Raw genomic sequence first — 72,089 nt, forward strand, 5'->3', positions numbered from 1 at the left:
TAAGTGTACAATATTATTGTTCCTAATTTAGTGCATGGTTGGATCCTGTGTGTTGAGCTCTGTGGGCTATCTGCTGAGGTAATACACAATCTGCCCACACCTCTCTCCCTGCCAGGGCTGCTCCTACTAAGCATCGCCCGAGGGATTCATATCCTACCCATCCCTCTGTGTGTGTGTGTGTGTGCGTGGCGAGCAGGGTCAGTCCCTTTGTATCCCAACACGACAGGTGCTTGTTCTTCATAATTCTCACCTCCAGCTATTGACTGCATTTTTTTCTGACTTGAGGTTGTTGTTTTTTGAAAGTAGTATTTTATACCAAAAGACTCTTTTTAATGTTTCACTTGCCTGTGTATGTCTACTTAAGCTGCTTGCTACATTTTCTTCTGTTTGCTGTAATTGATGACTTTGTTTAGTATTAATTATTACAGATTAAAAACGGCATAAAAAGGTTGAAAAACACTTTATGCTGTATCCCCATACACACAAAATATGTATTGTAATGGCTCATAAAGTGACATGTTATGTTTTTTTGTACAGTAATGTACATTCCTGCATCTGTAAACACCATCCATCTGAGAGAGTGCATTTCACTGCATACGTCTGGTCTAATGTTTCTCTTTCTGCCTCTTATTGTAAACCTGTTCAGGGAGCGTTCACCTACCGCGGCAGCATGATTGACATGCCCTCGGTGAAGCAGGCACAGAACATCATAACGCTCTCCATCGAGGTGCCAGAGAAATAAAACAACCGGTGGGAAGAAACGGGAGGAACCGCTGAACTAAACCCTGACAAGAGAAGGAAACTGGAACTGTTGCAGGTTTCATGACAAAAATAGCACTTCAAAACCTTATGAACTATGTTGCCTGACGTAAGTGGATGGTGGAAATTGTATTTTTAATTTAAGTTTTTAATAATTGTTGAAAGTTTTTGATTAAATTACTTTGTTTGTGGTAGCAGTTGCAGAGAAGATTTACTTTTGCTGCGGTGGTCCAGTTTTGTTGAGGATGATTTTGACAATATATGAAATCTGCACATTGCAAGTAGCAGCAGCAAATATCTGCCTCTCAACGAGTGTTGACGACTACTGCCCTGTGTGGCCACTTTCTTGGCACACTCTGCAGTGTGTGCGCCATCATGTCATTCTCCAGTGTGTGTGCCCATGCCTCCCATCTCTCCTAGGTCATGATGAATGCTCTCCCATCTCCACGGTCCAGGCAGCTGGGCGAAAGGGTAAACAAACACAACAAGCCACTGTTGTGGATCTATTCATTAGGCCCCAGTCTTCCAGTCAGGCCTCAGCCCCCTGCCCAGGGCCTGACTCACAAACATCAAAGTCTTTCTCACTTAAAAAAACACAGATGGAAGTGCGTAAACTCGCGATTTAGCCTTTTTTGTGTCGGTCTCCTTAGTAAAGACATGGATCCTGTGGTCTTGATGGAGAAGGCGTGTGGCGTCAGACACACCATGACCTGTACAAAAAATAAACACTGCATACATGCACATGCTGCGGCAGTATTCTTTACCTGATCTCTCATTTAACACTAAGAGTTAAATTTGGATGTTCAGCTATATTGTTTCCAGATTAAATTCACCGTTTTTTTTTTTTTTTTTTTAAATCGGCATCTTAAAAAAAAAAAAAAAAAATGAATTTCCTGACTTTGATAAAAATGAACTCCTAAACAAGTTCAGTAAAGTCGTTTGTCGTGCTGTCAGAAATAAAAGTACAATGGGGCTTTGTGGAGCGCTTGTGAACGTCTGACTTCCAGAGACGGTGAAGTGGGTGTGATCTTCGAGTGAAACAGATTAGTGGCCATGTTGTTCCAGCAGACCAGGACCGAGGCTTTGTCTCTCTGACTGTGGATGGGAGGATAATTGCGGGGGTGTTGAATGGTTAATAGTGCCATTGGTGACCATGGTAATGAAAGGCACCATACCTCCCCTACCCCACCTCATCCACTCATCTCTCTCTCTCTCTCTCTCTCTCTCTCTCTCTCTCTGTCTCTCTCTCTCTGTCTCTCTCTCTCTGTCTCTCTCTCTGTCTGTCTCTCTCTCTGTCTCTCTAGTACTGTATGATCTATTGTGTCTAGGGCAGGTCTGTGGTCTTTGCCAGGCCAGGCCAGACAAAAAGATCGAAACCACTCCTGCGCCCAGCCAAAGACCCGAACAGTAAGCTGTCTCTTTGGCATTTGGCCACATATTTCCCTCACCCCTGGCTCACTTTTTCTGACGGGAATTCACATTCAGCTTGTTTGTTTGTTTTCACCCAATCTACCATTATACCCTGAGGTTGGTGGACAAAACCAATATTATGTATGACTTCCTTTAAACAAATAGAGGAACATTATAGAGCCATTTTGTGAGGCCCTGCAGATCTTTAAAAATAGATGTCGGACCAGCCGCATCTTCATCTTGATACTTGGTATAATATAAAAAAAAGAGGTGTTTCTTCGACTTGTCAGTTACAGAATTTGTAGACTGTGAGTAGCCTGTACTGATTGCTTCAATCATATTGTATCTTATTTTGGGGTTATGTCATTAACATGGGTTATGCAGATGATTTTGATCAAACTTTGAAACACTTTAACATTGATTATTTTAAAGATGTATTCATTTGTCATTTGTTGTAGCTAAATTGTGTCCTAATCCCATCAGAAATGAATGCAGAAAAAGTTGCAGAATGTTTTCTTGAAACAAATTTTCAAATAAAGAGCTGTTTGACAGCTTCATTTAAAGTGTGATGCTAATTATTGTCTCCATCAATACATGTTAAAATTAAAGAAGGTTATCAGTGTACGATCGGGTGTTTTCTTCACATTAATTGGAACATTTACGGCTTTAAGATGAAATTTAAATTTTGAACGTTTTGTCCTCTCAAATGTTGAATAAAACAGCTTTGACTGTCCCTATTGAGCCAGTAGAACATGCAGCATAATATGCTGCAGAAAGTCATTAGACACACCATGTGACTTTAGTGGCGAAGGAGGCCACTCTGATGGGACAACTTGGCTTTTCCGAGCTGCTCTGCACCAACAGGTGTCCCCACAGACAGGAAGGAGGATCTCTAAGCAGAGGAAGCAGCGCAGGGCATCATGCAGAGACGGGCAAAAAGGGCAACTCTTCTTTGGATGATCAGGAAACAATTTGGCCAGTTTACATATATTCTAACAAAACGCAACATCCCTTAAGTGTTTGTTGTTTGGTTGCCACAAAATCATGCTCTTATGTGATATTCCCACTAACACTCACACTTTATCAGCCCTCCCCCTTTCTGATTGAAGGCAAAACCAACGATGTCCTTTTGGTCTTTATGGAGCTCGTTTTGCTCAGCTTTCATTGCTCTTTGACCACTTTGGAGTTCAATAACATTTTGGAATGAAAAAGCAAAAAGATTCCAGTGACATCTCTGTAGATGCATCCCTGTCTGCGTCCGCTGTGTAATGCTACATGACATTTCTATTATGTGTGGAACTGATATAATCTTCCCAGTCCTCTCGGCAGTTTTATTTAAATACATCTCTCTGGTATTCCCTGAGAGAGTAAATTACAATTAACACGATTATAACCTCACAAAATGGTGACGGGAATCAATTAGGCTGCGAGCAGTATTTCATAGCCCGGTAATGTGTTGGTCGAGATTGCTTTCATAAATTATGAGGGACAGCGCAGGCGGAGAAAATGCATGTATGCAAAACACTGTCAGAGGAAAATTAAAACGAAATGTTTTACATATTTTTCCATTAATCTAAATGGGACCCGTGTGGCAAAGATGGTTTTATTCTAATTCCCCGCCCGGGGATGCTCAAATAATGACTTGATGTTTTAATAGACTTCTAATGACAATATATGACAAAGTAATTGCAGTAAAAGATTATTCCCAAGCAATAAAATACCTCGTTATTGTAGCTGCAGCACAGTTTCAGAAGTGAAGATGTCTTGAAATGTAACGAGTGCAGAGCTGATCAACATAAAGCATTTAGTGTAAGCTAATTAACTCTGTTTCAATATTTAAATTAAATTGTGACAGAACTATTAACAGTCACTTCATAATTTTCAGGATATCCCAGCCCTGAGGCAGACGACAAAATGTTTTTAATAATCAATTATTGCTTTCAAAAATAAGAAGAAAACGGATTTAAATTCGAAAAGAAATGAGTTCGTTTACTTTCTTTTGAGAGAAGCATTCTGGGTTTGTAGAATGTAAAATAATGCAGCTGCATAAAACTGATTGCACCTTTGCAATTTAAGACAACTAATCAAAAGTAAAAATAAAAGGCGGATTAATTGAAAAGCATAATCTGGTAATAAAATCGTACAACCTTTACTTATATTTCTCTTGTTTTGGTCATTTTCAGTGACATAATGCAAGGCTTTCAGGGTTTTCATTCAGTATTATCTGCAACTTTATTCTGAATGCAAACGCATAATCGAAGAATATTTGTTCGATATTTTTCTCAAAAGCAGCACAAAAAGCATTCCCTCTCTTTTAAAACGCAGAGGCTTTTATTTAACCACTGATGACAGGCGCTTGTCCAGCCTCCTTTTTCCCCCCTTCCCAGTGCGTTTGCATGATATGAAATTCACAGTGCTGCCTGAGTGATCTGGCACATGTGGACCATTACTAACTTCATTTGAGCAGACCTTTTGTCAGAGTGTCCCCGTCAGCAAGGCAGTCCGATGGGACGGGGCGGCTGGCAGGAATCGGGATGGGACCACAGATGCAGAATCCCAATTTTTTTTTTTCACCTTGATATTGTGACATACATTTTTTTTATGCAGTAGCCTACTACAAAAACACCCCCAATAGGTCTCATGTAAAGATAAATATTAATTTTCTAAACAACATACATTTTCACTACAGTTGATTTCAGGCTATAGGTGGGACTTTATTTGCCCTTAGTCAATAATTAACACACCAGACAGGTATAAATATCATAGTGCTGTAGCTGCAGCCCACCTGCAATAGGTCTATCATAAAGGTGATGGGCGGGGAGGCGTCTGGTTCTGTAATTTAAGCCACCACGCAGGCCTCAATATGTTTCAAGGCTTCTCCATGCTTCTTGCGGAGTTTAGTTCTTAGAGGTCCGTGTTAAAGTCCAGGCTGCCCGGGGAGTGTTTACCTGGCGGGTTAATATCATCTGCAGTTGGTAAAGAAAAGTAATGTAACAGAAATGAAACCGACTTCAGGCTGGCAACATCTTACCCTCAGAGGTGATGTCTCCTGTATGCACATTAGGTGTTGTCCCACAAAAAAGTAGTTCAATTCTAGTCTGATTTACTTTTTAAAATGTAGGTTAAAAAAAAAATTGTTAGGTGACTTTACCTTCTTCCTCAGCCCTCCTCCTGGCCTGACTCCCCCCAGACTCCCTTCTCCTTAACGGGCTCGGATCAAAGGCTGCGCGGCCCCGGCGGAGACCACTAAAACCCGCCCGCTTTGTCTGCTGTTGCCAGGAGTGAGGAAGGGTGTCGGGGGGGGGTAGAGGCTGGCATGGAAATGAGACTCGTTACAGAGCGACAAAAAGTCCCTGCAACTTTTTCGTTTTGTACCGCAAAAGTCCATCTGTCGTCATATCTCAACTCTCTCAAGTTCCCTTAAATGTGTGACTTAAACTTCACTGCAAAACAAGTTTGTTATTTCCCACTTTATATCACGTGGGTGACAGCAGCATATCTGCATATTAATGTTAGAGTACAAACAAAAACCTGTCATGTATGTCAGAATGTACTTATTTCTGATTCACACCTTAAATTAAAAAGGGGACGGATGGATGTCTAAAGGCGATTTTGGCGTTAAACACTCGCATTTATGTCACAATTAACGTACTTCAATTTAAAATACAATCATTAAATTATTATACACCTACCTACACTTGAGTCGTGTTTGTTTGTTTTTGTTGTTCTTTGTTGGCCTGGAACGCACCAGACAAGACAGACCAACAGAAAGTTTACGCGACCGACACAGACAGTTTAATTAAGGGAGAAAACAAAGTAACAGCACCTCATAAAATGAACATGTCTGCGGAGGTCTGTGGCCACACAGACATGAACGGAGATCAGATCTCACACCTGCCTCGAGCACCTAATTAGGCAGTACAACGTTAAGCCAGTGCCAAAGGAGTGATGGGTTCCATATTTTTCTCCTATTGAAATGTGATGAAACATTCTTGGATACAAATTCTCATATCGGCAGACATATTCGACTGGGAAACATTGTAACTTTTCAGGCAAATATATAGTACACGAGTGCGCACTGATGCACGTCTGATCCAGCTCTGCTCTCTTTGTTCTGCCGTGTTTACCTGGACGGTATCGATATCTGAGCATCTTCCATAAGCGTTTCACTTTGGCTGTATCGAACATCCCATTTTTTTTTTTGTCGATTCATATTTGTGGACAAAATGATGCGAAACAACATTACTTTGTTGGGGCATTCAGAACCTTTGATGCAGGGCTTACTGGTTAATAACCGGGTGTGTCAACTTCAGGCTTTACAGTTTAAAGTTTATAACCAAAATATGAAATGTATGCGGTTCCTCCTCAAAGTATTTGTCTCGTTGGAAGTATTGTCAACTGTCTTTTGCGAATTTAAAAGGAGATTAAATAGAAGATGATTTCCTATTTCTCTGCACAATCGAAAACCAAGCTAAATCGAAAACCAAGCTTTTGATCTGCACCGTCCCCCTCTCCATCTCTCCATCTCTCTCTCTCTCTCTCTCTCTCTCTCTCTGTGTGTGTGCAGTTGAGCAGGTGGAGGCCGCGCACCTGCACACACAGCTGCGCGCACCTTGTTATTGCTGCCGCTGCTTGACGCACAGATGAGCGCAGCACACAGCCAACAACACAATCCCGACAATACAAACCTCTCCAGTGCCACAGCGCTCAGCCTCAGCGTGTTCCACCTTCTTTTTGTGGAGGGACAACAAGACAGGCACTATTTCTATGAATGAGTTGGGGTAATTATCAGTAATTTTCTATCTAAACAAAATCGCAAACAAAATATTTAAAAAAAAAAAAAAGAATTCTCCCATTAGGCCTAAATATTATCCAAGCGGGACAAGGATGTATATATCCCAGCCGTCTCGCCGTCTAGCATTTGTTTGTCATGCTCCGGACTTCCACATGACACCATCTAATCCAATTAAACACGATAACCCTGGACTCACGTATTATTCTCTTCTTTTTTCACTCAAGTTGCTGACAAGCACTCTTGGTTTTGTGTGAAAGAGAGAGAGTCAAGAGCCCTCTCTTAATCCCGGGCACGACTAGGAGTGATTGAAAAGTGAAAGAAACCCCTCATTGGTCCTCGAGCTGGATGGTGTTTTCTTTGTGCAGTACTCTGGCTTTTTGTTTAGTACGGTCATCATGCATGGCAGTCCATTCTTTCAGGTCTTTAAAGGGAAATCACTTCCGCTGAGCTGGTGACAGTTATTAGTTTGTATCAGAGAAAACTGTACTTTATGGAAACATAACGAAATCATCCCAACTGTATTCATTATCTTGTTAAATAGTTAAAAACGTGTTGTAATCCAAACAGCCTGCTAATTGAGATTTAGGAAACAATTATACTAATTTTTTTGTTCAACTAGCCTACAGTGTGCCCAATTAGTCGTTTGTTTAAATGGTTTAGGCAGATTAGGCCTGCGCCTGTTATAGAAATGACAGATACCATTTAATCCTTAGTTTAAATTCCACCCCCACCCCCAAAACACTCCCACATACAAACATACAAAAGTGTTCCGTGCAACTTCTGGGATAAATGACAGTTATGGTAAACAACATTTCGAGTTAAAATTCCCACTGCAGCTCACAAAACAACAGAATAATCAAAACCCTTAAAATACAAGAAATTACATTACAACTGGCATGTAAAGTTGCAACATGGTTCCATAAAAAAAGCGACATGGTTCCATAAAGCCCAAGCCGACATAACATATTGTGGGTGTTGCAAAATGACAGGTAATTGACATTAATCCGCTCTCTCTGAGACTCAGGGGGGATCTAAAGTAAATGGGGATACGGTTAATGAAGCACCACTTGCCCTTTGAATCTCGGTCACAGTGTGCAGCGGGGAAGTTTAGTGAAACTTCATTCGTGTAACATACTTTCCGGCCATGCATCATAAAATATGACGAAGAGATATACAGTATAGCAATGATTGCGAATGTTCGATTGTTGGACCGTTACAATTCAAAAGAAACCAGCTCAGAGGAGGACTAGCTCATGAATAACTAACTTTTTAAGTGATGACTCAGTTTACGTCTCTGTTTATATATGACATCTCATCGGCGTTATAAAATTGATGCTTGCCTAACTGGCTCTAATAATGCGCCATTACCTATACCCTTTCAGTGTTGCTGCAACCACAAGGTTGTTATTATGCTTATTATAATTCATATTGGGAGTCTTCTCTATAGGAGCTGTGACAGACAGACAGAGACCAGGTGGGAGAGGTAGACTTTGAGCGTAAGAAGTCGCACCTCTTCTCTCCATGCGCACGCCGCTCGATGCTACAGGGGACTGCGTAATGAGGGCACCTATGGGGCCTTCCTGGATGGAGAGGTGTTCTAACCTCGCCACGGCCGGTCAGAATTGAAGCACCGACACCTGTGCGTCCCCCCCCTTCCTGGCTCCCCCCGGGCAGCGCCTGCCACAGCCCCCATCACTTAGAGTTCATACTCCGCGCACAACTTTTGACAACGATAATGATGTGCATGGTGATGCTGAAATCTAAGGAGGGGCCGTAGTAGGGAAATAAGGACTCTCCGTGTTTGTACAGGGGAGGGGCCATTGCATTTCTCCTCAGGACCAATTCACTTCTGAACTGATTAATACATTATCTGCTGGCTGGTCTTCTCACAATCTAGACAGCAGTTATGTTCAAATGTCTAAAATGTAACAAAAAAGTTAATAATTAAATAAAAATAATATTAAAACTAAATAAATTAGATAATGTCAACACTGGACATTCATAATTATGTGTTAAATGCGCCTTGAGAGTTGCATCTTATGTTTTTAGATTTTCTGCAAACTATCAGTCATGTTAACAACATATCGCCATCTCTCAAGGTTTAGTGTCACTAAGATGGATAAGCTTTGATAGTTTGTGAAATATACTGTCATTTACCATGGCAAGTGTCTAGGAAGGGCCAAAAGGTGCTCATCCCCAATGGAGCTGTCCTAATTATACAATTAGTCTTGTGATTGGGACAGTCCAGAGCTAAGTGTCCTGTGGGACAACCAGACACATTATGGCTGTCATCAGTATCTTCACAGCAAGCATAAGAGTTCAGCCTTATAAGTGTGCTGCTCAAGTCCTTAGATGAGGTGGAGGGTTGTGATGTCTTTGATTCAACATTTTTCACATTTCTGTTTCTTAAGAAAGAATTTCTTGAACACCGTTAAGGGCTAAACATCTTTTCTGCGGTATACAAAGCAAGGCAAGGGACGGGAAAGAGGATGGAGAGCTGTTTCCTGGACACCATTAATACCATAGGTCATCTTGGTATTCAATCATTTATGTCTTAAGCCTCATCTGGGGCCTCAGCAGACCAACACCACATCTCTTTGAAGCCATCGGTCAGATGGAGACCCCCATATCTCAATCTCATTGCCTATCCAGCCATATATCCTTTCTGGCTTATCCCTGGTCAGTTGAAAACATCAATACACCACAATTTCTTCTGCCCATCCAGAGCCATATCTTTCATTTCCAAACCCAAGACTGTTAAAGAGAATGGATGTGAGGCTTGTGATGTTTGGTATCCACGCAGACACCTCCATGAAGTCAGAGGGAGATCCAAGCTCTGCATGGCTGAGGAGGCAGTGGTGCCTCCACACTGGATCCTTTACTGCTTGTGTATTGGCTTATCACATTGGATTAGAGCTCCTATAGTGAGACTAGAAGCTGAGGATGATTGGTAACCAACTTCACCAGTTTGCCCATGATGAACACAACTATGTGAAGATGTCCGTAGGCGGAGCAGGAGTCAAACCCTTATCTGCTGTTGGCACAGATGACCGTTTTTTATTACCAAGACTGATTCTTGTCTGCTCATGTTCCCTTTCTCCTTACCTGGACATAACCCTCTTCCTTTTCTTCTATCTCCTTTCCAAGGATGCCCCCTCTCCCCAGCTGTGATTCCCCCACTCTAAATTCTGACCTTTTCTGCAGTAAAACCAGATGCATTCAGGGCCCGCCATCTGATGTTGCAGTAGTGATAGTTCTGCACAAATCTGGCACCGATACCGATCTTCGCCTACAATGGCGAAGTGATGGTAAGAAAGAAGAAGCAAAGGAATGGGGGTGGATTAAAATTGTGGACTGGCACTGCACTTTTAAAATCATTTTTGATCAATCATAGATAGGTTTTTAAAATATGTTAGGTTGGAATTGAAGGGGGATGCATGGATTTGAATTTGATTAGTGTGGGTCGTAGTGGTGAAAGTAATCCCTTACATATAAAGAAATCACCAGAGGCCTCAATCTGGTATTTTTGTTCCAAGTCAGTTTATAAGTGTCAGCAAGTCGTCAATAACAACATGTGAAAAGTATGTATTCTATATTATGGAGTGCAATGCAGTTTTTTAGTGCTCATATCATGCACATTTTCATTTGTCTCTATACAAAAAAAAGCCTTAACAATACAAAATGCTTACTTTAAAATAAGTGAAACCCAGTTAGAGTCATACAGACTGTTCTTCATGTGCCAGAGATGAAGCTGTTTCTTTTAGTTCAGTCCAAAGTACCTCGTAAGCAGTATCATGCCTAGGCACAAATCAAAATATCCTACACTAAAAAGTCCATCTGCTTCTCTTTGATAGATATAGTTCAGCATTTCCCTCCACCCATCAGCCCTAGTTTCCAAGCACACTGAGGCCTACATCCTGCATTTAGAGGCTTTTAGGAAAGCCCTGTCATTCAATAAGAGACTACTGGGGCAGCATGCTCACACTTATCTGCACTTTAGTGCCTATTTTCTGGCCGGTGGACTATATAAGGGCCAGGTAGCAGGGCCTGGCTCATGCGGTTGTCCGTGGACGACCTTGCTCTCCTCACCTACTGCCTTGGAGTGGCTCCCAGTCCTGGGATGGGGCTTTGGACCGGCACCAAGTCTCTACCCCCACAGATGTTACTGAGCCACCAGATATTATGTCAGTTTCTGAGTGATGTATCATGCTCTTCTGAATAGCAGTGCATGACTGTAAAGTAGCCGTGCTACGTGTGACAACAAAGAAAATCCGTAAAGTAACCCAATCCCCAAAAATGTCGTTAAAAAGGTTTTCATTGTGGCTATGCGTGTGGTGAACTGATTTGTCAACTCATAGGGACATTTTTTTTTTTGAGAAGGAAATGGTTCTACTTTAAATATTACAATTAAATCATTATTTTAATGTCAGAAATATACTTTACATAATTCAAGTTGGCTCAGTAAATATTTGTTTTCAATTTATTTAATCTCACAAAAAAATCACATCATTTCTTAGTGCTATTGCAAATGTAGACATTTAAAGGCCAGCCTTATGGCACCTGCTATTGCAATTTTCCAAATAATTTGTCTTTAATTTTCTTTCTGATCAGTATGGTATTTTCTGTTATCTTAAATTTATTTTCACCCTTTTATGTCATTTCATTTCTTTTACATTTGAAACACAAAAGAATTCCAGGATGCTCAATGAGTGCACGTGTTTTTGAAGATATTTTGAAGAAACGTATTCCAGTTATACTTTGACTTTTTATTTTATTTTATACAATAATTTAAGGAAAAACTATGAACTTTGAAATTAGGTCTCACAAACAGAGGAACAGTGCTCAGCTGTTGTGACTGCTGATATTCTATAGCTCAGTGCCACTTAGCTATGGAATGGATGGATGGAAGGTGAGAAACAACACTGTCAGAGCAAGAATACAGCAATTTGCTTCACAACACACAGCGTTCTCTGCAGGTTATGGTTGTATTTAATTGTAGAAGTTACTAAGACATAGGTTGCTGTTATATATAGGCTAAACATATGAAGTTAAAAATACAAAAATCATGATGTGCTCCCATGGTAATTGATGTAATGAAGTTCCTATGAAACTGCAACCAAGTACAGGTCAGTTGAGTAACCCCCCCCCCCCCTGGCGCGTCAGATGTTTAACTCCCGAAATCCTTTGGGAAAGACATCGGGGCTTATAGGTGAAACCACAGCTGCTGAAGTTGTACTGGAGAGCAGCGACCTTCCCACTGCAGACGGCCGACAGTCGGAGTGTAAAACCGGACAAAGAATTTCGAGTTTTCCCCATGCAGCTCTCGCAATCCATGAATCAGGGGTAGACGAGTCCTTCCTCAAAAATAGGCTACAGAAGTATCGAGTCGCTCCTTAACTTGCTGCCGAGTTGTCCCCTGCAGGCTAGATAGAGTGCATGGACTGTAAAACCTTTACTGAGTGTTCGCAGAGCAGACTAAAAGCAGAGTCTGCTCGCGTGCTTCTTCTAGAAGAAAATAAAAGTCAGCTCCGAAGGCAGTCTTGAAGTTGAGTCTCGAGTTAACCGGGGAGAGGTGCAACAGCAACCGGACTGTCTGCGATGTTTTCTGAATTGATCATGAAACTTAAGACAGTATCCAGGTAGGGAGCTTGGAAAAAGTTGGCAAAATGCCTGGATAGCAAATATGTGGCCGTTAAATGTGGGTTTGTTAGAAAGAAGAGCATCTGAACAACGGAGACTTCACACTGTGGCAAAGTTTCGACTTGGGCAGGCAAACAGGTGTGTACTTCTGTGGCACAGACACACGCACACTCTAATAGAACTGATTGGACAATAAATGTATTTATGAAAAAAACATTTCTGATCATTACTTGACTTCACAGCAGTTTAACACACTATTGTGTCACTAAATTAAATCACTCCAGTCTTGGGGATTTGTACATTGTATTTAGAGGGAGAGGTGAAAAGCTGCAATAAAAAACCTGACCGGAATTTCTTAATTATCCACATTAGGCAACATAAAAATGAAGGGGACTGTTATTGGCATGGCTTATTATTAAATACAGTGCTAATCTTATTGGACTTTAACTTTACTAAATGGGGAGAAATATGTCAAACACACTCATATTACATCATACACACTCTCTCTCTCTCTCTCTCTCTCTCTCTCTCTCTCTCTCTCTCTCTCTCTACACACGCTCTATTTCTTATTTCTAGGGGTCTTTACTTACGTTTATCACCCAATTCATATTATTCACTGGTCATATTTAGGAACAAGAGAAGTGTGATTTCATTTTGTAACTGAACGAAAACCACCAAAGCTGTCACAAGGTGCTGCTGTTCTGCTATATTTGTTTTCGGGGGGGGGGGTTTGGAGTGGAGGGGTGCTGGTTGTCTGATTTCTTATTCGAGAAATAACCTAAAACCCAATGTTGAAAATACCCCCCCCCCAAAAAAAAAACAAAAAAAATAAATAAATAAATTTTTAAAAAAAAATGAATACTTTCCTGTCGCTGTCAAGGTGAGCCAAGCACAGTGCCGTCCCAGGCGCAGGTGCTCGGATCAAATGACGTGCTTTTTTTTTTTTTAAACCAGAGCCTCTTAACTTTTGTGACCAAAATGATCACTTCACAAGCCTTTTTCTTGCGCATTGTGGCAACAGCATTCAGGAGATGGATAGTGCTTGTAAAGTCTGACAAGACGGCATTTGTTTTGGTTCTACGCTCGTCTGAGAAATTATCATTCAACCCCTTTAAAGGGCGCAATTGAGAAGCAGCGGCGTTTTCACTGCGACTTTTTGCTTTGTCCTCTCCAAAGTGGCGTCTGCATGTCTGACTCTGCCAGTTACTGATTTGCAGGCAGTATGTTAAGGTGGCCCATGTAAGTGATTTCCACGGGCATCCCACTAAAGGAGAACAAATCGCTGACAAAGGAGTGCCATTCCCATTCAGCAGCGTCGTTAGGACAACCAAAAAGTATTTCTCAGATAATAAGTTCTACATCAAAGCGTTTCTCACTGAAGGGTGACTGCTTCACTCCTTTTATTAACTCTCCCTCCTTTTAATGCCGAAGGAACTGTCTCTGGTTATTTTTCATCGTGTTTATTTTGTAACATTCATTGAGCTCTTGTTTCCAAAACAGGACATACAAGAGCAGGCTCCTCTTTGGGCCCTGAGCCCTATAAAAGTCCACGCACAAAACGAGAGGAGGCCCACAAGTGCTTATACTTTGAATGAAGCAGCAGATAAAGTGTTTTTAGAAATGCTTAGAGGACCGCTATAAAATTGATAAAGCCTCATTAATACAACTGAACAAACTTGCAGTTGTTGCCTTTGAAGAAAAAAAGCCTCCTAATGCTGCTGAAGATTTTTTTTTTCCTTGGGCTGTAAAATGAGCTTAGTATTTCAGATTGGTTGCACTCCAGTGCTGATTAAGTGTTTGCATTTTATGACTACAATCCCAACATCCTCCAGGTTGACCTGAGTCAAGTGTCTTAATTGGTGCAGCGTGGAAGCTGAGAAAAATTTCCAATGCGTGTTTGTGTGTGTGTCTGTGTCTGTGTGTTTTCTAACAAGGTTTCAATTTGTACTTCGCTTCTTTTGGATTTGTCCAAATCTTAGCGGGCAAATGTAACCAGGGTGTCTGCAGCTTGTGTGTCATCTACCTGCCAACGGTGCATTTGTGCTGACAAACATTTCTGGAGAGCGTGCATCCCGAGCTTTGATTATAGTTCATTTATTGGCAGTTAGTGTTTTTCAACCAGACACATTCAAATGTGAGCGTCTCACTGCCCAATTGCAATAGAAATCCTAACGCACCATGAAGACTGTCAAAGCGGCCAGCCTTGCTCTCAGAAGCTGCAGCCTTTGAAGTGATGCAGGACTCGCGTTGGTCAATTTTAATTCTATACACTGGACAGGCAACTCTTTGAAAGTGAGATTGTGCGTTTTAATGGAGGAAATAAGAGGGGGAACTTGTTTTATACACTCTATACAAGGCCTTGCTTATTGTCAGATTTCTTTTATCTTTTATTTTCCCCATGAATGATTCATGCCTCGGCTGCTTTGTGCTGTCGCGCCTTTCAGAGGTAGCGCCATCAGGGGGCTATAAGTTTTTCCCATTAGCTCAGTGATTAGTTTATACCAGCTTTCTTGGCCCGTTGGGCCTTTTTCTGAGATAACAGTGAATATTTTATAGAAATGTCTGGTTAGAAAGTGAACACTTCTAACTGACTCTTATTTACATTTCACAGTAAAAAGATAATTATTTGACAATAAATGCACAGCTTCCTAAAATACATTTTATATAAAGTCCAGCTGACTTGTGTAACCAGTCCATTTATACACTGTGATTCTCTAATTTCCAAAACTCATATTAATCAAATTCACTCATTCATCATAATAATTTCACACTTGTTAATTATTTACTGTATATGTCCTGTTTTTTATTATTATTTTTTAGCATGAAACTTATATTGCAAATTTACTTTTGAACATCAAAGATCTGCACAATTGCTGATTCATCTCTTTTTTTTATCCATCATGTCCAACGGCACCATGCACCTCAAAGAGAAAGACAGATTACTACAAAAGGCATGCGAGAAAGGGACTTTTCACATTACACAGCCTATTCAAGTAAATGTTTCTTCTTTTACAGAACACAAAAAAGTGAACAGAAAAGCATGAAACATGAAATTGAGGAAGAAAAACAACAAAAAAAACATCAGCAGGATGCATCACCAAAACTGATATTATTATTCTTTGGTGTTCCTGTAATTCCAGTACAACATTGATACCAGTAAATAAATTACAATGTACAAAACAACATTTTTTTTGTAATTAAAACTACACAACATTCACAAGCATCAGTACAATTACATATATACAAATCCTACAGGGCCAAAGCCTGTCAGTGTAGACATTTAGGGTCTCAAGGGACTTTACTCTTTAACGAGCATAACACTTGTGTATTTTGCATAAAATATAGTCTTAAATAGTTCTTAAATATTACAAAATTCATCCAAACACATGTATTGTATAAATCTGAAAAGGTAAATGAGAACCCTTAAGACACTAAGATGTTTGCCTCCTCTTTTCCTTATTGGTTTATCAAAGTTTGTACCACATCTTATAAAGAAATCACATGAAATAAAAAAGCCTCATATTCTAGATTCTGTCCATACACATTTGTTGCCATTTGTGGGGTTACAAGCAGTACCATTCCTTTTCCTTAAATGTCTGGAATATGACAGTGATTGATAGCAGGCGAGTTATTAAACTGCAAGGGGGTGATGGGAGGTCACATAAAAGATGTCATTTCAGCACACCAGTTGAGTCTTAAGCCATGCAGTTAATTAAACCCTGCATATTTCTTTTTCATTTTTTTTTTGTTGGTTTTTGGTGGGGGGGGATTTTGAGAAAGTTCTATTCAAAATGTAGCTCACTTTAGAATGGTCCTTTCAAGTAAGAAGCAAGGGGTTTTTAACACTTAATTTCAATTCTAATGTCGGTGTCAAATGTTTTATTTTGACAGTTTTGATCTGCATTTTAAGAAAGGTCATGGGTCACCTTGAGAGAAATTCCTCCTCAGGTAGTTAAGCAGGCACTGCATCCACGAATAATAGTGAATTATCTGCATTGAGCACAGTCGTTATAATAATACTACAGTGAAAATAACTGATCAATATCCCAAGGATGGATCTACACACACGTTAACGGGTCGACTAGATGACAAGTTGAACAGTCAGTGGTTGTAAACGGGGCGTCAGAGCATTGTCCTCGGGTCTGAATTTCTGAAAGAGTCCTCGTCTGAATCTGACGTTGGCACATCGCTGGAGGGGGTGTGGAGGTGGTTGGGTCCTCCGCTCCCCTGGCACACGTACCACTCGTTGAGGTTGGTGACCTGAGGGGAGAGGTTCGCGGAGCGGTTCCTGTGCGGCTCGGAGTTGGGTGAAAGAGGGTCTCCGAGTGGATTTGTGGAGGAAATGTAGCTGACGTTGGTGGAAGGGGGCGGCGGTGACTTGCAGTGCACTTTCATGTGCTTCCGCAGCGAGCTCGGGTGTGTGTAGGATTTGTCACAGCCGCGGACTTTGCAGTAGTAAGGCTTGTCGCTGGTGTGGACGTGAGAGTGCTTCTTCCGGTCGCTGCTGTTGGCGAATTTTCTGTCACAGCCGTCAAACTCGCACTTGAAAGGTTTCTCACCTGGGATAAACGAGAAACAGATGCAGTCAGTGTCATGTGCAAGCATGCCTTCAAAAACTGCCATGGAAAAGTCTCCATGAACGGTGTTTACATTTTACACACATCACAAGGCTAGAGCTGAACATTATTTCCCCATAGATTCTAGCAGCCTGTACTTCTCCACTGGGGCTTCGTCTTCACTAGAGCTTATCCACTAAACATACTACAGTCACTACTACACACCCACTTGTTCAGAGTATTTTCCTGTGTTAACACGTGTAACATGCCTTTAGGCCTTCAGGTTACATGTATGTGTGGTATGTGAGGAGGTGTGGGGGTGCCTCAGGAGCCCACCAGGTGCCGTTTATGTACCGTAGTGTCAGTCACTCTTAAATGAGAAACATACAGTTTTAATGATAGCCTGCATAGTGCATATATGTAACATTGTGGGTTGGAGGTCAGTGTTGGAAATGATGAGCAATAAGAAGGTGTAACTTGGACTTGCCTGATGACTTATATTTTTGTATGACTTGTTTATTTCCCTGGGTATTTAGCATCATTCTATAAGGTGTAGAGGCTTGTCGATGCTGGTGGCATAAGGGCAACATGAATCTATCTCTTAGCCAAAACACGACCCTCAGTCTGTGTCATGACGTGAGATTTTAACGTTGTGGAAAGTTGGCCTGCTAACACTCACTGTCTTGAACTTTCAGCACGGTGCAACTCTGACCAACAATTTAACACGACGCAGTTGTTTTGGTTGGGCAGTATATCCGGATAGATTTTCTTTCTCGACAGATAGTGCAGAGGTTATATACGTGCTCCTATAGCTACTCCTGGTGGTTAACAGTAACTCGAATAAATAAATATGGCACGTTAGGATATCGTGTACCATGTACATCACTCGTCGATATATAGCTTTTGCGTAAACGTCCTACGCCTGAGGATAATTACATTTGCGCGTGTTCTAGCGCTTTCCTGCATGTCGGCTACGTAAGCACGTTTTACAAATCATATGCCCTAATCCTCTCACGCCTACTACAGGCGTCTCTGCGAGTACAAACGTTTATATTTAAGAAAGGAAATGAAACACTCACTGTGCCAATGCGTCACTGAATGCAACTTTCTTTGCTCGCTTGTGTGCGCAATTACGCACGGTCGCACTGCCCGTGAATAACAACACAAGGTCTCCTCGCATAAATTCTTGATCTCCGATCAAGTGCTATTTTTCAGATTACACAATTAGAAGTACTGACCTGTGTGAGTCCTCTTGTGAATCTTTAAATTCTCCGATCGAGCGAAGACTTTTCCACAACCCGGGAAAGGACACGGGAAGGGCTTTTCTCCCGTATGAACTCGGATGTGATTTATCAGTTTGTACTTCGCTTTGAAAGCCTTTCCTTCCCGTGGACATTCCTCCCAAAAACAGACGTGGGAGCTCTGCTCCGGTCCCCCGACATGCTCCACCGTGACGTGGTTGACCAGTTCGTGCATGGTGCTGTAAGTTTTAGAGCAGGGCTTTTTTTGACTTTGCTCCTGGTCAATCCATTTGCAGATTAGCTCTTGCTTTATGGGCTGCCGCATGTATCTTAAAAACGCCCCCGCCGCTCCGTGAGGAGCAGAAGCGATGTTCACATTGAGGTTCATGGAGTTGTAGCTGTGGAGAGAAGAGGGTCCATAGTGCTCTGGCCTGTGCCCGAAGTGCTCTGGCCTGCCGTAGATGTCCCCCGGTATACCCAGGCGCATCTGCCCATTGAGGGCATGGTGGTGGGCACCTGGGGACGCCTGGTCGTGAAGTCCAGTAAAAAGTGAATGGGCCCCACTTTCCGCGTGCCCATAAGCACCTGTTGGCGAGATGAACATGCCATGGTGATGAGGGGAGGAGGCGGAACTATGCTGGTCGCCAAGTGCATGCATAGCAGAGGCTGAGAGTTCTCTCCTGAGGATGAAGTCCCTGCTGCTTGAGTAGCCTGAGTGGGGGTGAGCCACGGGGAAACCAACTGTGGTCTGAGCAGAAGTGAAAGATGCCGCGGTCTGGGCTTCGTGGTGGCTCTGAATGTGCTGAGATGGGCTAAGTTTGAGAGCATTTGTCTGTGCCATGTGCTCTGGTCCAAATGGAGTGAGTGCCACTCCGGGGTCGTTGCCCAGCTCCCCAGGGTGGAGGTGGGCATGGTGCGAGAGAGGGTGATGCCCCCCTAGCCCCGGGAAGCCTGTCATATTCTGATGAGGAAGGGGTTGAGTCGCTGCCAAATCCGCTAATCTTATCGCCGGATTCCTCTTGCTTAAAGGGGGTTCCATAACTACACTGACAAGTCCATCCGCACTCACCGCAATTGCTTTTCACCACACCACGCTCTCTAAAACATTAAGAAAATATGTATATAAGGGGTCTATAAGTTCTTTTGTCCGGCTTCTAACTCTGCTTGCTCCTTTTCCCACTCTGTCCTCAAGCGATTGGCAGAACATACAACAGTTGGAGGACACAGTGGGGAATACAGTTTAGAAATGGCACTGCGGGTATTGGACGGATTTCGGTGACTGGCAGTTAGGAGAACGAAGCGATTGGCTGTCGTTCAGCGCAGGGGCTCAGCAGGGTTCCGCCCCCTCACTCTCTTTATCGCTGTTGACTCCAAAAAGTTGTACTCACAAAGTTACCAGCAGATCTGTTTGTGCGGCTTTCTGTTTACTGGTCCTGGCGCATTTGGATGACCGAAATGCCAGTTTGTATGACAAATACAGCCTAGTTTATCCCTGGGAAAGTGTCTTACTATCGATTTGATGTCGCCATTGAGAAAAAGAGAGAGAGAAAAAAAGCCCGCTGGTGAATGGATGGATGTGGCCAGTGTAATGTGTCAAGAGGACAACAGTGATAGCCTAACGTTTATTTATTTGGAATATACAATGGCAAGGGCACACCTGTGGAAAGGCATTGCATTGCTAAACCATTTTACTGAGAAATAAAATACCGTAAAATGGTGATTAGATAGGTAACATAAAACATCAGAGAAATAGGTTTCAGTCTGCTTTTTTGATGTTTTCGGTGTTGTTTATTTTAACCCTTTTCTCCCTCTCGCAGTTATTATATCAACATGATTCATTTTCTTCTTATGTTGATATAAATAACATGACTGCTACACTTACATTTAGAAGCTTTACATTTAATTTTGGGAAATGTTGAGAAAACCAATAAAAAATTATTTAATTCTTATTTATTCTTTGACATTTTTCATAATGCCTCAATAAATAAATAAAACAACTAAATGAATGTATCTTGGCTTGAATGTATTACAACTTAAGGCTGGCAGCACCTGTAAAAGGTGTCAGGTATTTTCTATTCTCAACACGTGAGCTAACCATTATTTAACACGTTTTTATAATGTCGGTTATAATTTAAGGTTGGCAGACATTTGTAACGCTGTATATAAGTTCAGTATGAAGGATCACTCCGTTTGAATGGTCCCTGTTGACAGCAGGACGTGTATGTGTCATTGATATGTCTTCATTCACACACCTTTCCAATCGATTTATGAAAGCTGGCCTCAAAATATAAATCATCATCCAATCAAAGTGTTTGTAACTTGAACAGGAGCTGGCCATAAACATGTAAAAACGTACAGTATATTAATGAACACCACATTTCCCCACTCATGACCATGTTCTATAGGCTAATTGATTTCCACCGTGTTAGAGAGGGAAGGGTTTACATGTTATGGGCCTGTTGCACGTGCTCCTCTGTTGAAACTGATTTATGAACTTGATAATCAGCAACTGAATAGAGGTTTTCTACAATTGATATATAACGTGTTGTAGTCTTGCAACTGTTGGTTGTTCTTCCTGCTCCTCTAGCAGTTTATTGTTTATTAACAGCTGCTCATTTTTCTTTTCATTTTCACAAGGAATTTGTATCTGTATTTTTTTTAATCATAATTTAAAAGTCACTACAATTCACCTATAACCACATGTGTGTGAATCGTTGTCTCGGGGATTTAGTTAAATAAATAAAATATGCCCAGCTCCAATGAGAGCGTCTGGAAACCCATAAAACACAGAAGAGCAGTGGGTGCACTGTTTATGATTTGTTTAAGGGCCACTATTTCATACACATTAAATTAAACACCACATTAAATGGGACCTAATCCACACAAAATGAACAAGAATTATAATTTTGCCAAATAAGTAGTAATAAAGGCGTTCAACTGTGACAATTTGTGAATATCCTTCATGTGCAATTTTTGAAATACAGCTGCCGAGTTTTCCACAGTCATCATATCCTGCCATGTCAAAATAATGGAAATTGGTCCATATTACACTTAATATTAAATTATCTAAATTAATACAGGAAAAGTCGAGTGTGAACTTGTTGAAGGAATGGGTTAATTTAGTATTGACGTATAGCTTCCAAATTCCAAAAGCTGTCGATGCCTCAGACGGAAGAGGGGGACATCTTTAAAGCGCTCTCTCTCTCTCTCTCTCTCTCTCTCTCTCTCTCTCTCTCTCTCTCTCTCTCTCTCTCTCTCTTTAAAACAAAGACGCTTTGTCATAAACAGGGTTATTTTACCAAAAGGAGTCAAGAGGGCAACATACGTGGTCTTAACGGGTCATAGGTCAAACATCCATGAAACACAAGGTCACAGAAGCCACACAAGTAACCTTCCAGTGTGTCAACATATTGATATTGTCAGATAACAGAGGAAAAAATACGCCTTTGGCCCACATTATAAGGCAGAGCGCCCTTATGTGATCGAGACTACTGACTGTATTGATTATAGCTTTGCGTCATACTTACAGAAACCTCAGATCACATTTTGAGTTATATTTCATGTGATTTATATTTTAAATCTGGGGGCCATGTCTCAATGTGTATTGCTGATCCTAAAACCTGTTAAAATACTGGCCTTTGGGGGATTTTCAATAGGCTAGACCACCTTTCTTCTCCAAGCAGAAGGGAAAACCCTCAGCCATGTGCCTATCTACCCGGTAGATTTTTTCTTTTCTTTCGCTTTTCTCCCTATCTGGGGAAGGTTTTGTGGTTTTGCAGAGAAATAAAAAACTTCTTATAATGGTCGGCAGACGTGACTTTGAACTTGGATCAGCTCCTGCGTTTCCTGTGGTGCGGGTTGAAATAGACTTAGAAGAATGGCACACAACGCTCAGCCTGTCCCACTACGAGCTAAGAGACACACACACACACACACACACACACACACACACACACACACACACACACACACACACACACACACACACACACACACACACACACACACACAATTTCAAAAAGTTTTTAAACGTTTCCCTCGCCTTGACCATTATCGGTCGCTTATGGACAGCTGAGGCAGACAGAGAAATGTGTTGTGTAATGGAACGGGAGAGCTTGTGGGATTTTAATTTGGTGAAAATGTAAGTAAACTTCCTTTGACTTGTACGTGAATGAGCAGCTGTGGTGCAGGGCCTGTATATCCCCAGTTGAACGCAGATTCAGTGCATGCTTGTAAATGGAAAGTTGCCAGTAAATGAAGCAAATCCTCTTTTTTTACTGCCTGTATGGGAACCGAAAAGGAAATTACATTAAGAAAAAAAAAAGTGGTTAATAAATTAAATATGGTGTAAGAAGCAGTGGCTGCATGGCTGCAGACTATATGACATAGTTTTTTAGGCTAAAACCAAACGGTACACAGACCCATGCTCATAGAGAACACCATAACATCTTAATTCAATATCAACTGAAAAACTTGTATTACTCTAAATTCGTTATTGTGAGTTCAGGAAAAGCTCGACCTTACAGGTCACTAATGGTTAACTTGGATCTAACCGCAGTTCACCACCACACCATGTAACTTAATTGCTGTGGTGAATGTGAGAACCACCGAGGAAACAGAACCAGCAACATATGGATCCATTAAAAGAACCAACAACAAGCACTGGCGGTTGCCAGTGTGAGCACTGGAGCACCACTAAGGCCCAGTTGTGGTTCTACAACCAGTGAAAAACCACTGGACTCCATATGGAGCCACACATGCTTTCTCAGCTGTGGAGAATTAAGAGGCGAGCGATTCGTCAGATTTGAGTGATTCTATACAACGTATCTTAACTCAACTTAATGACAGATTTATACCATAACAGCATTTAAGTTGTATATGTGAATGTTTGCATGTATGTTTAAATATAGAATTTATTATAATTTGGTCTCATACTGGTGTTACAGCAGTAGGCTACTTGAGTCAATTTAAACACCAAAAACTGTTCTGCAGTAGTAGGCTATATTACGTTTACTGTTGTTGTTTTTTTGCCAAAGAGACTTAATGCACCCTCAGTATTTTAGCAGACTTTGGAGATCATTAAAAATAATTTCATAATATTCAAACCATATATGCTTTATAGAAGTAAAAAGGCCTGGAAAACGTTTTACACTCTTCCCCCTTCTGCAGTCATACTGACGTGCGTACTGAACATTTTGCGCTATTATTGTATTTTATTTATTTATTTATTTTAAGATATTGTGGGTAAATGATATCCATATATTTAATAACAATGCTCTATGTGGACTGACATAGGAGTGTGATCATTTTGTACTTTAGAAATGTAAAATACACAGAGCTGTTGCTTTATATTTAGATTACCGAATTCCCTGCACCACTGATTAACTTTCTTTTCCCCGATCTAAATATTTGTATAGTTCTATTGTTTCTCAACAAATGGCACCTTTTTATCTATTTGCATACTACACCTTGGCATCTACGGAATATAAACAACAAAAACATATCTCTCTCTTGTCGTGATCCTTTCGCTTGTATATACCCCCCAAATCTTCTCCTGAAAGTAGGCGGTAATTATTAGTGGAAAATGGCGTTGCACTATTAAGTCGCCAGAGCGCTACCTGCTATTGGAGGGGCACCTGGGATTGATGAGGCGCAGTGGCCAATGAGACGGCGAGGAATGAATGAACGGGTTCCAGTTAAAGGGGGCGGAAGAAGAGGTTGAGCCAGTCCACGGAGAAACAGGGACCCTCCGCGATAAACACAGGCGAGCCAGAGACATAAATACATACCCAATCGGCACAGCGATTTTTGAGATGATCCAGCTACTCTCGGTCTGTGCACGCAGAGGACACCTAGTAAGATAATTATTTAATTCTTCGAGTGCATTTTAACGCAGCCGACTGTCGCAGTCAAGAGAAGAGGACACGAGGAAACTCTTCACTTCATTGCATTTGGATTTTTGAGGCACAAGTTAACTAGAAGTAAAATCAGTGTTCGATAAGCCGAGCTGATTTTTTTTCCCTCATGAGCGGAGCAGCGTTTTGAATCACGCCTGATATGGTGTTTCCAAGGTTGGAAGTTGAATTGTTGCTTACCAGCATAAACATTTGATTTTGTTGTTTAACTTATTCCCTGTAGCCCTGCGCTGATTTAAACAAAAATAAACAAAGAAACAAAGAAATCGCTTTCTGAAATAATGTTGCTGGATGCTGGTCACCAGTTCCCCGGACTGGGAGTGGGGTCATTTGCCAGGCATCACTCAGCGAGCGAGATGCAGGAGAGAGACTTGAGTTTGGCACAAAATAGCTTTGTAGACTCCGCACACATGGGTGCGTTTAAGCTGAACCATGATCTCTCTCCGGGACAGAGCTCTGCCTTCACCAGCCAGGCGCCGGGCTACCCCGCTGCGGCTCTGGGAGCTCACGCCGCCCATGTCTCGTCGTATGCAAGCTCTCCTTTCAACTCAACCAGGGACTTTCTCTTTCGTAGTCGTGGCTTCGGAGAATCCTCTCCGGCTAGCAGCCAACACACTATTTTTGGCCCCACGGCGGGATCCCTTCATCACTCCCACACAGACACTCAAGGCCACATTCTGTTCCCAGGGATCCACGACCAACATGGGTCCCACGGTTCCCCGAATGTCCTCAACGGGCAAATGAGGCTCGGACTACCCGGAGAAGTTTTCGGACGCTCCGACCAGTACCACCAGGTTTCCAGCCCGAGGACCGACCCGTACTCTGCCGCGCAGCTCCACAACCAGTACGGCTCCATGAATATGAACATGGGGATGAACATGGCAGCCCACCATCACCCCGGTGCCTTTTTCCGCTACATGAGGCAGCAGTGCATCAAGCAGGAGCTCATCTGCAAGTGGATCGACCCCGAGCAGCTCAGCAACCCAAAAAAGTGTTGCAACAAAACTTTTAGCACCATGCACGAGTTGGTCACGCACGTCTCGGTGGAGCATGTCGGTGGACCGGAGCAGACCAACCACGTCTGTTTCTGGGAGGATTGCGCCCGGGAGAGCAAACCGTTCAAGGCGAAATACAAACTGGTGAACCACATTCGGGTGCACACCGGGGAAAAGCCTTTTCCGTGTCCCTTCCCCGGCTGCGGAAAGGTCTTCGCACGGTCGGAAAACTTGAAGATACACAAGAGAACACACACAGGTAATTATCACTGTGAAGGCCTTTTTTTAATTGATTTTATTTTAATAATAAGATGTGTGTTATTGTTGTTAATAACCCGGCATGTGCGTTTATTTCGCTATTGTAAACATGTGCTTGCCCACTAGAAAACACGAATTAAGATCAAATTATTGGTGGCTATTTTAGGCTGCTAAAGTAGATAGTATTTGTAGATACAGTCAAAGTAGATTTAGGACCACATCCAGGAGAGAGCAAATCCGTTTAGAATAGCGAAATAATGTCTTTATTATACGGCTACACCAAGCACAATTTTTTTTGTACAATTTTTCTCGCGTAAAACATTTTCCAAATGTGTAGACAGCAATTTAACAGGCTCTGTCGATGTTTTATTGTTAGGAGTAAACTTTAAAAATGGGTCAAAGGGGACAGGGGGAGCGCGTTGCGTGCAGACAGGCTGGTGTAGTAAATCATATCAATTGGTTTAGTGTAGCTTGTTGTCAATGCTGCGCTTTTATAGCTCGCAGGATCCCCCCTTTTCATATAGATTTTTCATACTTTGTCCTTAGAGATATTATTCCCACTTATTTTCTAATCGATGTGTAATTTCTGTTTGTTTAGGAGTTCTGTGTTGTGGTGTAGGTTAAGTCGAGGACAGCACCAGTAGTTTAATGCCTTTTCTCATGCGTCCCTTTGATAGGAGCTAAGGTGCTAGACAGGGCCATTACCAGCCCTTCACATTTGGACTTATTTTCTTGGGAAATACATTATGGTGCCGTGCCATGAAATTGGTCAGGTGCTAATTAGATTTTTATTGTCTCCCAGCAAATGGTACGCCTTCTGTAGGCCTACTGAGGACGGCCTTATCCCCCTCTCCCACCCCCTCCACATCACTATGCGCATTATTCATTAACTCCCCCATCTCGTTTTAACATAAGCTTTAAACTTTGAATATCACGGTTGGGATTGCGCTTTAAGTTGTTTTAAAATGTGTTATTGATTGCTGTGATTTTAAGGGAACACATTCATACTGTAAACACAATTTCTGCATTTTAATTTTATTTTACGCATCCAATGAGCTGCACAGCTCCTTGTTGTTATACACTCAGCCCGAGGCATTGCTCTGTAAATATATATACTGTATATATGTAGCATATATATGTGACCACTTTATTCTTTTTTGTTTCCTGCAGGAGAGAAGCCGTTCCAGTGTGAGTTTGAGGGCTGCGACAGAAGGTTTGCAAACAGCAGCGACCGAAAGAAACACATGCACGTTCACACGTCGGACAAGCCTTATCTCTGCAAAATGTGTGACAAGTCCTACACACATCCCAGCTCCCTACGAAAACACATGAAGGTAAATACGTGTGTCAGGAAATGTGTGCTGATTAGTTAAATGTGTGTGTCAGGCCTCTGTAATGTTTATTATTAACACATATGATTGTGTTTTATGTTGTGCATCATTCATTTCCATTTCAATTCAAAGGGTTTTCTTTATTGCTTCATTGCAAGTACTGATGTGTCTTATTTTCTCCAGGTCCATGAAGCCTCTCCACCAGCATCAGACTCATCACCAGCAGCCAGCTCTGGTTATGAATCCTCCACACCTCCAGGCCTGGTGTCTCCCACCACCGAGACCCAAAGCAACACCACCCTGTCCCCAGCCTCAGCTGTGCACAACACCACCAGCCACAGTGGCCTATCCTCCAATTTCAGTGAATGGTATGTTTAGGACTAAGCTGAAATGAAGCAACACACACTCATTTCATAGCACTGGACCATTCAGCAGGAGATTGGGACACGTGCACACAAGAGGCACACAAATATTTGTTTATTTTTATTATTTTTGATTCGCCAGGGAATATGACGATTACCACAGAGGAAATTATGTATAATAGTCGCGGTGTGTTTCATATTGTAAATAATTACTAAAAGCCCACTTTCCCATTGGTTGTGATAGTTTGTCAGTCTTTGGTGTATAGATGTTCCTTCAATGGTAGCTATTTCTCTAACTGGACTTTTAGTGCACATATTACGATAAAATTGTACTATACTGTTGAATATTGTGATCCTAAGGCAAATTGATTGTACTATACTACACATCTATAAACTGGAAAGAGTGCCAAAGTTAACATTTAACTCAAACAGACCACAATATTATGCTTGTGAATGTATATTTTAGTTTGCTGGGCTTAACTTGTGATGTTTTGTGCTTTGCAAGTTTGAATTGTGAAATACTATCTGGAAGATTGTGAGGAAAATAAACGTTGTGCCGTTCGATTTTCTGTAAACCCTTCCTTTTGTAAATATCAACTGCCATATTTATCCATTTGTAATTAAATTATGGTATTTACTTGCTACAGATGAAACAGTATTTATAAAGAATGTTTCTTTACTATAAATATGTACAATTACGAGCTAAACCTGGGCAGTTGTTTCGTTATGTGCTTTTGTTCAAAGTTTTAAGAGGTGTTTTCTTCCTTATTGTGATAAGAATTTTACTGCATACAAATATAATAAAAGGTGTTGCAAGTGCTAAATATTTCCTTTTTCATGCTTTCTGTTTTGTTGGCTGCTGGTGCAGTTTAGTGAGTTATATTGTTTTATTGTATTGTATTATTAATGAAATTCTTCTTCGTGCCCTCAAAGCTTTGCAAAGCATGCTTACAGGCCCTAAACAATGTGCCTGTTGTGGTGCTAAAATAAACAGGAGATTTGGGAATCTAAGTCAACTGTGTACACAGTCAGAATTTTCTTAAAGAGAAATTATACCTATAACAAGGAAGTGCATTCTAGTTAATACTATTTGTTGCAGTTTGAAATATTTTAATTGAAGTGAAAAAAACCAAGCAAACTCAGCATTTTCATTCTGCGCACTCAGCACACAAATGCTTGTGTGTTTGCCACTCTGTTCATTTAGGGAACAAACTTTCTATTCCATATATCATATCTTGTCATTTTATATTTTCCCAGGTCAGTTACTGAGTTTATTCGAAAACACAGCCCATAAATGTGACCCCTCCCCCACGCTGGACACTTCACTGCACAGGAGCTGGTGAACTTGAACTTGACTCGGCTTAGTATATAGTCTCTGAGAGCGTCTTTGTGCTCTAGTTGTAACCTGTTATGGGAGTTGGCCATATGTCTTTGTAGTTCTGTTATTCATTTAGATGGTTTTGAAGAACGCTTCAGGCGTGCGTGTTTGTTTTAATTGGATGCATTATAGTGCTGTGAGTAAAGATAATGGCATATATTTCTGTCAGTGAATTTTGTATTGCTCATACAGATCTGAGGCTCTGAAGAATACATATTAGTAGGTCAAAATGAAGCCTTTTCTTAAGCCTAATAAATCCACATAAGTGGTTGTCAGCTGGTTGTTGGTTGTTTTGCGAGACGCTGGCCTCTGCTAAGTGCGCATGCCTCTGTGTGAATAAGTTGCTGTCATTACTGTTATACGGGTCGTGCTTTATAGACGTCCAGGAACATGAAAACACGTAGTGGGACTTGCTGGTGATGGTGGATTTCCTCGGCTCTCAGCTGCAGCAGCAAGTGGCACTCTGTCTGTCTTCTGGAGCTGATTTGACTGCAGGCAACGTCGTCTCCCGTTATACAGGCTACTCACATGACGTGGCTCACAGAATGATGTAGTAAATAAAAAGGTTGGTAGGATCTCCAGCGAAGCGATGCTGATTACAACCAGGCAATGATATCAACTAAAATAAATTAGAACCTACTAAAAACGAGGTTTTTTCTCTCTCTCTCTCTCTCTCTCTCTCTCTCTCTCTCTCGTTAAAAATCTTTTAGTTTGTTGGGCTCGTTTCCCATGGCAAGTACGTTTACATTATCAGCCAATCAAAAGAGAGCAAACTCTTTTTGTGCGTAAACTGTGATGGGTGTATCTCTGTCTCAGAGCACAACATTGGTTTATATGCAGCTTATTTATATGAAATCACCTCCTAATGCCCCCTTCGGTGGCTGGCCCGGTGACCTCTCCGGCGGAGGAAGGTATGGGCCTGTGGGGAGTGGGAAAGGTCAGCTCCACACAGTGTGTCGATGCCGGTTCCTGTTCGGCTCCAGCTGCGCTGATATTGATCCGCAGAGAAGGAAGCACTCTTTTTTTCTCCCTCCTCACAGCTCCTTGAACATTGTTGCCTGTAGCCTACTGTAAGGATACTATACTGTTAGAGCACACACCCAACCTGCCTCACTGGGCCTGGAGCTTGTGTTTTTCAGGAGTCACACTTGGACTCAGGCCAAAGTTCAGGAGGAAATCTTCTAGGTCACGTAATAAGTTCACTGAGCAATATGAACCGTTCTGCATTAAAGTGACGCTATTACGCAGAGGCTGCAGGGAGGTAGCACGGGACAACAACATGCGTAAAACTTGCTTATCCACATTTTAAGTAATTAGTCCCCCATCTTTATTTAACACACATCCTTTATGGCTTTGATCCAATAAGAGAAATCAACAGAGAAGCAGCTGTTTTTTTTTAACCTGGATTCATGACCTATAGGCCCTACTTCAAGAAAACAGTTATTTAGCAGTTTATAGCAGCACAGTGTGTATTCGTTAAATAGGCGTACAGCTGAGCATTATTTGAGAATCACAAATATTAATGTGTTTGTTATTTTACACAACAATATTTACCACTATCAATGAATGTGTATGTGTGTGTGTGTGTGTGAGAGAGAGAGAGAGAGAGAGAGAGAGAGAGAAAGAGGGGTGGGGGGGCAGGATGTCGATATATGGGACATTGTTTAAACCAAGCTTCACTAGTTGTAGTTTACTTTACGAGCTAAAATTGTTTCTTTGTCAATTGAGGTTGAAGTTTGAGTAAGAGGGCGACGCAAGGAGCGCGAATGACTGTAGGGCTCCAGGGAATGAAATCAAATCAGTGAGTTCAAGGGATGCCGCACATGCAGCGCACGCGTGTGTTTGCGTGTCCTAGTCTGTAGTACTTGTTGGTCTGTATCCACAGCAACACATCAGACCTGTCATTTCAGGTGAATGTATCTGCTGTATTGGCTCAATGTTCGCATCAGTGATCAGTGTGGTTTTGGCTGTGTTTTTATAGTGAGGAATAATTATCGTCTCTCTCTCTCTCTCTCTCTCTCTCTCTCTCTCTCTCTCTCTCTCTCTCTCTCTCTCTCTCTCTCTCTCTCTGTCTCTCTCTGTCTCTCTTTCTCTCTCTCTCCACACACACACACACACACACACACACACACACACACACACACACACACACACACACACACTAATTGTGTACTGTTGACTAAAAAAATAAAAATCTTTATTGATGTATTAAATTGTGTGTTTTTGCATAGGCCTAAATATTCCTCATGTCAACATGTAATGGTTGCAGGCCTAATTTACCTCCGGCTTAGATTGTTTTTAGTCTTTCATAATTCATCATGGCAGCACAATTTTGTTTGTTTTATGTTTTTTTTTTTTTATAAAACCTGGTGACTTTGACTTGCTTTAAAATATGACTTGCTTTAAAATATGAAACAATATAACGCACATTATGAAGGTGGTAATGTTGCGCAGCTTTTAAGGACTAAACAGGTGGCTTACTGGGCTTCCAAACGACACTTTAATAATTAAAAGAGAGGTAAGAGGTATAATTACACAATTAATTATTACAATGCAAATAAAAAAAACGGCCTAACCAGTGTATCAATACAACAAGGAACTAAGATTATAAACATGACTTCCTGTTTTAAGCAAACACACACGTTTGTAAAGGCCAACATAAACTCTTTGCAAGTCAACGACACATTCACACACACAAAATTATCATGGAATGAATTTATAAAATAAATCAATCAATGTTCAACCTATTTCTCCTGGCAGCGCAAAATCGTTCTATTTAAATGGATTACATTACACGTGATGTTTTAGACGATGTTAAATCGACTTGCTTTTAGCAGGCCTTTCTTTTTAGATGTGTCATTATGAATTATGTCAATATACCGTCATTTAAATTATGGAGTTAAAAAAACAAAAAAACATTTGCCTTGTTTGCGCACTTTAAATTTGTATCTTTTAAACCAAATTCGTTTCTCAATGTGATACTTCCCAAATGGGCCTCCTCTGGAGAAATACCAGAGACACTGTGAAGAGTTTGTCGGCAACCATGTTTTGAAAGAAAACTTTTAAAACAAACGCCATATCCTCTAATTGAATTTGACCTGCTCTAATGAAATGAACGTGTCCGTTCGCCGGCCTTTGTTATTTATAGTCACACAAGTATCACCTCAAACAGCGGGCCTGCTTGCCCAAAACACATTTTAATATGGTAATACATTTTACAAAATATTTCGTAAAACTATTCAACAATACATTTTTTAAATAACACAAAATGTTACAAACCTATATCCTGTATCTATACAAACCTTAAAGAACATTTAAAAAAAAAATTGGCCTGACATGAATTAAAGTGGCTGACTAAAATATTTTTTTGTAATGATTATGGGGGGCCTTCATGAAAAACTCTCTCTCTCTCTCTCTCTCTCTCTCTCTCTCTCTCTCTCTCTCTCTCTCTCTCTCTCTCTCTCTCTCTCTCTCTCTCTCTGTCTGTCTGTCTGTCTCTCTAACTCAACAGTTAATAGAGAGGTCAGTATAGTATGCAGACCAGTATAGTATAGTTTATTACTAAGTGAAATACATAATTAAAATATCAACATATTAACTTTAGTGTAGTGTGATAATTGCAGTATTTGCTTTCTTATATTTATTGTTTGCTTCTTTCTTTCTTTCTTTCTTTCTTTCTTTCTTTCTTTCTTTCTTTCTTTCTTTCTTCCTTTCTTTCTTTCTTTCTTTCTTTCTTTATGTCTGTTCTTCTGTCTGTCTGTCTGTCTGTCTGTGACATGGCTTATGTTGTGTTTGTACTGAAGTCGATGTACAGTCTGCCTTCCTGTGCAACGCAGCCCCCATGGCCTTTCATCTGAGTTCAGCGGCCGCCTTTCTCACACAGATGAATGTGTTTCTGTGAAAGAGGCGGAATGGCTGTCACTTCTCCTGGCACGGCAGAGAAACAAACAAAACCCCCTACTTCTTTAAGGAAGCTGGCGCAGGCACCTCCCATTGGACACAAACACTACAGAGTCATAAGCACAAATAGCCTCAAAAGCTTAACACTCTCCCTTTCATGCAGAAAGCTTGGCATGACTGGTCCACTCATGCACACAGAGAAACACAAAGTGGAGAGGTGCAGCCTCATACCATACTCAAGCTTGACTGAGGTGTGCTCATTGTTGTGGTCTCCCCCAAAAAAGTGTTAGAATTCAACTAATCCCTCACAAACTCAGCATCCTCCCCTGCTGTTGCTTTTGCAGTGAGGTTCTCAATATAGCTCCGACAACACCATGCCAATTCTCTTATTTGCCACAATGGGTAATGTGTTGTTAATACGAGGCATTTTCAGGTAACTCTTTTCTGCTGCAGCCAAGGCTCTCCCAGACAGGAGCAGGTGTACCATTAAAGACCAATTATCTGCAAGCAGAACACAAAACCAACCAGGCACACAGTGGCTAATATCATCGCTTTGCTTTAAAAAAATGTATTCACAGTTTATGCACATCTTTGGTTCACTCACACTTTATCTGGAACATGTGGGAAGTTGATGTGAGAGTGCAGAAGAAAACAAACTTGTCAGGCCCCCCCCCCACACACACACACACACACACACAGACAACAACACACATGTATGTGCGTAGCGTAGACTTCCTCTTCAGTTCAAAACCACACTCAGCCAAGGAAATTTTCAATTTCCTAACACCTGTAAACATGCTGTTTTACCTCAGCTCCTTTGATCTTCAAACAGGCCAGAGCTGTGCCCTGGGGGACACAGTGCAGAAAGGTGACTGGGTGGTGTGTGTGTGTTTTCTGTTTTATGGGGACTCTGGCAAGTAATGGAACATTCCTCTTGGCCATTTTGTATTTCATATTTTACTCTCATGCTGGAAAAATCTGCCATACATTCTTTGCCGAAACAGACCAATGTCAGGCGCAGCTCAGAGTCAAGTTCAAGAGGTCAAATCAGGATCAAACTAGCAAGGTTGAGTTCAAGTTTAACTTCATTGTTATGTGTATTAAAAATAAAAAGGTAGGTCACACATCCCCTGACAACAAAAGACAAACATTACACACAAAATATACAGTACAACATACAGTGATACATTGCAGCAACAATGTGCGATTCAATGGTCAAACATGGAAATCACTGAAAACTAAATTACAAAGGGCTGCTTTAGCTCCAAATTCATTATTTCAGTTTTACAGGAAAACTAAAAATACTGCTAAAAGACTTACACGGTCAGAAAAATATATTTGGCACTTTTGATTATTGGCATACTTGTTTCTTAAAGTTGAAAAAATAATATATGAAAGCAAGATAAGACCAAAACAAATGAAGTGTGAGACAGAGTGAGTACCAGAGCTTTGTTTTGACACATTATTGGCTCATTCTGTCTTGTGTGAAAATGTGAACATGGTGAACAGCCCATCATCATCGTCTGTGAGATGTTAGTCAATATCCTCATTTAAAGAGACAGCATTGATAATGTATTAAAAAAGCACATTTGTGATTTGTATTATGCAGGTTGCATGGTGAACAGCATTTGATTTGTTTTCTCTGACAGGGACAACAAAACATTTATAAAGATGTGAAGATGTAATCTGTAAATCAGCTCTCGTGGTTGATCTTTCTGTCTGAACATTCATTGTGACACATTAGAAAAGTTTCTGAATGACTGTTTTTTTTAAACTATTCATGCCAGTGAACCTAGGTGTGAGCATGTTGTTCACGCCCCCCTCCGCTGTCACTCACATTCAATTCAAGAGTGATCAGAAAACAAGAGTCACTGCTCATATTCAAATAGATTTATATGATGTGACACAGGAATGAGTTGAATATGCCGTGCCCCCCCCCACACACACACACACGCACACACACACACACACACACACACACACACACACACACACACACACACACACACACACTAGCCTCCCAGCCATCTGTCACCTGCTCTGTTTTCTCTTCTTTTCAGAAACTGTTTATTGATTTCTCGCTAAAATCGTACAAGACAACCCTTTGACATGAGCTTAATCTAAAGCAAGCAGTGAAGTGAGTTTTCAGTAAATCTCCCATCACTTTGAGATGATTTAATTTATGATGTGTTGTGACATGAATGTGTTGAATGTTTTATGTCTTAAAACACATCAGTGGTAAAAGGCTGTCTAACTTCCACAGGTTTATCTAATGAGACAGAAATGAAAGAGGACAGGGATCAAACCAGTTGCAGTCCCCATGATACCGACTCTTATTCAGTAAGTCATTATCACTCTGATCTTAACAGCATTTCCACTGTCTTCTTCTCTCCAGAGGGTTCCATTCATCAGGGGAGAAACAAACAAATAGCACACTCGTGTAGGCTTTGTCACATGCAAATCAGCAGTGCAACTGAACTTGTTTTTATTTTTTTATTTACATTTCCATCAAAATCAGCATTTGGTCACTAGATTGATACAGGCTATTGATTGTATTTCTTAATATATTTCTGAATATTATGTTTGATTGGAAATCTGAAGAGGTCAGGCAGTTCTTTTCCAGCTTCATCGGTGCTAGCCTTTCTCTGCAGGGTGCCGCTCAGATTGCACCCCATAGACTATTGTCAGTTCTCTCCGAAGAGGCTCTGTTGTCAGCCTCTAGAGTTCTTGAGTTTAGTGGGCTGGAAGGAGCTAATTTGATTGACTTTCACCTCCATTTTTTTTTCACTCTCTCTCTCTCTCCCTTATACCTCGCAATCCCATGACAGTAAGAGACCTTTCTGGTCAGTGAGTGTATTGACTGGCAGTCAGTTAGCACTTGACATGTCAATGCCCAGTCCAGTCTAGTCCTATTAGATTCTGGGTGTTTCTTTGTATTTCTCAGTGACAGGAATGAATGATTTGCTAGCAATCTAACAGGTTGTGGCAGTGTTATCCATTGTGTACTGTAAAGGCCGTACCCATGGTATGACTATAACAGTGGATAAATTAATTGAAAATAGTTTGTAATTTTGTTCTGTTACTTTCCTTTCATTTAACAGGGATGCATTTTTAGGCATTTCAGAATAAAGTGCAGCAGGTCAAATAACAAATGCGCATTTTCTTGAATTTCCCTACCCTGATTGCATATTGCAAAAATTATTGCATAAAGCTGTTACTTTTCCTACATCCACCTCCAATTTAATCTCAGCCATTTGGCCCTGAAATGTAAAACCTAGCAAAGTAAACAGAAGTCCCCTGTTCCCCCAGGAAAACAAAAGCTTATGTTGATAAAAGTTGCCAGATTCTTCAGTTTTATTTGAGCAAACATGTATGAAAAATGTATTTGCAAATCCTCCTGTTACTTTGCTTGTGATGTATCACTTGCAAACATACACCCGCATGTAAAATAAGTTGCAATTCATTCTGTGAGAGTTTTAAGACCTAGTTCACCATTTTATTTTTCAGAGAAAGGCCAGTTACAATAGCTAAGGCCAAAATATGAGTGGCATCATACTGATGGATAGTAGCGTGTGTTATGTTTATGTGATAAAGTGTCAGACACATTTGTCAGTGTTTTTTTTTTCTCTTCTTAGTGTCAGGTTTATGCATATGTTTTTTAAAAGAGACATATTTGTCTTGCACAACATGAATATAAACATGACTCCAAAAAATGCCTCACGCAAGGCTCTTTTTAGTGCTCTGCTGCAGACTGACATCCCCTCCTGTCTCCTGTTTTTCTCCGCTCACCTGCAAAGGAGGCGTTGATGGGTGTGTGATACCTTGTTTCAGGAGTGTTGGCTAAGTTTACTTCCCACCTACAGTCTCCCGAGTCGGGGAAACTGAGGCTTTGCCTGCCCCTCTGGAACCCCCCCCCCCTCCTGGTCCAGGAGTGCCATGCGGGAGCCCCTGTCCCACTAACACTTGAGAAATAAATCAGACACACTGTTGACAGCTGCTTACAGTGAAGCAAGAGGATGGGGAATTACATTAAAAGAGTGGTATTCATGACAGATATTTTCAAGGCTGGTGGAAATAAATAAGATTTGGAGGAGGGCCTTTTTTATTTGAAGGGAAAACAGTTTTCAGTTTAAACACACTCATATTGAATGAGAAATTCCCCCATGTGTTAAATATTTGGAAAGTGTCATTGCTGGCTGTTGATAAAAGACAATCCTGCTGCATCAGGGAGCAATATAGATGGCACATTGAGGAGGCATCCTTGTTTATGTCAGATGCACAGAGAGCTTCACTGAGAATAACTCCTCTCCCCTCGCTTTAAGATTTAACACTGCACATGCACAGCCTCTCATACTGCCTTAGATATGCCATATTTAATGGAAAGGCTATAGACTGGGTGGTGTGAAATTAAGGGTGGAATTACTAAAGCTTTAACGCTGATACCTTTGGGACTTAGGCCCTAATCAGGTGGTTGTGGTGACAGAGCCCAGGGCAAGAGTAGAATTATGATGATTATGGCATGTTAGCACATGTCTGAGGGTGAAGTGGACAGACAGATGAGTTCATCAGTGGCAGGGGTAGCTAGCTCCCATGCTGATCAGTAACTACCACCCGGCCCTCACTGTGTCCCTATGCACGGTGGCCTCTCATTAAAAGTGAAGGCAGATTAATGGTCTAGGTTTTCTTGCAGAATGACTTTAAAGCAACACCAAAGCACTTTTCACAGGTTGGAAGTGGTATTGTCCATTACCGCTGTCCTATGTCTCATTCAAACTACAGATCCGCTACCCGATCTGGCAAACTTGCATAGTGCGGTTATAGCTGATAGAGGGCCGCAGAGCGAATGCAGAAGTGCCGTTCACCCTGAGTTGGTGAACCACTGAAACGATTTTGGAAACATTATTTTAAGGTACAGAAGAATCTTTGGTGTTGCTTTAAAGCGAACGCTGCATGATTGATAATTGTCTCTGTATATGTATAGGCTTCTTGACATTTTCAGTGCTTTTTTGAATTGAAGTGAAGACAATCATGCACACTGAACTATGAACTTCCCAGCATGTTATACTGTTCTTTAAGGTCATACGTCACGAGCATGCACTAAATAAAAAAGCCTTTTCCATGATTTGATTTTGACTTTGTAACATGACTTTGTTATTAAAAAGCAATAATGCAAACAGATAACCTCTGGGACGAAGGCTCGTCAACATTGAGCGTTTCACTTGTCTTTCAACATGTGTGTGAAAACATTTCATGCTTTCTGACCGTGTGTGACCCTGCATTGTCAGAGAAAAATGCACTGTAAGCTGGTAGGCTTGTCAGGCCACAGTATGGGGTCCTTACTTGTGCTATAATCCCAGCCATGGCCTTTTAACCCTCTACGGCTCACCATTCTCTCCACTGCTCTGTCCTCTCTCTGCACCTGACAGTGGAACATGGAAAAACAAATGGAGACCTTGAAAACCATAAGGCGCTGCATGTTTGCCCTCTAAGGTGTGCTTTTTTTGTACCCAGATAGCTTCATGGCCTGTGTTTGTTTGTAGATTTACTTGTGTTTTGTTTAGAAATGTAATATCTTGGCAGAGTTGGCTCTTCTAAATTCACATGCAGCCTGGGGATGATATTGATTTGCTGTTTGCAGAGTCTGTCTCATCTCTGATACAAGGGCTGCAGTTTTTATTCAGGTTTTCCCACCTGTCCGAAAGCCAACTCAAGAGGAGATCCTGATTGACATTAAAGTGAGTCTTTCGATACAGACTTGTCTTTTACAGCTTTATCTGACTACTTTAAAGTAATACCAAAGCACTTTTCCTCTTTGGTCCCCCTACAGGTTGGAAGAAGAATTGTCCATTACCGCTGTCCTATGTCTCATTCAAACTATAGATCCGCTACCCGATCTGGCAAACTTGCATAGTGCGGTTATAGCTGATAGAGGGCCGCAGAGCGAATGCAGAAGTGCCGTTCACCCTGTTATGAGTTGGTGAACCACTGAAACATTTTTGGAAACATTATTTTAAGGTACAAAAGAATCTTTGGTGTTGCTTTAAAATATACCCTATTTGCAGAATTTCTAGGAAATACTTCATGAAGTCTGTGTTTAAGCTTTGGAATGGATTCCTAATTGTCGATTACATTTAATTTTCTTATTCAAAGGTTGTATGAATTAAACCTTATTCTGAAATTACTTAACCACCCATCCATTGTTTTACATTAGACACTGATATAATAATTAATTTTAGGATTAAGATCTGCCATCACACTTTATTGCTCTCCTACATACAGCTACTCTGTGAACTTGATTTCACTTTTCTCTCTTAACTCCCACCATCCCCCCTACTTTTACTAATAAAGCCATCTTCCCTGCTGATAGAAAATTGTCAGTTTACCTCGAGCTGCAGGGTGCCTGGCAATCAGTCTTTAGAAAAGCAGTGCCAGGTTAACCTGCTGTGATAGTGGACTCTAGGGACGGTGCCCCACCTCTGCTTGACATGCAGGGGCTCTGTTCACCAATAAGAGGCATGCCCAACCCACAATAGAGTTGTTACCAGCCTCTTCAGTTTTACGTTATAAACAACAACCTTTTGGTCAGACCTGTTCATGCTTAAAACGGTTTCCTTATTTTTCACATCCTGTCTGATTGAAATTCTGGTTCTCATTGTGACAAGGATTGTGTACAGTATTTGTTCCTTTTATCAAAGCTCTTCCTTCTACTTCCTAATTTCATGTGAATGCTGGATTGTTTTGATTGCCTTGCTTACTTTTGTAGTATACCTTCTAGCTAAGCCAACAAAAGTGCCACACAGAGACAAAAAGGGACGCTTTTGAGTCAATCTTGCCAATCTCCTAGAGGAACTGTTAATGGGTCACTTATAGGGGTTTGGAAGTCTATCATGGAGATGTGCAATAGCAAGTCACATTTCTACACATATCCACTGAACTATAGGGCCAGGTTGAATATAGGGAATCGCATGATTTGAACAATAGACAGTGATCCAGAAGTGTTTCTTAACCTGAGCACTCCAAAGCATTTCTAATGCAGATGCTCTCTGAATCGCAAGCTATGCAAAACTGTAAGAGCATTGGAATTGGACAATTTGCCTGTTGTTGGATTTAGATTCATGTCTATGCACTTAAGTATTTACATCACAATACAGCCATCACTGGGCCCACAATGCAAATTTATTTTCTTGTAGAGCATTGAAATGGGGAGAGATGCCAGAACATACTGTTGTGTTTGGTCAATTTATGTTTCTACAGCTACTGGGAGGTTGATGTGTGTAGCTGGCCTGGTGTCAATATGCAGTGGATCATCTGCAAGCTAATCACATTTTTTCATGCAAACCCCTTCGTATTGACTTCACCACATTTGATTTAATGAAGTGAATTTATTAGACTGAATTGAATTTACGATCGCTTCAGATTGCAGGAAAATTAGTCAAGCAACAAGTTTGTGTTGTCACATTCTGCTTTGCTTCTTGTTTCTGTCTTTGTCTCATTCAACTATAGCTTACTTTTCTACACTCAACAGCCAGTGGATGACATTTTTAATATAAATGTCATGTCATGTTATCCATGCTACCAGCAATGGCTCTAGGTATGGCAGTCCACCAATTTAGTCAGAGTAGTATATTTCAGACTGAAACGACTACTGGATGGTTTGCCATGATTTATTTAAACATTCATGGTCCCCGGAGGATGACAATTGTACCTTTTCTCAAGCACCACCATACGGTGGATAATTCCCTTTCTGGTTATATAGCTTGACAACCAATCGATAAATTGCCATACCATTTGGTAATCCACCTTTGCCTAGTGGATGAATGTTAATGACCTTGGAAACTTTCCCTGTAGTGCCACTAGCAGGTTAACATTTTCCATCATTCTGTAAATATATCTCAACATCTACTAGATAAAGTGGCACATTTTGCATTTTGAGACATTCATTGTTCCTAGGGCCTGACTCCTAATGACTTTGGTGATCCTCTGACTTTTCGTCTCATACAACCATGTGGTGAAAATGTTATGTTGTCCAATACTTTGGTTTATTATTACATTCCTGCAAAACAAAGGACATTCCCATCAGACTCAGCTGCACTTTTGTTTAGTGCTAATTATTTATTTATATCACTCATCAAAAAGACATGTTGACAACAAGTGGCTCATAAACCTTCTATACCATAATGCTGCTGCTGGTCTGATGCACTAGGTGCTAACGTTCCCCCGCGTGCTGTTGGCTGTCTTAAACTTAATTAGCCTCCAGTTTTAACACCACATGCTCCTCAGGTATATTTGTTTGTGTGCATACGCAGCTAAGAAAGTGAATGCAGGTGTCGTTTGTTTTGTTAATTGTAATTGTTGTGTTTATGTTTGTTTATGTGTAGCTTATACCCATGTGGGTGAAAAGGAAGCGAGATTACAGAGCGTTGGTTACATGTTTCTTCTTATTTAACCATACAACGATTGAATAAAATCACCCTGAAAATTATATTTTTTTTCAAAAAAACATTGTGAAACATAACAGATGCTGTTTTTTTTTAGCTTAAATTGGAACATAGACACAGGAGGCATGTTGTTTTCTGACAGAAACAAACCAAAGTTATTCCATGAGAATGAATATTATGGGTGCAGAAAATAAAACATAGCCTAAATACATTCTTGTGCTTTCTCACTTCAGATAAATTAATGTTTACTCTCTTTGGCCCCTGGCTTTAATTTGTGAGCGAGGCTGACCTGATACTGTGTTGGGATATTCATTGCATCCCTTTTAGTCAATTCATTTAATTATGCCATTCTGCCCAGGGTGCCAGCGCAGAGCATCTGAATGTTGCTTCTTCAATCTGCATGAATAAACAATGTCAGCAGCCAGGAGGAGCCTAGATGACCAATAGACTGGTACATTAGATATACTTGCATGTGTTTGTGTGATCCCATGTGCAAGGAGCGGCAGTTGAGTTTCTTGGAGAACTAAGTTGATCCATGTGTGGAGTAAATGGCAAGAGGCCTCCTCTGCGCCACAAACTCTGCTAATTGGGAGGAAACAGCAGTTGGGATTAGTGTGGAGAGGAGATGAGCGTGTAACCATTAAAAGGCTCCCCTACTTCTTTTTAGATGTAGTAAAACACATTGCTTTCACACTTATCAGTGACAAGATGTTTTTTTTTTGTGTTAGCATCTTTTGTGACATATGTGAGATTATATAGTCCTCCTCTCTAGATTGTGTTGCACACTGTGTTGTTCCCGCTGTTCAGTTCAGTTCACACGTGTGCTTGCCTACACAAATTAATTTCCAGGAAAAAAAAACAAACAAATAGGTAATAAGTCATGACATTTTTTTCAAACAGGTAGCAGCCACCATTAGTGAGTTCAAGAGATCTTTTTACTTCACTTGTTCCTTTTCTGCTCAAAAGGTCAGATCTTGAACTGCAGTGAAACAAAGTCAGTATAGCCCTTTTCAGACATAGAATATGTTACATTGCTGGCTTCATCCACTTATTATAGTGATTACTTTTTGTCAGTCGTACATAGAGACTTTTATGTTAATGTTCCTTATGGCTTTATTCAGACGGGACAGCACATTTACAGAAAGAGCTGCATACTTGTGCGATATTTGGCACCTGGTGCGCAAGAATGAGCAGTGATTTAAAAATGTTATGATAGCAAGGAAGAAGTTTTCTGTCCTGTGTCACTAATGGATTTCAGAACTTACTTTGCTTTTGAAGCCTTACTTAATGATGCGCGTGAGGGACTCTTCTCACAGTGAATCCACTCATACATTTACATACATTTCATCATTCAACTTTATTAGAGAACATATTCTGCTCCCTGTTTTATAACATCTGACAGTGCACAAGCATTGAAAGACAGGATGTTGGGTAACCTGGCTACATTCAATTCAGACGTGTGCCGTTTTGAAAGTGACACCAACATTTTAGTATATCTGACCTAGTGAGGTTGCTGTTGTGACTCATTGTGTGTGACATGTTAAATTGCCATCAGATTAACATAAATGTCTGAAAAGGGGATTATGAGTGTATTATCAGCATACAATTGATATTACATCGCCTTGGAGCTTTTTAGCAGGGATTGAGTGAATCCCTTGTTATATGAATAAAGCAAACTAAACCGAATATCATCCTGATTGTTTCAGAACATTGTAACTGAAGGCTCTTGCCTCTCCAAAGTTGAATGAAATGAATGAAATACACGAAGAACACAATTGTCATAACAGGAGTATACAGTTTTTATGTTACATACATGCCTTTTGTTACTTGCAGCAGGGTTCAGTCAAAACTGAATACGAGAAGTATCACTATGCAACTGAGTTGCAATAGAATTCAGACATTATTTTACACATACATAATGGATGATGGACATGATGTTTGGTGGTTGGGAAAATGGTGGCAACGATTGCTGGGATTGGTCCTCTCCCAAAAACCTCTTGTGGCTGCAACAACATGGAAGCTGAGGAGAAGCAAGAGGCGGCGGAGGAGGTGGAGGCGAAAGGAGGAGTTGGAGGAGGAGTATAGAGGCGAGCACAAGCTGTGAAAAAACAAAAATAGTCACATGGAAATCCTCACCACATAGTCATGCGTCAAGCCCACCACTGCCACCTACTCATTACAAAAGACTCATAAGCATGTTTGCCATCTTCTTCCTCACTCCTCTGCATACAAAAAAGGTATATATTATGAGTGAATTTTAAAGGCAGAATAAATTATTTAACAAAACATGGGGGGATGGTGGGGGGACAACAAAACCACTGCGGGTGGTTATTCAAAGCAAAAGAGAACTGGGACGGGCTTGTGTTAACTGAGATTATGCTCCGTGGCTAAAATACAGTGTAGGAATTCCACTGTCTGTGGCTTTCATGTCGAGGATGAAAATGAGATGTGTTGAACCAAGACTTGTGGTGGTAACACGGTGATAAACAAACAAAACACCACATGAATACCTAATTAGTGCTTTGAGTGAAGGCCTAATAGCATGTTTGGGTAGGTTTGGAGTAACCAAAGCCACTGCTTGGCCACTCTCCATGGCCTCATCACAGTTCAACATACACTGTGGCTTATGCACTGCAGAGACTCAACACCGCTCTGTTACCATGATGAGCGACCCATGTGGAATTTTTGCAAATACAGTTTTCATACAAGCTTGCTGTTTTTGTACCAAGACAATAAGATGTGTGTTTTGTTTAATTTGAGCCGTGAGCTTAAAGAGAATTCTCTCTCCGAGGAGGACATATTTGAATTGGTGGATTTGGGCTGTGTATTCTTTGGCTTTGCAAATATCTTTGTTGTGCTGAAATGGTCCCTAAGCTCTTTTTCCAGTTGGTTTCCTGGCGGTGACTCTGAGGAACAAGTTGTGTGTGGCTATGTTTATGTGTGAGCAAGTGCTCTTAATTCTGTAGCTGAGTTTGAGCCAAAACTGTAATAGGGGTCTGACATCTTTGTTTTGTTTTTTGAGTAATTTGAACATTGGAGTGCTCCACAGACAGCTGTGAACCTTTTTAGTTTTTTGTGTTGTCTGTTTATCTCTGTATATACTGTATACATGCACAAAAATATCTCTTAGCAGAAAATGGAAAGGGGAATAAATAAAGGGAAAGAATTATGAAAAATAGATAAAATACCATATTAAGAATGCTTCTAAGTTTACTGGTAGGCAGGCTCATCCTTGCTGCTTCTCTCATTTTTTTCGTTTAGCCAGCATCATCATTGTTGTCTTTGTCAGTAGCGAGAAAATTCTTGTCAAATTGTCCGTCCTGCTTCTGTGAAGATAACCTGTCTCTCCAGAGGTGTTCTAATATGGCAGATGGTACTAATTATCAAGAGTCACACACTTGCACCCACACATACCCACACACACAAAGTGTTTAAGGTTATTCATGGAGTGACAATACCTCTTAATATAGCTTCTAATATATTTTGTGAAAATCCTGCAGATGCCAGAGTTCACACGTAACAGAGGATGAAATTAGTTGATGATGGAGTAGAGAGCATGCAACCAAGCTTTTCCAGCACTGGATACTTTCTCACTAGCCCTCAATAGAATTAGTTTAGTTCTATTTTATGCAAAGGCTTTCCACGTTTCGTTATACTGCAATGTTAGCCACTCAACTTCTTGCACCTCCAAAGTAAAATGGATTGAACTTAGCTCTTTTTGAAATATTCTATCTCTGCTCTCACTCAGACACTCGTACACACACACACACACACACACACACACACACACACACACACACACACACACACACACACACACACACACACACAGTGTGGGGCATATTCTCGGCCGTGTTTAAATGTCCTCCACTTAACGGTGGCTGCAGTTCCTGGTTCTCTGCATTAACCTTTGCAGTGGTATTTAATTAAAGGTCCACACCTGTACCACCACCTCCTCAACCCCCCATCCTTCGCCCCATCCTCCTCAATAGAGCCAGGGCTAACTGAAGGCATGCTGTACATCCGTGGCAATTAGCATGACCTTAAAAACACCATGAGAGCCTTGGCACTCACCCCCCGCACATTCCCCTTTGCCCTGTGGACCACTAGCTAGCTCTTCCTGTCCTTCTCTCTGACCCCGGTGTGCTGTGGCTATGCTCACACTCAGTGGGGTCCGACCGATTATTGTGGCCCCTCCGCTCCACGGGGCCCTGGGGGACCACATGAGGACACAGGTAGAGGTCATAGGGTCCCTAGGTTGCTTGAAGAAGCTTCTATGTGTTCTAACCCCAAATCATCATTACTCATATGGGAGCACAGGAGGCAACTGCTGTTGGATTCAAATTGTTGCCCTTAAGGATGGCTCCACTTTGAGGCATTCTCAGATGGCTATTCTATCATCCGTAAAATGATTTGCCAGCAACGAATGCTTCAGCTCGCCTTTAGTGCAGAATAGAAACATTAGCCTTTTTAACAGAATACTCTAAACTCAAAGCTCTGATAAGCTAGTAAGTAGACATCTGAACTTTTGTTACACATATTATTTACATAGGTCACAACTCTGTGCTACTAACTTGCGACAGTATATAAGTTTTGTGAGAAACTCAATGCCTCCGTTATTACCTTTTCTAAAAAATCCTGTAAAATGCTGACTGACAGCATATTTAATTTGTTTTCACTACAGTATCCGCTCGTGCAATACAATATCAAGCTCACAGCAACTAAAGCATGATACAACTTTTTTGTTTTGCCTCTCACCGCACTAAAGGTAAAGGTGAGGGAAAGTTTGTATTCTTGTTGTGGTTAAATATTGAAAAAGTCAAAAGTAACTTGAAACATAAAACAGGACAGAATTTTGAATTTAATTTAAGCCACAATCTATCTCAACCAAAGAGCTTCTGTTGTGAAAACCCATCTGCGCTCAAACATACAGGACTTTTACACGTTTGAAGGAAAACACCGAACATTATCCAGATAGCAGTTACATTACCCACAAAAATGTAATTGGTAAAACAAATTAGTAGTATATGAATATCATTTGTAGTAGGCGGGGTTGAAGGTCAAGAATCAACTTTCATGCTCAAACACTAAGTCTCCTAAGTAACTGCAAAACATGTTTGATCATTTTATCGCATTGCTTTCTATTTCTCTGTAAAAGTTCTTGCTTGCATAAAGGGTGATGAATGCCTGAAGCACATGGCAGTCATGGCAATTGAGAAATAATTATATCCCCTTGTATTATGTTACAGGCATAAGTTGATCAGTGGTCGTTCCTACACGAGCAAATCTATATTAGAGCCTGTAATGGAAATCACATATTTGTCTTTTAACATATCTTAATATTGAATTGTTTTTTAGTTTTTTAGCTGTGTGAACTATTTACCTCTGTTTTGATGTATGGACCCTGATAGCCTAACTTTATGTTCTTCTGTTTAGCTAAAGTGCAGAGACTGGCTTTTCTCTACGTCCCATTTCGGTCCCAGCTTATAGTGCTGGGACAGCAATAACAGTAAAAGCGCTTATTGACCAGATAAATGTCTTGAATAGAGTCACAAGCCCACACATGATTAGCCACTCATATGTGCACCCATGCACATATGAGTGTACGCATTTGTCCACACACACACACACACACACACACACACACACACACACACACACACACACACACACACACACACACACACACACACACACACACACACACACACACACACACACACACACACACACACACACACACACACACCTCACTAGTGTCTGTGGACCCCCTGTGAGATCAGGAGAACCAGTGCCCCTGTGGTTTTCTGCCCTATGGTATCATGCTGGGCAGATATTTCTGTCTGCTTGGATGACTCCTTGACATGGTGTCTATTTGGATTGGCAACTTGTTTTCATTTGAATCGATATGCAGCGCAGAGAAAAAAATAGTTGACTGAAGAGGGGAGTGGCCATCAGGAGTGAGCGGCGATCTGACCTGACACGAAGAACACGGACTGAACATGGCACCTGGAAGAGGCGGAGGGAGGAAAGTGCATCTCAACAAATCATGGATGCCTTCATTTAAGACTTTAGTTAAGTTAAGAAAAGAACCATCATTGCTATCAATGATTAAAATGTTGTCTTGTAGATACTCCATTTATTATTTAAAATTTGCCTTCAACTGGTCACAAAAACATACAAAATTAAAAACCCAAATGAGCCAGCCTCTACATCAGAACAGAAGAGAAATTTGTGTTCTTTATTTTGTATTTGGATGGACAGTAAACAGTAAAAAGATTGCTTACCTGCCAGCACTGCCAAGGGAAGGCTAATAAAATGTCATCAGAGGGAAATGAGAGTTAAGTGGAGGGGAAAAAGCTGAATATTCACACTCATTTGGCTGACACCTGGGGGACTGCAGTCACTCATGGCTGCATTGATATGCATTGTATTATATGCTCCTCACCCATTCACATTGACAATTAACAGCTTTGACACCTTTGCTTTAATTTAATTAAAGCTGTGATTGTCAGGGTGAAAACTTGATTTGCACATATACATGCAATCACGTGTGTGCTTGCTCAGCCATATGCACCAAACACGAGGGTCATTGTACAAGGAAGGGGACCAATTATTTCTGTATGGATAATTAGACAACTTAAATGGTCGTCCAAGCAGAGCAGAGCAGGCGTGGAGAGAAAAGTGTCAGGCCAACACATTTCCATTGAGTCACATTCTATAGTCAAGGAAAGGGGTGTATTCCAAAATACACCCCTTTCCTCAGGTGGACAGGGAAAGAGGGAAGATGCAAACTTAACCTATGTTGGTGTCTAAAGTAAGAGCATTTCCCCAGTCTCATCTGGTGCCACAGTAGTCTTGCATTGCAACACCTATCTCCAAGGTCTGGCTACTCCACACATAAAAAAAACGCTCTGGGTTGTTCGCCTCCTTGCATTTACAATCGTTTTGGGTGGCGCTAAGTTCTGGAAAATGGTCTTGGCTAGGAACTTGTTTTGGTGGAACATCTGCACCCTGCACAAAAACCGCCAAATACAATATTAAATGAAATTAACTGTCCACACAATACAGCAATGTGAGCTATTTAAATTAGCTAGATACATGGTAAAACCTCATTTGCTCTTACCAGTTTATCGCCGTGTGTACTTCGTCCACAGCAATCCTCTCCAATCGGTCCCAAAATGTCCCAGTTAGATAGTAAATGTCGTAAACATATTCTTTGTAAATCTTTACAATCAATCCCTGAAAGAACTAAGTAGGCCTGCCTTGTTGCATAATCCTAATTTTCTTCACAACTTACCATTTTCATGGTGTAGCTTGTTAGCTCGAAGTTTGTTGTTGGAGGGAGTTTGAGAACGACAACACAGAGAGCGGAAGGTGAGGGACATGTCAGGCAATTATCTTGGAAGTGGACTTCCGTTGATCCAGACTAGTGCCACAGTGACCAAGGATCCATGTTTAAATGAATGGAAAAGATGAATAGGCTTTGCTCTGGACCCATATGATGAAAAAAAAGAAGTAAAAGCTTTGATATGGGTTTTCAGGCTCATTACATATTCCAGAATAATGAAAATACCAATGTGGCATGACATGAACAAAATACATGAATGCAATGTTTATATGCAATGTTCAACATACATTATGTTTATTGGCTGCTTTATGCATACACATACAAAAAACAAATGGATCAAAGTATCAAACATTTTTCAAACCCATGTTCATTTTTAATCTTTGCTTAATGGTTGGTCTTGGTGGCATTTGTGGAACGTTAAAGGGCCCCAGAAATAAAAGATGCAGCAAGCTGATGAAAGTGTACCCAAGTTTTTCTAAGCGAGGGGGATCCCTAAGCTATTTTCTTCACTCTCTTTCATTATAGACTGGTCTTCTAGACATTAATGACAACACTGTTTTAAACACACTGATTTGTTGTCAGTTTGCTACATTTCCATGTCATCTCAGCTTAGTTCAAATAAACAAATAAATCTAACAGCACAGGCTTTGCATTCATGGGGATAATAATTCCATTTTGAAGATGAAATAATATGGACGTTCAGGGTTGAACTTAGGATTCAGTTATAGTTTTATGGGACCATGCCGTACCTATACCATAGCATATATGGGCCCCCCTAAACAATGTAGCTACACTTTGCTTTGGCTTTAGTGGTTGCAAAGATACCACAATAACTGTTGTTGGTCAGCATGGACTGCTTGAAGTATGTCTTCTTTTTTTGTTTTTAGATTGTTTTTTTGGGCTATTATTGATAAGAACGATTAAGTCAGGAAAGCGGGAGAGAGAGAGAGAGGGAGATAACATGCAGCAAAGGGCCGCTGCGACAAGGACTGAGCCTCTGTATAAGGGGCGCACGCTAAACCTGGTGAGCTAACCAGATTAGCCCCCCCGACTTTTTAGTAAAACGCATCATTTATCTGACCATGTATGCACAATCATGCTTTAAATTTTAAAGCATAATTAACGTTTTTACTAGTTATGTTAGGCACTCACAGTACTTTGGTAATGGTTCTGGAAAGACTGTAGTCTTAAACATTGACAAAGCACAATGTATTTACTTTATTAATATTTAAATAAAACTACCTCTTGCTAACCTTAACCAAAGTTATTTTCTTCCTTCAACCTAATCACATGCTGCTCTCAGGATGTGTACCCTGGTCTGCGGTGTCCTGCACTTTGTTCGCCCATCATTCACTTTTACCCTTACGACAAAGCTGTAGCACCTATTTCACTCCAAAAAATAGTGCCACTGAAGCAGCAATTGCATTCCTGTCAAACTGTATTTGGATTAACAAATTAGTAGAATAGAAATGACATTTCTAGAAGACAGAGTTGCTATCAAAGACTAGCCTTTATCATGGTCAATGTGACTTCAGGCAGCTCACATGCCCACAGCCCACTCCTTGCCTCTTGTACCCCTGTTCCATGGAAAATGTGAGTGTGTAACCTGAAAGAGTTGGGGATTTAGATTATTATTGTGATATATGTGTCATAAAGATGATTAATTCTATTAAAATGATAACAGAATAAGTACTTTAATAACTTTTTAAATGTTAATATTGCCTCCCCAATGCTACCCCAAAAATGTATTATACATACTTTACAGCTGTAAACCTTCCACACACACACACACACACACACACACACACACACACACACACACACACACACACACACACACACACACACACACACACACACACACACACACACATACACAAACATATATATAAACACACTCTCACACACATTCCCCAGGGAAGCATTCCCTTCGCTTTCCAATTCTCACCTACTTCTGCTTTTTGTCATGTGTGTCTCATTTGTCACAACATTCACATGTTACACTTTGCTTCAATTTGATGTGTGAGATGCAGTCAAACCTGAACACCAAACCAGCCCCGCAAAAGCACTGTACATTTCACCTCCCCCTCAAAACTGATAGCCATTCTGTAAAGAACAAACAAAATCAAATGAGAGCTTTGTATTTTGCTTTAGCTCTCATCCCACAAGTTTCCTACTGGCAGCATAATGATAACATTTTTTGAAAATGGAAGGTAAATCTAAACCTAAGTTTATTCTCTTTGTATTCTCCACCTCTTCTTTTCTCCTCCTTTCCTCCCCACACCAGGTGAGCAGTGCTATTTGCCTACATCCTTTTATTGTGAGCATTTATCCTTTTTAAAGCTCTGTTCATCTCAGATGACTGCGTTTCCTGTAGGTATGCAAAAGCACAGAGGTATCCATGGAGTGAGGAACAATACCTCCTCCTCCATGGCTTTCTGTGCCCCCCTGAAGGAGCCTTATCTTTGGGATTGTAATGTAATGAGTGGCCCCTTGAAACAAAAGGCCTGACAGCTCTAGCAGCTCTGTGGCTCCCCAGGACCGTAGCATTGTTATTAGAATCCCTAGGAGTGTTTGTGCACAGGCACACTCTACCCATCTACAGCTTCATGTCAACAAGATCCAAATAAAAATAATGCATTGAGCAAAATATCACAAACTAGTAATGTGGCAGAATTACCATCCAAATTTGTCTTTTTAAAATGCCGTTGCTGGAAGCTTTGTTGCATATGTAAAGTCAGTCTGAAAAGCAATTTTACTCATATAGACATAAGTGAATTCAACATACCCTGGGGAGCTGTTGCCCTATTTTAATGTGTCTGCATTGACGGATGACATAAGTCAGCTATGGCTTAAACTTTAGCAGCCAGCCATCCCAGTGTTGACCTCTTCATCTCCCCCTCATATTGTCCTTGTCCCCAGTGACAATAGGCCTCCAGCGGCTCTGACATTCATCACCTGTTAGCTACACTCATCCATATGAATATGCCACACAGTTCTGTTCTCTGGCCTGCAGGATGATTTCAGGGCATGTGGGATAGATTAAAACAACGGTGGCATATTAAGAAAAACATCCTCAACACTGAGAACCAATTGTGTGAGATAACAGACCACATCCACATTTCGGATCAATTAAAATCTAAAGATGTTTATTGTTGTTGGATTTTTCATCACCAAATATAAGATTCATAAAAACTCACTCTTTTTTTTTAAGCTTTTTGTATGCTTATGGATGATTGCATGTGTATCACGGATGAAGCCAAGCACCTTCAGATAAAGCTGCAGTATTACAAAGCAAACTTCCTCAGAATAAACTGTAATCTGCTGAACAGGAATTACTGCTAGCTTTAGTTAGCAGGGTTTATTTAAAGCATAACTCTCGCCAAAATGCAACCTAGGGTCTTTTTGTGAATGTACCAGAGTCAAACTTTTGTTTAAAAGCATAATTAGGATGAAATCGTCACTTTTAAGGTTTACCGTATTCTCGTTTTCGGTCAAACGGCCTTTTGAATGGGAAAGCTAGGGGCACTACTATGATGGCATCAAAATCACTATTTCAAAAACACTAAGAAGGCTCGACACAACATGAAACTTTGCTCGAAGTATCACCAGGGGCTCTACACATGAACCTGAGCATTGTTTGTGTACACAGAGTTTACTAAAAAGAAAGGTTTTAACAACTCACTGTAGCTGTCGGTGTTTCCGGTCACCGTCCATCTCGCCAGTCAAAAATAGTCGATCTCCGAATGCAACGTAACAGGAGGAGAGTAAAGATGGAAAGCTCCTAAAGCTTAGTTCCATATAAATGCACGGATAATTTGTTGTTTTGTCATTAGTGAAAAACAATATTGACCTAGTAGTTGAAAAAGGAGCCTGATATAAGAATGACCTTTCCTCCTATGGAGTCCGTTCATTCGCATTCGGATATCGACACTTTTTGACTGGCAAGATGGCGGATAGTGTAAACAACAGCTGCTAAAGTGATTCGTTCAAAACCTTTCTTTTTAGTAAACTCTGTGTACACAAACAATGTTCTCAATGCTCAAGTTCATGTGTAGAGCCCCTGGTGATACTTCGAGCAAAGTTTCATGTTGTGTCGAGCCTTCTTAGTGTTTTTAAAATAGTGATTTTGATGCCATCATAGTAGTGCCCCTATCTCTCCCATTCAAAAGGCCATTTGACCGAAAACGAGAATACGGTAAATCTTAAAAGTGGCGTTTCCGTCCTAATTATGCTTTTAAACGAAAATTTGACTCGGGTACATTCACAAAAAGACCCTAGGTTGCATTTTGGCGAGAGTTACGCGTTAAGCCCTAAAACATTATTCAATTTTGTAGTAGTTTCTAGCCGTGTACCCATCGTTTTGGTTTTGTCAGATTTCTGCCAGGCTTCTTTCTACCAAAAAAGTAGTCCCTGTGAAAACTGTTGACAGCGCGGTGGATTATTCAGAGAAACAGGGACACTTATGACACCAATGCTTTAAATGCAAACAAAATTCCAATCACCACCATTGTTCTGTATAGGAAATGTGTATTTCCAATGGTGATAATGCACTATTTCGTTTTTTTGCCAGCTGCAAAAGGATGAATATGGATCGGTGATATGTTGTGGATGGCAAATGTTTAGCAAATAAAAATGCTTGTGTGAAACCCATGAGACACAGAGGTAATATGAAACATTCCATAAATACTGTAAACACATTTCGTTTTTAAAATAAATTTTGATACAGTATGCTGCTGTAGCAAAACTGGTATCCAATGACATCAAAGAGGCGATGGAAGAAATCAATTGTTAAAAGCTGTATGTGATGTTACTGCCTCTCCAGTGTGTTAAGTAAATATTTCATATTTACAAACTTCCACGTGTTGTGAGTGAAATTTTTTATGAGCTAGTGAGACACAATTGTGTGTGTATGTGTGTGTGTGTGTGTGTGTGTGTGTGTGTGTGTGTTAGTGTGTGTGTTGGGGGCTGCTTTGTTTTGCTAGCTGACAGCTCCCCTCCCCATGTTGGGCCTGGCAGATGTAGAGGTGTCACCATGTTGATTAATTGTTTACGGTCACCTGTCTGCGTGGCTGCCTGTCTGCCATGTCGCCGTGTGCTAGAGGGATTTAGGGTTGTGGGGTCGGAGTGAAAAAGGGGGGCAGCTGAAAAGGTGAGGGAAGGGGAGACAACAGAGGGACGGTGTGCGGGAGCTTGTGCTCGTGTAAATGATGCCATGCTATCAACCCGGCGTTTCAGCCGTGTCTGTCTGAACAGCAGTGTCGTCATGTTGAACACGGATCACAGCTAGCCGGGGCCTGGCAGGGCCCTGTGCTCATACGCTGTTTCCTGCAGATCATAGTGTTGCTCTCTGCAGAGAGAAAAGAGGAGATGAACAAATTCTAAAAAGAAGAGAGAGAGTAAGAGTATGAGTAAGTTTTTGGGAGTTAGATGGTATTTAGTACAACTTCTCCTGCTGGGTAAATTAAAACCCCTGATGGTTGTGTTTTGATTTTTCAAAAAGAACCGGGGCCTCTCAAGTGCTGCTGTAATTAAGATTTTAAAAGCCAAACAAAATAGCCAACAGTCATTGCGACAATCTAATAAATTGTAGTAGTGGTGTGAGCACTGTGAAACTCACATTGGTTAGTGGTTCCATCCATCACAATCCCGTTTTTAATACATATCACTATCATTTCTGATGTAAATGTAGATAAATATCTTACAAAATCTGAGCAAAAAGGTTTAGTCCATTTAAATGAGATAGCATAGATTTTTGATCTTCTTTGATTTTTCTTTTGCTGTTCTGTCTCTATTCTGTGCTTTATAACTAGGGTTAGGGAGGATATTAGAGCATGACATGAGGAGGCTTGACAGTACTGTTCAGTAGTTTGCTGTGCCCTCATGTAGACAGACAGACACGCTGGATTTCTGCATCATTGAGAACACATATCCTATTCAGTTTGAATAGCTTTTGATTTAGCCCATATTATCCATTACTTACTTATTCATAGGCCACTAGGTTTTCTTCCCTTCAATCCATTCAAATCAATACTGCAGAACCCAGTTGTGAGTGTGGGTTGGGGTTTTCTTCAAAGTGGCAATTCTTCCAACCATCTGCGCCTTTCTCTCTCTCTGTGCACATTTCAAACCCGCCCTTAGTAACAAGCCACGGAGCACCAATCTGTGCCGTGATTCGGCCAAACCCTGACTGCCGACTGGGAAGGAACATCATCAAAACTATTCTGTGTTGCCATGGAAATAGAGACCTCAATAAGTTCATCTTTTTCATGTGTGTTTTTTCAGGGCTTGCTTGGCATTTGGTTGGTTGGTTGGTTGGTTGGTTGGATGAGTGGCAGAGCTGCAAGCTGTTCCTCCTCAGTGTTTTCTCATCTTGCTTCTGCATGTAGTGTGTTTTTATTTATTTAGTCATCAAACATCAAGAATAATCGTTCCATGATTCTGTCTGTGTCTATTTGTGTATGTACAGTATATACGTATATACTAAATGTGTGCACATTACAATGTGTGTATTGTTGTATTGAAATAGAAGCAGGTGGATCAGGGGTAGGTGCGAAACTCCTGCTTATGAATTTGAATAAGAAGAGTAAAGACGCTCTGCTGCATGATTGAAAAGAAAATGGGTCAGCAGAATACATTTGCTACAAAACATTTGTGTCATAGATGTTACAACATATAGTTTATATTGCTCAGTTTTTCTTGTTCTGTGTGCATTTGACTCTGAGTGCAGCATGGCAGCAGCACTTGTGTTCAGCATTGATGTCTTAGGCCTATACCGTATCAGTGAATAGTAGTAGTAGTAGTAGTAGTAGTAGTGGAAATGGGTCCTTTGAAGTTACTGGAGGAGAATACAAATGTATGTTAGGCATGTCAGTATATACTCTGTGTGTGTGTGTGTGTGTGTGTGTGTGTGTGTGTGTGTGTGTGTGTGTGTGTGTGAGAGAGGAAGGAAGATGAAAAGAGGGAGAGTGAGAGAGAGGGGGGGATGTGTTATAGGCATGTCACAGCCATGTATGATACAGCTTGATCAGATGGTTTCCAAGAAATTCTCTTTGATGTTAATATTATTCATGTGAACTCTGTGAGGTAGTGAACGCTAGCTCTCAGAGGGGGAAACGTGAGAGATGTCTCAGTTATCTCCACCGTTCAAGCCCTAATTCACAGAAAAAAGAAAAAAAACCACTGCAACAAGCAAACTGATCCCTTAAAAAAAGGGGGAGGAGTTCAGGGCGTGCTTGAACAGCTATATTCCATGTAATTGGATGATTTAAGTGATATCTTGGCATCTCTTGCTGCCTGCACTGAGGCAGAGAAACGAGAGCTTGTAATGTATTCTGACCTTCATCTTGATATGACTGCGGAAAATAATGCTACGTAACTCTACGTGTCTAAGTGTGTGTGAGTTTTACCTTGTGTGGTAAAGCAAGTGTGTTTTGTGGCCTCTGAACTACTTAATGTAATTCAGTTTGAGATGAAAAGCAGTGATGGTTCTATGGGTTATTGTTGCAGAGAAATGGGAAGTGATAGTGGCCAATTAAATCCTGTAAAATTGCATGAAATAGTGTGTTTCTCTTTCCTAAATTCATCCCTGCACTCAAGAATTTCTTTAATTCATGACACGAGGATGTACGGTTAATTTCTGTACTGGCTTGTGGAAATTATCAGATTATTAGAGCTTTAATTATAATCACTTTTAGATTAAGTTTTGATTAAGATACACTTAGTGGAAACATCAGTAATTTCCTTTCTCTTAGCTGCTGTTAATAAAAGGGAAGAGGGACATCAAAATTAAAATCATGTTTAACATCACTTTTAATCCTCTGATACCAGCCAAGGTGAAGTGAGGGCTGGTGGGCTGCTTGTGTGTTTGTGTGTGTTCTTGCTTATCTGCTTGTAATCAGGACTCCACTTCCATTTCCAAAGCTGACCCTAACTAGATGTGGCTGATAAGGCGGGCTGCTAGATACATCTGTATGCTAGGCCTATTGTACTGCAGAGGAGAAGGGATGAGAGGGAAAAAGAGAGAGGGTAGGCGAGAGGAGGGAGAGGGGTGAGTTTGCTTGAATCTCTGAGGGCTGGCTAACCCCCTGCTCCTTTCCTGAAATGGAGATGTTATTACATTAGCAGCTAAAAGGGTTTATTCACAGTTAGTGCAGTTTAGGCATGCAAATGAAGGATTTCAGTGTGCTGTGTTGCCTGGAGGTATAGGACAGAAAGCACAGGAGATTTGGAAGGATTAGTTCCACAGGTTCCTTTTATTATGGAAAGAACCCTTCCTGAATAAAAGGGGGAGGAAAAGGTGAGTTGAGGAGAAAGGATAGAGGAGAGGCAGTAAAGGAATTTAGGAGGGATGTTTTTTCTTCTTCGCCCCATTAGCCCAGTTGTGAGGTACGTGAATGATTTTTGACATCTTGACTCTCCGATGTTCTGAGGTTATGCACACAGGGCTGCTTTTCTTTTCGCCTCCGGCTGCATAACAGTCGGTAAACCATATGCAGCCCCTTGTTTGCCCTCCTTGAAGGGTGTGTGTTTCTGCACAAGCATGTGTACCGTGATATGTCTCACTAAACCCAATCCTGAAGCCCACTCTGAAATAAGCGATGGTTATGATGATGAGGCCTTTTGGCAAATTTTACAGTGCACACTGCTCAGTGCACATGAAATGGAGGGTGGCGACCCATTCAGATCACTCATGTTGTGGGCGCGTGTCTGAGGGACTGTGGTGCTGCAATCTGATATGCTTGAGTTGTAAAGTTAAAGCCTTCATTATCTCTGCACGAGGCATAAGGTGTCACCTTCACTGGACCTGACACATGCACGCTCCCTTAACCATGGGAGACCACACACACACACACACACACACACACACACACACACACATATACAACTCAAACCATGGGAGACAAGGTTGAGAGATGAAGATGTTGAGGAAGAGATAGACAGAAAGACTCAGAATTAATGGTTGATGGAAAAGCCAAGGTCAGTCTGGCTTAGGTTTGCTGTAGTGGTCAAGGTGATGGGTCCTGTTGGAGGCAATGGGACACACACACAAACACACATAGAGACTGCCAATGGCAAATGACTCAGGTCTGTTGTTCAGCAGGGAGGAGAGAGCGATGGCGAAAATGAAGGGGGAGATTGATGAGACTGCGTGTGTTTCAATCAGACTCAATGTGATGTCATCTGCTGAACTGCTATCTATTCTTCACTCAAACTATTTCCCCTAACTTTGTTCTCTCTCTGGTGCATTTTTTTTTCATTGAGTAAGAGGATAGTGAAAGTAGATACTAAATTAAATGTAGTGACGGTCTTTTATTTTGAAAAATAATGCCTACTCTGAACATATTCTTTAAACATAAAAGCAGAAAACACTGTATAGGCCTTTCACAAACTGTAGTAAAATGTCTTTGACAATGGATGTGTGTGTGTTTTTGTCTGTGTGTGCATGTGTGGGTCCTCGGAAAGCTGAGCAATGGTCGTTGAGGTGAAGTGGCCTGTTAAAGCCTATTTTCAGTTCAAGACATTGCATGAGAAAAGAAAGTGTGAGCTGTTGAATAAAAGCTCTCTCTTCTCTGTACCAACAGCAGTCATCTGTCTTTTCTGGCAGAGCGGCTCTTTAATTGTCCGCATTTGGATGCTTTAACACTTGTGCTGTTAACAACCATTAACCATGAGTGTCCTCACACAACTGTGAATAAGAGACAAAGACTACAAGCACACAGAACAGTGATGGTTGTGTGAGACAAACGCACACACATGCGCAAACGGGAATTAGCGTAATCAAACACAGTAGATATCTTTTGCAGGCTGTCTGTTAACAACACAAAGAGAGCAAAATAGGTAAAGTTGTCTTATCAACATAGCATGTAGTAATGTTCAGTCTCTAGAATATGTCCAGTTATCCATTCTGTCAGTATTCAAATTGTTGCTTTAGTGTTTGGTATTGTGTTACTAAACAGTGCATCATTTATGAAAAGTTTTTTTTTTTAACCAAATTACAAAACAACAACTTACCTCTATGCAAATAGTTTATATTTTATTTGACCAAGTTTTGAATAGAATTGTGTTTGTGGCACTGCAGCATGTCTTTTCAGAAATAATGTCCTCATTACTCTGGATAATCCATAAATCTTGATGTATCAGAAATACCTTCCACTGAAGAAAAAGTATCTCTGAAAACTGTTGATAGATGGCAGCAGACATCACATGATACGTAACGTGGTTAAGTGATTAAAACCCAAACTATCGTAATGGCCAGAAACTGTGAGGAAATATGTTTTTATTTTTTTTATTTTTGATGAACTAATCCTTAAGAGTGTGCGTAAATATGAATGTGTATGTGCATGTTCATGTTCATTAATATGTTTGTGAATAGGTGTAAAAGATAAATCTAGCATTATTTTATTGTTGTCGTCAGATTCCATAAAAAACAGCAATGCGTTTATCTTGACAAAATTGTCATAAGAAAAACAGAACTTTGCGGTTGTCCAAGAACTATTATAAACACATAAAAGAGGCATGAGGTTGCACTGGGTGATATTCCTTCACTACAATGAAAACAGCCATTGTAGTTTATTCCTCTCAGCTTGTAAACACAGAACTGAACTGAGCACACTCAGGGACCTCGGTGCAACAAGGAGCTACTCTCAACATGTAAAATGCAGTCACAGAAAAAATCAGAACAAACACTAACCGTGTTCATTGTAATGGAGAAATAAAGTGTCTAACTATTTTTGGATGACAATTGCGTTCCATGGCACAGAGGCTGCAGCTGCTCCGACAATACTACATTGTAGGATAACTTCATTGTTGGTTTGGATCTTTTCATGAGATTTGTTATTAAACATAAAAAGATATAATCCTGCCAGCTTCATCCTTTAAAGAATGCTTTCATGCATTTATATTCATTGGTCACTTTCTCAACTATGTTCAGTATGCCTGCTGAGTTTAACAACCTCTTCTGCCACTTCTAGAAATTGAAATGCAAGAAAGACACCCTCTGGGTTTTGATCGTAACGCTTCTTGGTGCTCCTCTTACCCAAACCTCCAGGTGCTATAAAAGGTGACAAAGGGAACATTTTATTCTTGCACCCATCGCTCCTTTCTCCTCCCCTTGAACGTGCAAACACAAACTTACAAGCAGAAAACACACACAACCTTCCCAAACACAAATTTTTTGAAGACATACTGCCCAGCCCAGTGCCCTGGGCCTGCATCCAGTCAGAACAACAGTGGAGCTGCTCCCCCTGCTGCTACTAGATGGAAACTGCCTCTGGGCCCTATATCATTCCCTGGGCTCTGTGTGTGTGCCTGTGCATGTATAGGGAGAGTTGGCTTGCTTGTTTGTGGGTGAATGCATGTGCCAGCCAGTGTGCACATGTTATCCAGCTCCCCGTCCCATCACATTACATAGTGGGTCTATTTTGCTGCATCCTGCCACAAATATGTATGTGACCTCACCTTCCATTCTCTCACCCCTGTGCCGTTCAGGAACATCAGCTCCAGCATCTGCTAGCGATTGTTTGTGGTGGCTGACTGTTACTCAGCCTCCCTTCCTTTTGTCTGCCTGTCCCGCTATAAAAGTCTAATGATCTTGTGTGATTTTTTTTTTTTGTCATGGCATGAGCGTGTGTATTCTTTGTGTGTTTGTATACATACACACTACTCAGGATAGTTTCCACCATCACCATAAGGAGCAGTTTGGCCTAATTAGATGAGAATGAAAACAGATTATGAACGGAAAACAGAAATTTTCACTACATAAAAATGAACCTTTGTATCACTTAGGGCATGGAAAATTCAGCACTGCAGAGGATGTTTTCAGTTAAAAGCATCTCTACTTTATTTTATTTTCCTTTTCTTGTGGCAGTATACATCCAGAGAGCACTGATTGTCATTTACATTTTACCAGCCATATGGTCAACTGTCATGTTCACATGACCAAGTGATCAAAGGCTTGTCTTTGGTTTAATTGTTCCCCACTGTTAGGCTTCAGCCAGGAAGGACTCTCTCCATCTCTACTTCAGCAGGTGGCGTGTGTGTTTATGTGTGCGCATAGATGTGTATGTGTGCAAGCATGCTTGTGGGTGCATAGTTGTACAGTGGAGCCTGCAAATATTGGGATAGTTTCGTTTAGGCTCCATACTCCACCACATTGGCTCTAAAATGAGACAATACTATGAGGTTAAAGAGTTGACTATGAGCTTTATTTTAGACTGTTTACATCCACTACACTTAGTCCCCTAACAGCTAAAAGGGGCAATGAGTCTAATATGGATGTAAACATCCTTAAGGCTGAAAGTCAGCACTTCAAACTCATATTTTTTTTATTTTAAATTCAATGAAGTACAGAGCCAAACACAATGAAACATACATCACTGTCCTATTACGGCCTGACTGTACTGTATGTGCACATGTTGCATTGGTTCCAGAAAAAAAGGTTTTCCTGCCTGCGCAGCCTCCTTACACATCCAAACACGTGTGTCTACAAATACTAAAAAAAACTTGAAATTATTATAATCAGGTCGGTTTTTGCATGCCTTTGTTTGGGGATTAAACCCCACTGTGTTGTAATTGTAAGTGGAGTCTGCTGCGGTTGCTTTGCCTGGTATGGAGTAGAAGAATAGAGGCCAGTGCCTGAAGTCAGTGCTCCATGACAGTGCTGGGTGAGTGTGGGTCAGGGGGCGGGTGTGTGGGATATTGGATGGGGTATATGCGCTGGGGGTGGTGGGGGTTACATCGAGGCTGACTGGAAAGGGTGATGAGGAGGGGGCTCGGGGATGGGGCTTTAGTTGGAAAGGGGCTTTGACTGGACCGAGAGAGATTCACATTGATTGGGTTTTAATTTGGTGTAGGGCCCCCTTCAATCCCTGCACCAAGCTGCACCCATCCCCCTCCATCCAAATCCCTACGCGACCCACCCATTGCCCACCTCCCTCCCTTCCTGTCCCGATGCAAGTAAGGAGTTGAGGAGTCAGGGTGGTCTGCGTGGCTGGTCACAGCCAGCTGATAGGAGTAAACCAAACTCAGCAGACCTGTTGTTTGTGTTTACTCTGTTTGTGTGTGTGTGTGTGTGTGTGTGTGTGTGTGTGTGTTTCCGTCAGCTGAACAGAACAACCCTTCTATTGCTTCACATGTTCCAGCACCTTTTAAGGTTTCTATAAAAACACAATCAATCATGGTCTACTTTTACAGGTGGTCTAAGCACATCACTCTTTGTGTCCCTGCTCCTCTTACTCTCCTCAAAATATTGCATTACATCTATCATTATTTGTATTATTTTACATTATTATATTACTTTGACCTGCTTCCCTTATCTCCCTTTAGTGGAGTAGGTGGCTGTGAAAACCTGGTGTTGAAGGAGATCTAAACAATTTAAGGGCATTTAAAGATGTAGTCTCCCCTCCAGTGTTTGTTTTAGCAATCTAATCTCAACCCTAATCTCTGACAAGTTGTCTTTTTCTTTTCTTAATTTGCAAGCTCAAAGAGGACAGAGGTAGAGGTCTAGTCTTAATTAGGTTAGTTATCTATTCGCCAAAAGGATAAAGTTCTCTCACCAGGACTGTTTCAAATTAACCTAATTGGATTTTTAGCAGAAACTCAGCAAACAGTCAGGGTTAAATAAAGAGTGAGACATAAAGGAGGGAGTTCACGTGAACTGTGCTGCATGAACCGAGAATAAAAGTCCTTTTAGGGTCATGTTCAAGGTTCTCCTTTCTACTTTCTCTCAACAAACAGCAGAGAAATGCTGCAGGATTGCTTCAAGGAGAGTTGGGCCAGGGGCACGGGAAGCCTGTGTTGGGGCCCCCAGCTCAGGCTGAGCTAACAACAGGGGAGAGACAGGGGGAGAGGGCTGAGGCTATGTCCACAGTAAAGCACACACATTTGAAAAAAACACTTCACATCATCTACACACATTTTGAAAAAAACAAAACAAACAACAACAGTACAACAGTGCTGACATTTCAACAACAAATTGTGCATCAGAGCCATCTTCTTGAAATATGTGGTTGCTCTGCTTGGTCTCAGGTTAACCTCTAGTCTTTTGCCTCAAGCTCTCCATGTTTACTTATAGAATGTTTGCTTTAGCCATACACAAAATGCAGTTTTTTTTATCATGAGACGACTGATTGTGGCTCACAACTGTGACCTGTTAACCAAGACGAAGAGTCATTTTTCCTGCATTGCTGCTAAACCTAAATTCTTAGGAGACAGGGTTGACTGCACTGAGATCAAACCACTATTTGAGGCATGTACAACATGCTTCGCTATTCTGACCAGGGCACTGATGGCCAGTGGATCCAACAGCTGCAATGGGGCACTAGTCTGTTACTGTCCGTCGCTCACCCTCCATTCAAATTAGTGACTTCTGGTCTCAACGAACCCTGAAAATGTGTGCAAATTGTGTACACCGCGTAAAGCAGCTAAATCCGAGAATGTTGTTTGTATGTGAAATAGACTTCCGTTTGAACTTCTGTAGTTTTTATCTACAACTACTTTATAGGAAACTGCATGTCCACACTGAAAAGTCAAATAACAGGAAAACATCTAAACAAGCTAAACATCTTGTTTTCCATCCTCTTTTGGTTGTCAAAAAAAATTAAAACTACATTCTGCAAAATCTGCAAACATTTTCTTTTTATCTACCACACCATGTACGTTCTGTGCTTCTTTAATTAGAACAAGGTGTCAAACAAACAAAAAAGTGCATGTGTATAACCTTTGGAATTTATTTCCTACTCAAATAAAAAGTCAAAGAACTTATTAATAAGCTTTTTTACCCTCTTGAATGATATCAAATTAGCACTTCCTAAAGAAGCACGGGCTGCATTAAGAATCCCAAGTTGCCCACCATGCTAGGTGTGAAAATATTAGAGGGGCCGGTTTGATTATAACCAGAGCTAGAGGATGAAACTATTACCTTGTTCAAGTCTCTCAGGGTGAAATAATTAGGAAGAGGAGCAATGAGACATGTGCAGTCAACTACAAACCTGGTTGACATTAATTACAGGTGAAATGTATGTTTGCACAGCATACCTTCTCCAAGATGAGTTGCAATTTGAAAGGAAGAACAATGAAATTAATTATTGATTATGATAGAGTTGGTAGGATAAACTGATATATATACATCAATGTAACAATTTAAAGTGAAAATACTTATATAATGTAGCAATTTAAAGTGAAAATAGTTATTGTGTACCTGATTGGCTGTGTTCATTGTGTGCAGTAGTGATGTATAGATGAGTTAATCAAGCATATTGATTGCTGTAGTACTGATGCAGAGTGTGGATTTTTAATTAGCGCATGCTTGAGTGTGTTAAAACTCATGCACTCTGTCTAAGTGGAACCGAGGGGAACTGAGCACTTCAGCAGAGAACACAGCTCAATGTCCCCACAAGTTAACACGGCTCGCACCAGCGCCGTGGCTGTTTCCGCTCCTATTCCAAACCATGGATTAACTCCCTGTGGTCCACTCTCTGCCTCGAAAGTAGGCTGCCATTTTATGCCTGCCTAGGTCCCTCCCGCCCTTCATTTTGAATGGGTTAGGCTACAGTAACCCCACTGTGTCCACGTAGTGGTCCTCCCCTGAAGGTCTCTTCTCCAGACCCCTACAGATACTCCTTCTCAGAGTTAATTTCATGTATCACATCTCTTCAAAAATATTTCACAGTTCCGTGATCAAAGCCCACCTCTGTGAGCCCCTGTTTGGCTAATTGCTTAGGCTGAAACACAGTGTGTTCGGGGCGTTGTGTGTCCTCTAAAGTAAGCTAGCTCTGCGGAAATTATTCACGTAAAAAATGTGGTTCACACCAATTCAGATGTGTTTCACAATTCATAACCAGCTATTAGCATGTGCAATTATGTGTTTAGCTAAAAAGTAGCTAGATGTTTGTGTATTGAACTTACAAACTTATATCAGAAAGAGAAAGTCTTTTCAGCCACATGTGGAAAATCTTGTGTCTACCTTATAATCGTGTATTTGGACGACGCTGCTAGTCCATTATCGTGTGTGTTTCTGGTCCATATGCTGTCCACCTGTCTCAATAGTACATTTGTCCAGCTGCAGATAGCAGAGGACTGCTGTCGAACCTCTGCTTATTTTCCCTTTCTGAGGCCCACCATGGTCTGCATGGGACGGCCTGAAGCTAATTAGGATGCTCTGTCACACAAACCTCTGCAGGAAAAAGGGCCTATGCATCATAGTGAAGATGCTGATAATGATTCGAAGACGCGGGAGGAGGATCACGGTAATCACGGTGGTGATGAAGATGCTATGATGCAGTATGATGTACTCCAAAATATAGTTTCAGGCTCTTTCTACTTGATAATTCTTCTTCTTTCTGTTTCAAATTTTGCATGGTCCCCCCTGTTCTCTCTCTCTCTGTGTGACAGTTAGTCAGTCGTCCAGGAATGCCCTCTACCCCTGCTCCCATTGATTCCTCAGCCTGCAGAGCGATGAAACAGCCGGACCACCTCGCCAGGGCTTTGCTGCTTTTCATGTTCCCTAAGTGCTTGGCTCTGTTCACTAAACTCTCCAGCACTGTTTGGAATCACTCATCAGCCCAGCCAGGCTTTGTGGAGAAAAGAGTCCCTCTTTTATCAATTGCTAAGTCTTTCCTTTTTATTTCTTTTGCATATTTAGATATGTATGTGAAAGTCCAGATTCTTGCCAATGTTTGTCCTGCCCTTTTGGCTCTTCAACTCTTATTTCTCCATCTTCCCACAGTTTATTCCACCAGTGGATCTCTGAGGTCCATTTTTCCTGATTAGGCCTTGTGTCAGTTTAACCATTCCCATTGGTGCATATTTTTTATTATGCAGATGAGGAAGGGCCGGCAGAGCATCACACACTGGGTAGGAGAGGATGCATGCTGCTGTTGTGTACCACTCTGTTTGGCACCCTTGCAGCTCTCTACACATGCCACCCTCCCTGACGCACACTTCCTCACTGCAGTCTGTCACATTTCTTTCTACAGAGGACACATGCATGATGAGATCACACACCAGGCCCTGGGGCCAGTGTTTATTATGTATGAGTGGGTATATCCTCTAGGTGCCTGGTGTCCAGGTTGGGGAAACCAGAGAACCAGGGAGAGGCCCAGCGTTTGTCAGCAGCTGACCGAGGGGTGGCAGGGGTAGGCTGGGCCGGGAGCTCCACTGCGCGGCAGAGGCCTGGTTGAGGCCTGGTTGAGGCCTGGTTCATGTGCTCTGTGGACTCCCCGGCTGATGTGCTTGCTCTAAATCTGGCTCTGCTTCAGACAAACCTCCCATGGAGGTCAGCTGTGCTGACAGCGAAACAGAGCAGAGAGGAAAGAAACGTGTTGGACAGCACACCTGTCCTCACCACTGAGCGGGGAGTACGTCCCCTACAGTACACCTATATATAATGTGCTAGCCAGCATTTGACGATTAGCTGTTTTCTTTCTTTTTCTTTCTTTCTTTCTTTCTTTCTTTCTTTCTTTCTTTCTTTCTTTCTTTCTTTCTTTCTTTCTTTCTTCTTTCTTAGTAGTTTTACATCTAGTCTTATTTTCAATGAGCAGAGGAGAGATGCGTTTTGAGAGATGGAGGATATAGCAGCGGTCTAATAAAATGCCTGCCTATATAGAGCAGATAGCTGAAGCCCTGGTTTGAGCTGGTCTTTGCTCCCCTGCTGAGTGTATTGATAAGCAGCACCGAACCCTGCGGTCAGTGTTTAATTGCATTATTTGGAGTCCTGTAGTCACTCTCCTCTTTCCACCTTGGGAGAACAAGTGTTTACTGATATAGAGAAGAAAGGATCAAAAAGATATGCTGAGGGAGGGAGAGCAGGCTAACACTCGGGAGCTCTAAGTATGATATTGATGGATAAGTAAAAGCTTCAAACCCATTGCGCTGGCTAATCCTGTAGCTATCGCAATCATGTTATTACAACACAGGGAAGGCGGATGGTCGAAGCATAACGGGGGCTCAGCTTCATTCAGGTCTGACTTCACTGACCTCCCAGAAAATCTGTGGAAATCTATGACATCATTGTTCAAGCCGGCTTTTATCTTGTTGGGGCTTATCAGGCCCACTGTTCCAGACATTCACACATGCACACACATACACACGCCTACAGAGGAGACTTCCAGCAGAGTGGATTAAAACAGCCTGTACACTTTGACAGACCTTGGTGGGCCCAAGTGTCTGTTCTGAGCTCTGATTGGGGATTGTTGCTTCTCTTGTAGGTGACACACAAAAAAGCAGAGTGGCACCAAAACATCATGGTTAGAACAGCATTTGCCTATCATAAAAAATAAACAACTGTTTAATCAGAACACTATAACCCCTGCTTCTCAGGTGTTAATTGTTTATATTTAATTTACATCCATTACAGAATAGTGCAATGGGACTAAAACCCTCTCCACCCCCTGAGAATTTTGTCTGTGTGGCGATGATAAACAGTGGGTGATGGGGCGAGACTGTTCCCAACATAAAAAGGGAGGTTTGAACAAGTTGCCATGCTTGAGCAGTGTTGTAAACCCTCTTTTTCCTTCACCTCTGTACCCTTCCTCTCATACTGATGATGTGTTTTTGTGGTGGCATCTATAAGTAGCTTTGTCCATTCATCGTGCCCTCCCACGCCCCCCAGATCCTCTATCTATACACACATACACAAATGTGCATGAACTTGCACACACGCACACACGCACACAGGCACGCACACACGCACACACGCACACTCACACACACACACACACACACACACACACACACACACACACACACACACACACACACACACACACAGGGGTCAGAGGGAAGAGCATTCATTCATATCAGCCAGCTGCACCTTCTTTCACCTGGTGCCCAATCATGAATGGTCCCTGGATCCAAGCATGGAACCTAAGCAAAGACCCTCTATGTATGACCGGAACACACACACACACACACACACACACACACACACACACACACACACACACACACACACACACACACACACACACACACACACACACACACACACACACACAGCAATCCACTTCTCAAAAATGCCTTCGGTATTTGCAGTGGTTGCTTACCACACCTGCTCAACTTGTCAGATTGTGCGTTTGTGCGATGGCATGGAAGAGTTCCTCATTATGGCGGCCATTGTGCGTGTGCTTCTTTTCGGAGGAGCTGGGGTGGAAAGCCTACTCACTGTGGCATAGAATAGAGTGGCCATCATGTTCATTGTAGAGTCTCCAACAACTCTGAAGGCATAGTGTGCTCACACATGCACACATTCACACTCGGAGGCAGCAGATTACATGAAGCATATCCCCACTTCCTGGCACCCAACGTTTCAAGGATATCAGGGCTAATTATATCATCAGCGACTCCACACACGCACATGTTTGCATGTGTGTGTGTATATACGTGCTCAGTATGACACATGTAGAACTGTGTATGTGAGTGCGCGTGTCTGTCAAGTTTTAATGAGGCTCCTCAGACAGGACTCACTAAACCTTGGGTCGACCACTGAACGCCTCGCAGTTCTGACGCAGGCCAGTGTGTGCCACCCCCAAGAGCCACACAGGGACAAACACTGCTTATCAGATGGCAGAAACAGATGAACTGCTTTCAGATAGATCAGACACTGGAGACATAAAGTGATGAGCATTGATCCCAATGGTCTGAAAAGTAGTGTATATGTGCGTTTGTGCATGTCTTACTGTGCATTTCTGTCGATCTCGGAGAGCTGTGTGACTACTATGTGTGTGTCTATGCATGTTACTCTGTGTGTGTGTGTGTGTGTGTGTGTGTGTGTGTGTGTGTGTGTGTGTGTGTGTGTGTGTATGTATGTGTGTGTGTTTGTGTGAGAGAGCAAGAAAGAGTTGTGAGGTCAGCGAGGAGTTCAGTGTGTCAGAGGTCTTGAAGCCCCGGCTCTTTGATTCCACTCCCTTGCGGCTCTGAGAATTTCCTCTCCAGTTTCCCAGTGCTGAGCCCACGCTGGGCAAGGAGAGCCACGCCAGGAAAATTTATGTTGATGTCAGCAATGAAAACACCACCAGCCCTCTACCACGTCTCACAATATTTGTCAAACAGCAGTCTGTCCATTCTTTTTCTCTCTCCCTTCGTTCTCTTCTTTCTCCCTGAATATTTCCATTCTTACTGATGTACATTTCTGAAATCTCAAATCCATGTTGGCGAGGGGTTTCACACTTCACATGGCTTGTTGTCTCTGCGGGGACTTTGGTTACACAGCTCTCTATTGGTCTCCTCAGGGGCTGGGCCAGTTTGGGGGTGTCTTCTAAAGTGTAATCCACAGATATTTCCTTCCCTAAGGCCCTGTATACGGAAAACTAAAACAAAATCACAAAAGAATTACAAATACAACATTATCTCTCCTCCATTTTTCCATAGCTTCATGTTCTCAGAATACAGATTTGCCTCTTTACAGGCTAATATCTTCTTCATCATTGCACCATTAATTCATCAAGTGATAACCTATTGTAACCAGTGCCGCACACCACAGTCGATAATCAGATTGAGTTTGGAGCTCTAGTGTATGTTTGTGTGTTTTAACTCTCCAAGGAGAGACCCATGCAGAAACGCCAGTAACCAGACGTAACATTGATCACGTTGTTCATATATTTAGTCAACCGATACTTTACATTTTTAGTCATCTTCATCTTTTTCTTTGATGCATTCATATGATGGTGGTATGCTCAGGCATCTAAAGCTTGAGACAGAAACCTTTGTAATTCAAGAACAAATATTATCTTATATTATCCTTTCAGGATGTCCATGTTTGAGTTTGTTAATACCCCACTATCACCCAGCAGCATCTAAACACATTACATCTTTTTGGACTTTTTTGTTCACTTCATCTGCATTGCAACAGAATCATAACTTAATGCCGAAAGCAGTAAAAGTAGACCCGATGTTGTTTGATTATCAAACTTAAAAAAGTCTGTCTCTGCATTATAATTGTCATGCTGTACTGTGGTAAATGCTTAGATAAAATGACGTATGGTTTAAAATTATACTCGTCTTTGGATTTAGCAAGTACAACATGCGTGATACTGTACATGTTAGTGCCCACAACTTGGGTTGATACACTGTTCTGCATGAGTTTCATTAGGAGAACTTCAAGGGTCATATGATTTCACATTGAGACATCTTCTGTGTTTTTTATCATCTGTTGCTTTTACATGGTATTATTTACTTGAGAGATAATTTTTCTACTTGCTGCCGTATGACGTCCCAAACAGTTGGAAGTTTGCTGTTTGACTGGATTTCCATGTGGTTGAAATGCGGAAAATCATTACGGCATTTGTGCTGAATTGTTTTATTGCACTTAAGCTGATGTGGTATTCATCATGCTGTGTTCCATAGATAATGTATAGTGTGTTTGGGTACACCTGGAGAGAGCAGCTCTGTGAATTGCATCGTAAGAAGCAAATTGTTTCAGCAGGTGATTGAGTTTTATAATATTAATTCTGCCACATATTTACAGTATGTATATTAAAAATACAAAATACACTCTCTCCAGTTGTCACTTCTATTTATATGTTTGTGTTATTGTGTACCTGGGTGTGAGAAGGGTGTTTCTCTGCAGATTGCCCCTACCATGAGATAGTATCCTGCAGGCGCTCCTGCCCATGCAGAGACAGATCTGTAAACACGACACACTCCTAAATACGTTTTGAACACCTTCTTTCTCTGATGTATTGTGTACCACTTTTTCTGGAAGAAAGGTAAATCCTTTTTATTTGCTGAACTGTTGATTTAAGCAAAATGAAGGCAGTCAAAGGTACAGCACCCCCTTCTAAGCTGAGGGGTCTGGCTGCTCATGCATGAGCATACACAGACATGTGAACATACAAACACACACACACACACACACACACACACACACACACACACACACACACACACACACACACACACACACACACACACATGGTTTGTCCATTGAGTGTGGGTTTTTAAAGTCCCATTGCCTGAGGGTCAGTGATAACACTCAGTGCTGACTCCTATTGGCTGAGAGATTCACAGCCTCTCATTAAACAGAAAAGACGTGGGGATCTCTGCATTCTCGTGTGTGTTTGTAAGTGTGTGTATGTATTTATCGGATTTAAAGTATTAGTTGCAAAGCTGGATGAAATGTTTCAATGGGCTGTTGTGGTTGACCTTTTAGGTGTTGGCCTGTTGCTTTATGGTGGATCAGTACTGTTTAGTTGGGCAGAACTCTCCATCTTGGAGAAAAACAGCTTAGTAGGAAAGAAGAGACAGGTGAAACTGAGAGATGTGTGTAGTTTTGTGCATGTGCATGTTTTGTTATAGAATGTGTACAACAAGGCGCCTGACTTGCTTCACCTCACCTCCAATGTTCCTCATACTCACACAAACACACATACAACAACTCTTGGTAGCCATTTACGCTGGGCCAGATTTGGACCTGGGCCATGCCTTCAGGCAACTCCAGTCCCTTGATTCCAAGCCCTGTCCCACTGGCCCTCAACCCAGCCCCAGCCTCCCTCTACTGGGAGGTAGGCGAAATGGCTTGACCTATTATCTGGAGCTAAACCACCAGATTGCCATCGCCTTTGCTGCTTCTGTGCGGTTATTATTACTGATGGAATGTAGAATTAGTTGGTATGCATATTTCACACACAAACGCTGACACAAATATGCTCCAACCTTTTACCATAAATGACTGAATCTGTTTTTTCTCTGATGTATTATGCATTTCTACATGCTTTGGATTTGAAGCTCCTCCTATGCATGTTTGCTATTCATAATTTATGCCATCTGCAAAGATTAATATCTAATCTTGTAGTCTTTTTTAAGCTTAGATTAGCCCCTGTACTTTACATTATTGCCCCTATGTCATTATTATTTTAGCCATCATGAAAGCATAAATATGTTTCTTTGCGGGAAAGCTGCTGGTTGCCGCTCTACGTAAGCATGTGTGGAGATACAATTTACAACGAGCGGGCATTCTAGTCACGTTTTCCCTTCGCCTCCTGCATGGCATCAATCCATCATCTTATTGGTTGGCTTGCCTGGCTCCTGCCATCATCACCATGGCAATGTGAGTGTCCTCCTGGTAGCCATCACCATGGCAATGGGAGTGTCCCCCAGCAACCATCAGCATGGGCCGCATGTAAGCCTCTTAACCAGGATCACCATGGCAATATGTGCCCACCGAAACACCAGGCTGTAGTTTGTCTATTGGTGTCTGAAAAAGGGAAAAAAATGATTGCAGTAATATGAGCTGTATCATCCGGCATCGGTGATGGATTTCTTTCTCTCTCCCTCTATCTCTCTCTGCACTCTTCCTCTGTCATTGTCTTTCTCCAGCATAGTTTTTTCACATTTCACTGCATCACTGTAGTGGGTGGGTGTCATAATGTTGCCCCTGTTCTAAGTGGGGCCCGGCAGGAGGCTTAAATGGCACTGATGGAGCTGCAGTCCATCCTATCCTGCTGAATATTCCGGGCCCTTCAGGGAGCTCACCGGCCCTGTCTGCTTGGGACATCTAGTGTCGGTGTCCTGACACACAATAGTGAAAGCTGACAAAACCACAGGGGGTGAATTTAGGAGGGGGCCTGGTGGAGAGAGAAGCATGCCACTGCACTTGCAAGGACATGGATGCATGACACACATAACAATGACACCCTCGTAAACAAACACAATCTTTCACATACACATATATTTACACAGTGCACATACACTCATGCAAAATGTGCTGCTAGACTTCTGTAAAGACATGTGCTCATGCACACATACACACGCACACACACACAC

The 72,089-nt window shown here is 41.4% G+C and overlaps 3 protein-coding genes and 1 long non-coding RNA gene across 4 annotated transcripts in view; 2 read left to right on the forward strand and 2 right to left on the reverse strand.

Moving 5' to 3' along the window:
• clybl (citrate lyase beta like) overlaps positions 1-2,416 on the forward strand; it is a 57,439-nt gene extending 55,023 nt beyond the window's left edge. The window contains exon 8 of the mRNA XM_078262336.1: positions 647-2,416. Coding sequence (XP_078118462.1) covers positions 647-742 — 96 coding nt within the window. The 3' untranslated portion in view covers positions 743-2,416. The remainder of the gene's footprint in view (positions 1-646) is intronic.
• Positions 2,417-4,951: 2,535 nt separating this feature from the next.
• Positions 4,952-5,533, reverse strand: LOC144525775 (uncharacterized). The gene is made up of 2 exons (XR_013502708.1): positions 5,321-5,533; positions 4,952-5,135 (listed from the first exon to the last, which is right to left on the reverse strand). It is a non-coding gene; the product is annotated as an uncharacterized LOC144525775 (long non-coding RNA).
• A 10,521-nt stretch (positions 5,534-16,054) lies between these two features.
• zic5 (Zic family zinc finger 5) lies at positions 16,055-19,585 on the reverse strand. Its single transcript, XM_078262839.1, has 2 exons — positions 18,399-19,585; positions 16,055-17,163 (listed from the first exon to the last, which is right to left on the reverse strand). The coding sequence occupies exons 1-2, from the start codon at positions 19,438-19,440 to the stop codon at positions 16,727-16,729; spliced, it is 1,479 nt and encodes a 492-aa protein (XP_078118965.1). The 5' UTR covers positions 19,441-19,585; the 3' UTR covers positions 16,055-16,726.
• Positions 19,586-24,562: 4,977 nt separating this feature from the next.
• Positions 24,563-27,507, forward strand: zic2a (zic family member 2 (odd-paired homolog, Drosophila), a). The gene is made up of 3 exons (XM_078262840.1): positions 24,563-25,570; positions 26,740-26,903; positions 27,084-27,507. Exons 1-3 carry the CDS (start codon positions 24,598-24,600, stop codon positions 27,276-27,278), a joined length of 1,332 nt encoding a protein of 443 aa, XP_078118966.1. The 5' UTR covers positions 24,563-24,597; the 3' UTR covers positions 27,279-27,507.
• The last annotated feature ends 44,582 nt before the right edge of the window (positions 27,508-72,089 follow it).

Source organism: Sander vitreus, chromosome 11, assembly GCF_031162955.1.
Source record: "Sander vitreus isolate 19-12246 chromosome 11, sanVit1, whole genome shotgun sequence".
Classification (NCBI taxonomy): Eukaryota; Metazoa; Chordata; class Actinopteri; order Perciformes; family Percidae; genus Sander; species Sander vitreus.

Bases quoted from the DNA above. Each gene is read 5' to 3' on its own strand.
- zic2a (XM_078262840.1), top strand. From the start codon at position 24,598: ATGTTGCTGGATGCTGGTCACCAGTTCCCCGGACTGGGAGTGGGGTCA. The intron at 25,571-26,739 runs GTAATTATCACT...TGTTTCCTGCAG, and splicing joins ACACAAGAGAACACACACAG to GAGAGAAGCCGTTCCAGTGT. The intron at 26,904-27,083 runs GTAAATACGTGT...TATTTTCTCCAG, and splicing joins CCCTACGAAAACACATGAAG to GTCCATGAAGCCTCTCCACC.
- zic5 (XM_078262839.1), bottom strand. From the start codon at position 19,440: ATGGAACCCCCTTTAAGCAAGAGGAATCCGGCGATAAGATTAGCGGAT. The intron at 17,164-18,398 runs GTCAGTACTTCT...CGTTTATCCCAG, and splicing joins TCACAAGAGGACTCACACAG to GTGAGAAACCTTTCAAGTGC.